At 33.4% G+C, this 72,089-nt stretch overlaps 1 pseudogene; it reads right to left on the bottom strand.

Moving 5' to 3' along the window:
• Positions 1–36,766: 36,766 nt before the first annotated feature.
• Positions 36,767–55,929, bottom strand: LOC101030247 (protein RUFY3 pseudogene; annotated as a pseudogene).
• Positions 55,930–72,089: the final 16,160 nt, after the last annotated feature.

Here is a 72,089-nt window from a genome sequence, read left to right as displayed (position 1 = left end):
GGCAGCAGCATGTCAATAGCTTATAAATAAAGCCCCACCTTCTCAGGACAGAGCACCTGGGAAAAAAGGACGTTATGAGTTCCACTGCAGCAGACTTAAATGTACCAGCCCAGCAGCTCTGAATGCAACAAAGGAGCTCCCAGCACAGCATTTTAGCTCCTATAAGGGACAGACTGTCTCCTTAAGCAGCTCCCTGACCCGATATATCCAAAGAGATACCTCATAAAGGAGAGGTCAGCCTGACATCTGGCAGTATCTTTCTGGGATGAAGATAACAAAAGAAGAAACTGGCAGCAACCCTTACTGTTCTGCAGCTGCCACAGGTGACCCTCAGGCAAGCAGGGTCTGGAATGGACCTCTAGCAGTCCTACAGCAGAGGGGCCTGACTGTTAGAAGGAAAACTAAAAAACAGAAAAAAGTAACTTCAACATCAACAAAAACGACATCCACTCAGAGACTCCATCTGAAAGTCACCAACTACAAAGCCCATATGTAGACAAATCTGTAAAGATGGGAAGAAACCAATGCAAAAAGGATGAAAACACCCAAAACCCGAATACCTCTCCTCCTCCAAGGGATCACAACTCCTCACCAGCAAGGGAACAAAGTTGGATGGAGAATGAGTCTGATGAATTGACAGAAACAGGCTTCAGAAGGTGGGTAATAACAAACTTCTTTGATCAAAAAGAATATGTTCTAACCCAATGCAAAGAAACTAAGAACCTCGAACAAAGGTTTGACAAAATGCTAATGAGAATAAACAGCTTAGAGAAGAATATAAATGACCTGATGGAGTTGAAAAACAACACAAGATTTTCATGAAGCACGCAAGATTCAATAGCCAAATAGACCAAGCAGAAGAAAGGATATCAGAAGCCGAATATCAACTCAATGAAATAAAACAAGAAGGCAAGATTAGAGAAAAAACAGTGAAAAGAAATGAGTAAAGCCTCCAAGAAATATGGGATTATGTGAAAAGACCTAATCTACATTTGATAGGTGTACATGAATGTGATGGAGACAATGAATCCAAGCTGTAAAACACTCTTCAGGATGTTATCCAGGAGAACTTCCCCAACCTAGCAAGACAGGCCAACATTCAAATTCAGGAAATACAGAGAACACCACAAAGATATTCCTCAAGAATAGCAACCAGAAGGCATATAATCATCAGATTCACCAGGGTTGAAATGAAGGCAAAAATGCTAAGGGCAGGCAGAGAGCAAGGTCAGGTTACCCACAAAGGGAAGCCCATCAGACTCACAGTGGCTCTCTTGGCAGAAACTCTACAAGCCAGAATAGAATGAGGACCAATATTTAACATCATTAAAGAAAAGAAATTTCAACCTAGAATTTCATATTCAGCCAAACTAAGCTTCATAAGCAAAACAGAAATAAAATCCTTCACAAAAAAGCAATTGCTGAGAGATTTCATCACCACCAGGCCTGCCATACAAGAGCTCCTGAAATAAGCACTAAACATAGAAAGGAACACTCCAAAAATGTACCAAATGGTAAACACAATCGACACAATGAAGAAACTGCATCAACTAATGGGTAAAACAACTAGCTAGCATCAAAATTTCAGGACCAAATTCACATATAAGGAGGCAGAGACACAAAAAAACCCTCAAAAGCTAGCAAAGAGAAGAAATAACTAAGATCCGAGCAGAACTGAAGGAGGTAGAGACACAAAAAAAAACCCTTCAAAAAAATCAATAAATCCAGGAGCCAGTTTTTTGAAAAGAGAATCAAGATAGACCACTAGCCAGATTAATAAAAGAAAGAGAGAGAGAGAGAGAGAGAGAGAGAGAGAGAGAGAGTAGAATCAAATATATGCAATAAAAAACAATAAAGGGTATATCTATATCACCACTGATTCCACAGAAATACAAACTACCATCAGAGATTACTACAAACAACTCTATGCACATAAACCAGTAAATCTGGAGGAAATGGATAAATCTGAAGACACTTGCAGTCTTCCAAGCCTAAACCAGGAAGAAGTTGAAACCCTGAATAGACCAATAAGAAGCGCTGAAGTAGAGGCAGCAATTAAGAGCCTACCAACCATAAAAGCCCAGGTCCAGATGGGTTCACAGCCAAATTCTACCAGACATACAAAGAGGAGCTGGTACCACTCCTTCTGAAACTATTCCAAACAATCTGAAAAGTGGGAATCCTTCCCAGATCATTTTATGAGACCAACATCATCTTGATATCAAAACTATGCAAAGACTCAAAAAAAAAAAAAAAAAAAAGAAAAGAAAGAAAACTTCAGGCCAATATCCATGATGAACATAGATGCAAAAATCTTCCTTAAAATACTGGCAAACCACACACACACACACACACACACACACACACACACACACACACAAACACACACATATATATAAAAGAAAACATCTTTTATGTTTGTTAGCATATTCAACAGTTTTTCCTTAAAAGAAGTTGTGAATATATGAAAAAATAATTTATTAAAAATGAACTTTAAGGCTAAAGTTGTCATCACTTTAAATATGTCAATAATATGACCCATCTGGAATGCTACAGAATAATTTCAATTCACTTGTCCTACTGTTACAATTTTTTTAAGTTAGGTAAGCATTTCACCCATAGAACATTAATGTATAATAAGGATGCTATTCAACCTAAATAACTATAAATTTCATAAGACTAATGCAAAGAAACTTTGGTTAAAATGAGATTATATAATTTTATTAGACAATTATACTGCAAAAGATTGAAGCAACACATAAACAATTTTAGCTTCAATCAGTACTTAAAGCTATTAACTTCCTTTTCAGTGTCTCTTTTACTTTTATAGAAGTAAAAGAGTACTCTCAGTGGCAGAGTGGGCCGCTCAAAGGAAGAGACAGCCCCTACTCTCTTAAGGAGAATTCCCTTTATGGGAGCAATACATACATCTTTATAAAATATTGGTGAGGTAAAATATGCAAAGGTCGACTTGGGGTTGTCTGGAGATTAGAAAACGTGCAACAGGAATAATTGGCTTTTATTGGGTATCAGAAACTTGTAACCATTTGTCGATCAGCTGGTATCCTGTATGACCGCTTATCTCACAAACAAGTTAGGTGCTGACGCAGGAGGGTCCAATGGGCAGGTCTGCCACTGAGAGTACTTCGCTTCACAATAAACTTCTTGCCTTATCTAACTTTGGACTTGCTCTCAAGTACTTTTGTGCGGCAAAGTCAAGAAACTGAACCAGCCCACCAATAATATGACTAGTCTGTAATAAAGCAGTGTAGAAGGTGAATTTTTTCTAACACTTACACAGATTTAAATGTTGAAGAATAATTAGATTGCTAGTGATAAACACTCAGATGCCATTACAGCCTAAAAGAAAATTTTGACAAACTAAACTAGTGTAATACTTGAGTCACTCAACATATTCTGTTTAAGTAAACATTTAGATTTACTCACTAACTAGTTATCCTTGAGAACCATGTAGAGCTTTCAAATAATATAAATTAAATACCAATGCACCCTTAAAGTATACTTTTTATTAAATAAGTATTTATGTTACTTTTAGAAGAATTGGCTTCAGGTAGAGAATTGGCATAACAATTTAGCTTCTTAAGATAATATTTGTTCTAGCTAACTAGAAATATTTTCATTTCTGTATTTCATGTAATTTATTTTATAAACTGAAAACTTAATTTTATTTATGCAAAAGTATTTGCTAATCATGGGCTGTTTACACATAAAATAAAATAAAATGTTAAGAAAAAAAGCAAAAGATAATGGAAAGCCCTATTTTTTGTCTTGTTTTGTTTTGTGAAAAAGATATTTAATAATTAATCAAGAGTTTATATTCCATGAGGGAACTTTTTATTGTATAAAATCAATGAATGGTTTTTGTTTCTATTCAGTACAAATAATCTACAAATAATGTTTTTAAATTATGGATTTTACTTATTCTATTCAGATTCTATTTAAAAGAGTTCTTCAAATTTATATTTAAACATGCCTTCTGATTGAGAAACTTAATGTATGACACATGAATCAAATGTACAATTCTTGTGAAATATCCTTTTATTATTTGTAATTGTTTTCTGTGCAGCATTCTATGACCTTTTTTCAAATAACTGTATCAAAAGACATACTACCCTACTTTATAATTATTATACTAAATAATCTCCATAATAATTGAATGTAACAAAATAGCTTGCAAATTTGAAAAATAATTATTCATGGTCACAGTTATAATTAAGAATAATCACGAAACTATGCTTGAAATGACATGCCATCAAGCAGAAATGTTTAAACAAAAATAATTAGGGATACTAGAAAAAATGTTCACAGCCTACAAAAAGTTAAGAAATAGCTCAAATTAATGTTAAAAAAATTTATATGACCTAAATATAAAGTTTGAAAGTTTTACAGAATTTTTCTAGATGTGAAAGAATTTTAAAAGTTTATGTACTCTGTAAGAAATCTCTATTTTCAGTTGCAAACAATTGAAAGAGTAAAGAAATTTAGATCCAAGTTCTAAATCAAGTTGGCATTTACAAAATTCTGAATATAGAATGAAGCTCTTAACACAATGAATGCACAAAAATTATTTTTAAGTTACTGGTGAATTTCTCCTAGGGTAAACTTCAGAAGATATTACAGTCAGTGGGTTCATACTGAATACCTAAACAACTATAAATGAATGATTTAAAAAATTTAGTTAACAATAATAATATTTGCTATCATTAATTGAGCACTCACAAATATGTGAAACTGTACTATGTAGATACTATTATCCTCATTTTCCAGTCGAGGAAATGAGACATAGATACTCTAATAGCTTGATCAAGATAACAAAACTAATAGGGCCAAACATAGAAACTTGGAACTGCCTGAATCAGAGTTGGCATCCACTGTTACTCTTCAGGATCTGAAATTTTTCTGTGGGACTGGGACAAAAGATAAATTTGCAGTAGTTTCTGCTAGATGGTGCATTTTCTCTAAGCACACCCATTTTCTAAGTCCTTTATTAATACAGCCAGTGAACTGTTGGGTACTGAGGCTTATTTAAATAAAGTCTTATCCTTTTCCTTGATGAGGATAATAATTCAGTAACCTCCTTGAAAAGACATTGTATTATACAGTTTTATTTGCATGTATGTCTGTGTGTTCACATAAATACATGTAGGTACTCCATCCTTGATTCCTTTTTTTATGTCAGCACAAAAGGTCACTTTAATCCAGCTTCACTAATGATGAGGAGCTATTTCCCCAGAAGAGGTATTGAGAAATTGAAGAAAAGAGAAACAATTTGGGACCTGGCAGTATAGACCCAGAAAATAGCCTTCAAAAGCCATGGTAATATAAAAAATATATATTTTGTATGTAACAGTTAATACAGCCTGAACTTTTTCCTAAAGGAGTTAAGTAGATATTAAAGTATTAAACAAGGCTTATCTTTTGGAGATCTATATTGTAGCAACATGACTTTGGGCTGTGTGTACAGTTGGGAGTAGAGTGAGGGTAAACCAGAATTATGCATAAGACAGAATTAAGAGCCTATTGCCGTCGTTCAAAACAGAAATAATGAGGGCCTGATTGGCTCAGCTGCAGTTAAGATGAATAAGAAAGAAAGGTTTTGAATGATACATATAAATGCTAGCACAGAGAAAGCATCCTAAATCACTGGTTGGGTAAGGAGGGAGAGAAACTGAAGAGGAGCTGACTTGAAGCTTTCTAGCCTGAATGGCCATTTGAATTAAAAGTATCCATGATTCAGAAGAGGAAGAACACCTTCTCGATAATAATAATAATAATAATAATAATAATAATGAGCTCCTGGTTCCTGGAACGTAAGTCCAAAAGCCCATCAGTTTTATTTTCTAAAAAATGGATATACATATATTTTTTAAAAAATATATATGTATGTAAATATACAATATAGTAATAATCAGTACATGTAAAAGAAAATAAGATGTAAAAATAAAATGTAGGCCTAAATTGGCATCTAGCTCAATCATTTATTTTGTTCACTTGTTTATTAAAATTATTAATAAACCCTCTTGATTCAGAAGCCCTTAGAGTTTTGTTCTCTTTCCAGCGAAAAATAATTTCACTGTAGATGCTTTGAAGCCTTATTGTGAACTAAAACCTTGGAGAGGGTTATATTTCTCAGTTTGCTGTAAGTATCCTTTATGTTCTCTATTTGTCTCCCAGCTTTGTCAAAGCATCACATCTGAATGGGTGACTCTTAATTTATTAACTATTTTATAACCCAAATAAGACATGACATTTAGGGGGAAAAAAGGCTAATCTAATGCTATGGTATTTCATTATGAACAAAACCTGGTGTCCTGGGTGACTAAAGTACTATTACAGCATTGTTTTGTTTTGTTTTGTTTCCTTTTTCCCTGTCTTCCTGTCTTTGAAGATTTCCTGCAATCTGACAATTTCCCAGCACCTTAAACTAAATACTGAATAGTAAATGCAGGGACTCACCTAAAGATGTTGTTTCCTCCCTGTTCTATTACTGACAAATCCTATGTGATGAAAGGACTTCAGGTAACAACAAATCTCAAACATATTAAATCTTAGTTTGGGATTGTTCAAGACAACATTCCAATACGTGGCAGAACAGAGTGAAAACAAATTTTCCAGATTGCTTTGAACGTGTAGAATGGACAATGAAGAAGGAAAGCAATTAAATAATGATTGTCAGAGATTGCTGTTTTTATTAACTGAATGTTTTGATTTCTTAAATATCATACTTTTAATCAAGAATTTGACCTCTCTGTATTGACTGAGTTATTTCAAATAGAATGCTAAATTGACCAGTAAGACTTAAGAAATGACTTAAGGGCCAGGTGCAGTGGCTCATGCCTATAATCCCAGCACTTTGGGAGGCCAAGGTGGGCGGATCAAGAGTTCAAGAGATTGAGACCATCCTGGCCAACATGGTGAAACCTCATCTCTACTAAAAATACAAAAATTAGCCGGGTGTGGTGGTGCACACCTGTAGTCCCAGCTACTCAGGAGGCTGAGGCAAGAGAATCACTTGAACCTGGGAGGCGGAGATTGCAGTGAGTTGAGATTGCACCACTGTACTCTGGCCTGGTGACAGAGTGAGACTCCATCTCAACAACAATAACAACAAAAAAAGAAATGAGTTAAGAAGTAACTTATAATAAACATAAATGGAAAGTAAAAAATTTAGACAATTATCTAAAGAATATCTCTAAAAAAGAAAAATATGTATGATTAGATAAAACAAAGTGCCTGGGGTGGTGGCTCAGGCCTGTAATCCCAGCACTTTGGGAGACCAATGTGGCCAGATCACCTGAGGTGTCAGGAGTTTGAGACCGGCCTGGCCAACATTATAAAACCTTGTCTCTGCTAAAAATAAAAATACAGAATTAGCCAGGTGTGGTGGCACATGTCTGTAATTCTAGCCACTTGGAAAGCTGAGACAGAAGAATTGCTTAAACCTGGGAGGTGGAAGTTGCAGTGAGCTGAGATTGTGCCACACTGCACAACAGCCTGAGTGACAGAGCAAGATTTTGTCTCAAAAAATAAAAATAAAAAAAACCAAGGTGTTTTTTGCCTTGAATCATGTTAGAAAGAATTTCCTAAACAATTAATGGAAAAAAAAATCACATTCTGCAAAATTTAATAAGTCTTTTAAAAATACCAAAAAGTAAAGAAAAAATGCAAAGAAAAGGGGAAGGCAAGAAGAAAGCTTCTGTGTAATTAATATATTATTACTATATTTCTTAGCTAAAATATAATTTCTTAAACCTTGAGTAAAATAGACCTATAAAATTTACCTACAAAATTCTTGTAACTGTTAGAAATCATACACACACATATATACACTATATCAAAGAATGCATCATTAATTCCTTGTAGAACAAATGCTCTGGTTATTTCCTATGCACTGATGTGTGGTTATCATATACTACCTAACTATTGCATTGTCTGCAACCTTGTTAATAATCTAGTTTCATGGGTTGGCAAACTCTGGTCTCTGGAAAAATATGGCCTGCTGCCTATTTTTATAAATAAAATTTTATTGGAACATAGCTACACCAATTTGTTTACATATTGTTTATGGCCATTTTTGCACTAATGACAGTTGAGTAGTTACAATACTTATATGGGTCACAAAGCCTATTATATTTACTATCTGGCTCTTTACAAAAAAATATTTCTGTCCTTTGATCTACTAAATGATCACTGACCAATGTCATGTATCTTATTATGTGATTTCAATATTAATTTGTTATATTTTATAATAAAACTGTAATCTATGGTGTTTAATAAAAGGAGATATAATTCTCTTTTTCTTACATCATATAAGCCATATTTTTATAATTTCCACAGTTTTTTTTGTGTATAGAGCCATATAGTCCCACTTTTAAAATTCTAGCATGTGTTGCATTTAACAAACTTCTAGTACAATCTCAGACTACTAGGATATTAAAACTGTTTCATGGCCAAAGACGTTTGGGAAACACTGATCTATATTTGTTTGCCTACATGCTAGATTCATTGACTAAATGGTTCAATAATCCTGACTAGAAATAAATAGTGCATCACAGGCTGAAAGGTTCCTTGAGAGCAATTTAGTATATTCTGAAAATAAGCCTCTTTTTATACAATTTTACTCTTTGTATGTGTACTTCCTTCTAGTATTCTCTGGTTAAAATTGTGGAATAGTTATTATGCCCAATCACAAAAGTCTTATATTTCAACTAGAAAAACAAAAAAAATATGAGTTTGTTTAATAGATAACTTAGTTTGCATCCTGCAATAGTTTGGAAAGGGGACTCTACTAAAAAACAGTGAGGCAATACCCCACATTAAATTGAAATCCTTTCTGGCCAATTGCCTTTTTGAATGCTTTTTATATTGTTAGTTATAATCTGTGCATGCTCTATGATTTAATAATAGTTATTCATTACCTAGTAACAGCATGATATTTTCCAAATGTGAGGTTAACTACTTCTTTAGATGAAAGTAAGATAGGCTTGTGTAATTTTTCAACTATCACTCTCTACTTATGCTACCTGATACCTTTCTAGGCTCTGTTCTTAGTCACCACATAATTTGAGTAGATTATATAAGATTTCATCCACTCTATTAAAGAATATTTAAATAATAAACTAGTGAAGAATTAGTCAAGGAACTCTTGGTTGGAAAACAAATTAAATGTGGAGTAATACATAGTATTCTACATTTGGTACTATACAGTTCATAAAATTTATTTACATATCATATTAAATGAAATGTCTACAATTAATATATAGATATAATATTTAAATTTATTTTAAAATGAATTTGAAGTATAGTTTTTAATTGTTTTATCTATTAAGAGCTCACCTTGTCTTAGTTGTACTACTTTGGATATGGCACTTAACTCCTCTCACCCTGTATCAGTAGTAGTAAATGTGTTTAGCACATAACTGAAATTCACTAATGCTGCATGGGAAAAGCATTTAATAAATAGCAGCTGGTATCTCTTCTCTATATATAATACCTTAAAACGTCCTTCCAAGCTTCAGCCAGGCATGGTTTTCCTCTGGATGACCGTGCATTAGAAATCTTAAGGACACATGCAAAAGAACCTACTAAACAGAACAATTGGAAAACTGAAAAGTATATCCTCTTTTCTGGGAAGGATACTCAGTGCTGTAAACAAATATTACTTTTGGGATACCTATATCACTACCAGCTATCACAACAGTCTTGAGTTACTGATATTTGTTTGGAATTTCGGCGGCCAAGTGATCACTGCTCTGTGCTGAGTGAGGAAAGTGACATACTTAGAATAGGCTTTGTATGCAGCCAAACTTAAGAACAAGTTTCTATCTAGTCAGCTACTGTTCACAAACATCAATATACATTGCTCCAATTCATGAAAATTCATTAAATTTTTTGAATCTCTGAGGAAATACTATGAGCTAAGAGTACTTCAAAATGTTAGAGATATATCAACATAGAATGTTCAATGTAAAAACAATTCTCATTCTCAATGACCTTCTAATACAATGCATGAGATAGAAAATAGGCAAAAAAGCAGAGGTAAAATGGTAGAGTATAATAAAATATATTACTGGTATAAGATACTAAACATATTGGAAGTAAAAGAATATAGTATAATGAAAGAAAAAATAAAGAGTGAAAGGGTGATCATTGCTTATAATTTATAATAATAAGGACTGTAAAAATGCCCAAGATTAAGAATTAACTGCACAAATTTATAGTCCCATCAACAGAGGAGCAGAAAAAAATTACCAGGTATGAATCTGACTTTCATGCTTTCTGGGGTGCCAGAGAGAAAATGGGTCTGACATAATGAAATGCTATTCTGGGTGCAGGATGAACACACTAGTGACCCATCCTTGGAACAGAACTGTGAAGCTCTGCATGAAAGATGGTGTCCCTGTCCAGCTCCTGCAGAAAGAATTTAGGAGTGGGGTGAAATTTAGAGCAGAATTAATTTATAGATACTACATAAAATTTATAAGAGAAAGAGGGTAGCATGATCTCTCTTTAGGAAATATGTTTTTTCAATATTCAAGTAATAGAGAATCCAGAAATGTCCCTTTATCACAGTTCAAGTAAGTTCTTTAAGACTCAAAAAGAAACATATGAGTTGCCTGGATGTTTCTGCTGTGATTAGAAATTTGGACAGACAGTCCTTTGGGAAAAGGTTGTAATCAGAGCATTTGGAGAGACTTGAAAGGTTTAAGTGGGAATATCATAAAGCCTGAGTAAAGGCTAAGAAAATGAACATCATTGAGATTTTGGCCTGTGACATGGTGGATACCCATGCCAGCCCTAAAATGATGTTCCATGGCTAGTGAATGCCAGGAGTCATGAGACCTGTGAGGCCTGTGAACAGGGAGGACGATGGCTGTGAAAAGGCCACAACTTGGGGCTGTATTAGTATCAGGAGCAGTCAACTCAGCCTGGCCCCTGGCCCCAACATAAGCTGTCATTCTACTACCAGTGCAACCTTGCAGGTAGCTTCTGGGACCATGTCTTATTTTCCCCAGTCAGTGCAAAAAAAGGGACAATTATACTCTAATTCTATGCATCACATTTGAGCATCACATTGGTGATATTTTGCTGCCAGTAATTCTCTTGTTTATTACAGAAGGTGAATGTTCGTCATTCTTCAGTGTTGTATTTGAGTCAGTAACCAGAAATTTCCAAAACAATGACTACTATGGAAATGACTAGGGAACATAAGTTGGGGAAGAGAATGGACAATCAGTGTACTTATGTAGTCATACATGTATGTATGTACGTACGTATGTATGCTTCTAACTGATCAGTATTTGAAGCTTATAATAACTTTGAAATTATAATGTCTACTGCATTAACTGTAAAAAATCAATAATTATGTAGTACCATCTCCATCAGCCCATTTAAATGTATTTTAAATAAACATATAATTCAACTAAAACAGCAAATACAACTTTAAAACAATTCTCTTCTTAACAATATTCTTGTTTCTATGTTCTTCCTTTAGATAAATTTGGGAGAAAGAATGAAATCAACAAAGAAACATACAGAGCCAATGTAGGCAGAGACAGATTTTTAGGAGACAGACTGATCTCTAAGCCTTTAAGACTAGCATAAAGCTGCATAAATATATAGAAAAATACAAAGGAAACATGGTTGTTCAGAAGGTGAAATTCAGCTGACCATGAAAGCCACAGAAAAAAAAGAGCTTCACTTTCTTCTATTTTTATATATTGGGCTTTTATATAAGATCTTGGTTTTAAAAAGAGGCTCTTTGCTTTTTAAATGAATTTTCAAAGATGTTTCCAATCTGGTTTGTTTGAAGGGCATTTTGAATTAAATGCTCATCTCTATCATAAGCTCTTATGCCATTAGGCTTGCCCCTTATTTTCTTGGGGTCTCAGTTCCAGTCGTTGACAAAAAGGTATAAAATATTTAAAAATATTCTAGAATTTCTTGATGATTAAATAAAAAAGTACATAGTGTATATGTTCCATTTAATTTATTTTTCTTCCCTCTGTATTAGTTCCCTTCCTAGTGTGAAATATCTGCTCATTAGTGATTCTAAGACAAAAGCCCTACCTCACCAAGGCTTGGTGACAATTTTGAGAACAAATTACATTCATTCAGATGATAATTTTACATAAGCATTGCTTGTTTCATGTATTCCAAGCACCTATAATAGCAATCCTAATCCATAGGTATTGTTTCTGTATTGATTTGTACTATAAACAATCTTGACAATTGGTTTTTATAATATATATACACACATACTTAAACATTTCAGGCAATAAATATAGAGAGAACACCTACTATGTACCAGGTAACATGAAAAATACCATGAATGAATAAGAGATACAGACTTTATAAACTCAACTTTATAGCATAAAGTTTAGAGTAATTAAATAGGAAATGTCTAAGGAGCTAGTTCATGTTGTGTGGTCAGTAAAGAATTGCATGTAAACTTAGTTAAGGATAAGAATGGGCTACCTATTGAAACATGGTGGTAATGAAGATTTGTCTCAGCTAGAATAGCTCCTTAAGGCTGGATTGACTTGAGGTATCTGAGTAATAGGCAAATCCTGTGGGACAGTCCTAATGTGTTGGGAGGAGAGTGGCACCAGCTGATGTTGGAGAGCGAGCAGGACTTGTACAAGGAGGAGATTTGTAGCACAGTAGTGGCTAGTTAATGATTGGAGACTTACAATATATTCCATTTTGTTTTGTTTTAATCACTAAAATACTTATTTAAATTATTGCAAAATAACATAATAGAAAATGCACCATTTTAGCCATTTTTTATGTATAGCTGATTAGTGTTAAGTACATTCATTTTGTTGTGCAATCATCACCACCATCCATCTCCAGAACATTTTCCATCTTGCAAAACTGAAACTCTGTACTCATTTCTACCCAATAAACAACTCTTTCTTCTCTCCTTTCACCAGCCCCTGATAACCACCATTGTACTTTCTGTCTATATGAATTTGACTACTCCAGAAACCTCATATAAGTGGAATCACAGAGTTTTGTCTTTTTGTGGCTGTCTTATTTTACATAATGTCCTCAAGTTGTATCTGTGTTAGCATGTGTCAGAATTTCTTCCTTTAAACCTGAATGATATTTAAGTGTTTCTATCTACACTTTTTAAATCTATCTTTTTTGGATGGGCATTTGGACCATTTTAACCATTTATTTATTTATTTATTTATTTATATTTTGAAATGGAGTCTCGCTCTGTCGCCCAGACTGGAGTGCAGTAGCATGATCTCTGCTCACTGCAGCCTCTGACTCCTGAGTTCAAGCAGTTATCCTGCCTCAGTCTCCTGAGTAGCTGGGATTACAGACATGAGCCACCAGGTCTGGCTAATTTGTGTATTTTCAATATAGATGGAGTTTTGCCATGTTGGCCAGGCTGGTCTCAAACTCGTGACCTCAAGTGATCTGCCTGCCTCGGCCTCCCAAAGAAGTGAGATTACAGGTGTGAGTCACCGTACCCTGCCCATTTTAACTATTTGTAAGGGCACAATTTAGTGCCATTAATTACAATCAGTGAAGTGTGTGTGTGTGTGTGTGTGTGTGTGTGTGTGTGTGTGTGTGTATGTGTTTTAAAGAGCATACTGCTTGCTATGCAAAAAATGAACATTCCGGGGTTGAATGGAAGCATAGAGACCCGTTAGAAGGGCAATTCCAGCAATCCCGGGTAGAGAATGTGCCTATGGTGGCTGAAATGAAGATGGACAGGATCTGAGAATAGCACAGGTTCTTCTTCAAGGTATCTGGTTTTATTGATTTACTAGGCACTCTCCCTCAAGGTCTCTAACTCTCATTCTTTCTCTCTCTTTCTTTCTTTCTCTCTCTCTCTCTCTCTCTCTCTCTGTCTCTATCTCACATACACACACACACAGACATAAACACACACTCATATCCTTTGTAATTTTTTTTTAACCACAATGGATCTTTTCCCAAACATTATCTTTCATCTATTTTATATGAATTCTGTCATTTACTGAGAACTTATAATTTTGACATTATAAAAAATAGTCCCAGTCAATTAGACTACATAATACTATCTCTTTCATGTTATTTATTTCCTATGCCATCTTTAATAAATATGTGTAGAGTGAATTGCTGAGTGAATGGGTTAATAAACCAAAAGATGTGATAAAAATATTTGCTTGCAACCTTCAAAATTCTAGCTCTAACCCTCAGGGTCCCTAGAGATGTATTCCTGCTGCTTCTGGCTGCATCAGTCATCTGCACATGAGGCATAAGGACTTGTTTTATCAGTGATTTTGTTGAGTGTTTGATTACCCTTCTTAATGCTTTATCCTACTTCTCTTGGTTTGTAGGTGCTCCTGGGACATCTCCTTTTTAGTTTATTGATTCCAACCTTCCTTCTTCCTGTTAATATATTTGCTAATACACTTACTTAATAAGCTGCCTACTACTCTCTTAGGCCTACTCACATATCTAATTAATCTTTTGCATTTTGGCTTTTTCAATCCAAGCACTTACATGGCAGTATAAACAATTGTCACAAAATTTGAGTCATCCATCCCCTCCTGTTGAGCACATATGTCAGGTAAACATTTCCTTGGTTTCAAAATTAATTTGCTTACTGATCTGTTGTTTTTTCTGACCTTCTTACTAATTCATGACTCTTTAATATGTTTATTGGAGAATGAAGAGGTCTTTTGAGAACATCTAGTCTAGTAGTTCTCAAGCTTGTTTTTTAATGCTGGGCTCTTCTGTACAAATGAAATCTTATGCATATAAATAAGTAAATGAAGGAAGTAAGAAAAAAGCTGCTCTTTTTGAAGTAACAAAAAAGGTAGAGCCTTCCGGTTTGCCTCAGTTTCCTTCACAGTTTCTCCTGAGAAGAGTTGAGGAAACTATAAGCCCCAAACAAATTCAGATTATAAAGAATTGATTTAAAACAGCTTATTCTTTTACTAGTAAATACACTGACCCAAAGCAATGAAGCTATCTAGAAAACACAATCTAAGCAGTTTTGGAGAGCTTCTAGGTACTTCAACCTAGTTAGTATGAAAGAATGTGAAGAGATTTTTTTTTTTTTTTTTTTTTTGTGTGTGTGTGTGTGTGTGTGTGTGTGTATTTTATGGTTATAAATGATAAAATAGAGCAGCGTCTACATATATTTTATGCATTCATTACATTTCTTTTTCTTTTTTTTTTTTGATATTTTTAGGCTATGAAGCTCATCTACAAGTTTTTTCAAATTGTCATAAATCTCCAAAATGTTTTCCAATATATATATTAAAAACCCACATGAGTGGACCTGAAGAGTCCAAACCCATGTTGCTTGGGCTGCCATAATAAAATACCATAGACTGGGTGCCTTAAGAAACAGAAATTAATTTTCTCACAGTTTTGGAGGCTAGAAGTCCAAGATCAAGGTGCCAGCAGGGCTGGTGTCTCCTAGGGCCTTCCTCCTTGGCCTGCTGCCTTCTTACTGCTGTGTCCTCATATGGTCTTTCCTCTGTGCTCCTTGCCCTTGGAGGCATCCAGATTTCCTCAGACTTTTAATTCAGAAAAAAAAAAATAGAGTTGCAGACTGTCTTTTACCTCTTACCACTTGTGGGAGGACCTTGTGAAATGTATGTATCATCTTTGATAACACATACTTTTTAGAGACAGCTGTGATGATTTTACACAAATTAAATGATAAAATGCAACATATCCCTCATATTATTTTCATAACCTTTAGCATTCTATTATTTATATAATATTATTCCATTTCACAGAAAACAAAATCCCTCGTATTATTTTCATTATCTTTAAGCATTGTATTGTTTATATATATAATATTATGCCATTTCATTGAAAACAAAATTTAAGCCCAGGTTTAAAAATATCCAGCTAGTAAGTGGCTGATCTAGGGACAGAACACATGTACTGTTGACACTAAGTTCCATACTCTCCACTGAACACAGGTCTTAAGTAAAAGGAAAAAAAATGCGGTAAACACCTAATCATATATTTGTTTGATGCTTTGCATTGCACTTCTAAAATAATAATCTTACATAAAGCCCACCCCAACCTATCAATTAGATATTATTAGACTTTTTTTAATAGAAAAGGAAACTGAAATTGAAGGGTTAAATAACTTGAAAAGGTCACAAAGCTAAGAAATTTTAAAAACTGTATCTTGTCTAATTTTTTTAAGGATTTAAGTCAAAAACCATTTCAAATACATGGTCATTTCTTACTCAAACATACGATGCTGTTATAGCCAGATTGAATCTGTTACTTGAAATAAGTGGAAAAATACAGTCATCCTGTTTTTTGTCTTTTCCTGTCCATTTACTTTTCTTAAATTTCAAAATTACGCGATAAAACCTTGGAAATTATTTAAGAATAAAGCAGCCTAAATTCTTTCAGGAGTTTAGGGAAACAGAAGCACTTATTTTTCTTTTTCCCTGGAACACTTCGGTAGTTACATAATGTTGAGATAGCATAGTTAGTGAGATGCTCATCAAAAGTCAATATGTATCCTGTGTGTCTAATCTGTGAGTCTGGCATCTAGGAACTTGCGTGAGCCCAGGGAGCCTGCTGGCAATCAAGACTCATGACAATACTCACAGAAAAATTCTCCAGTAGGCCCCGACATAAACCTAGCACATGGAAATGACCCAGGGTAACTTCCTTCAGGCTAGTCTTTCAGCCACAAGACAATTCGTTATTATTGCTCATTCAGCCCTGCTGGGAGTCAAATGACTTCTGAGTAGCTTCCAACATCCCCATTCCTAAATTATGAATCTATCATTCAAACACAGACTGTTTAGTGTGTGTATTCTGGTAGTTAAGAAATTCACACACCCACAGGGAACTAACTACATTTTTATTTTCCATTTTCTTCTGTCTTTCTCATGTAATTACATGTTAGGCTCAACAAGAAAATAACCTACCATTTTTCGTAAGCCCATTACTATAAAACCTAAAAAAGAGATTGTCATCCAGCCCAAATTTCTCCTAATTTATCTTTTTATTTGAGTATAACAATAAAATGTCACCGTAAAATTTTAAAGATATGAAACCGAACAAACAATCAAAATCCACCTGGAGCACTCCTCCTACACTAATATATTTTCCTGTTATATGGTTTCATGAATATATAAAACCTATGTAGGCTGAAATGTGTGTCTGTGAATGAGCTTAGATTGATATATACTGAATAGAGTGTTCATATTATATTGCACATAGTATTCATATTCATTCATTCCTAATATTAGATTATGAACATGCACCCAAGTCATTAAATATTAAGTCTCGGCATGATTTCCCAGTTGCATAATATTCCATCTCATGATTAGTTCAAACAAAATTTACACCTGTTCCAATTGTTTATAATTAGATTTTTTCCAAAGGTTTATAAGCACTGCTGATATTAATTTACTTGTGTAAATAACCTTTGATTATATCTCTGACTTGTTCCTGAGGACAGATTTATGAAAGTAAATAAAGAGCTCATAGGACACTAAATGATTTTAAGTGTTTTAAAATATTTCAGCACAAATAGCTTTCTAGAAAAGCTGTAGAAATTTATCACCTAACCTGACCCTTCTTTTTGATCATTATAGAAATAGTAATATCTAGAGTTTGCAGAAAGTTTAGAAAACACAGAAAAAAAAATAAAGAAAAACTAAGAAATACACAAAGTCATTACTCTCCAGGATTTACTATCTAACTATATATTTACTTGTAAATATATGGATGGATAGTTAAGTGACAAATACAAGTAATTAGATAACTAGAGAAAGAAAAATAAGCATAAAAATTAGATTTTATTATCTGTAGTAAGGATGAGTATCTTCATCCTCTCATTTAATACTAAAACATATTTACTTCCTTTACTGATTATAAATATTTGATGTGTGAAAAACACATACACTTTCTAAGTTGAGCTTTTGATACTATATTTTCCAGTACTTATATAAACAATATTTTCAGTAGTTTTATTGATAAATTTTTACACTTTCTTCATTGTTCTAAATTCTTCATACTAGGAATAACTAAATATTTACCAGTACTTTAGTTCATTTTTAAACTTTATGTTTTCACTAAGCCCTTCATTAAAACATTTTATAACTATTTATGAAGATGTAACTTGAATTTAGTTTGGCTTATGGCTCATTTGCATTTATTATACTATATTTATATGGAGATAGACAATGTTAATTTATACTGTATGTTCATAGAAACACAACTGGCTTATTGGAATTAGTTAAAATTGTATAAAATTTGTTTGTCTCCATTAATCTATTCCTCCTGATCAGGGAGAATGAGTTACTGTAAGTTTACTTTACAAATCATGCTACACTTGGGCGTGGGCATTTAAGGGAATTTCCCTACCCTACATTATAGCCTTACAGCCTTATAGCACACTCTGAGCACGACTAAGCTTGAACTATTTTCCTAAAGAAAAGTAGGAAACAGGACAGAGCAAAGAAAAGTGAAAACATCATGTGAACTCCTCAGAAAGTTTAACTTCTAATCAATCCATTTTTATAGTAAGTTAACTACTCTTTCTCATTCTTTTCTGAATCCAAAAAACATGTTTTATATATCATATAAGATTTATCTCTTCGTCTAAATTAAAGACACTTAAAAACAGGTTCTGTGTTTTAAGCTCTTTACATCCCCAAGGATCTGGAATAGTGCTCTGCACATAGTAAACTTTCAACAAAAATTTGTATTGATTATCATGATGAAGCGCATGGTTATTTTTCTGTCTCACTAAGTTTATTCATAGGCAGAAGAGAAAAGGAGGAAAAGCTGCATGTTTGTCCATCCTACTGCTCATGCTTTCAAGAGTTCAGTCACAATTCCACTCTCCCTCTACCTTTCTAACTGTATAACTTAAGAAACACACATTTATTGAGTGTCTGTGTACACGGTGCTACATAACCTTTACATCTGAGCTCCATATTTCTTAGTTCTTTTTTTAAAACTTAGAATATAAAACTGCAATAACGCTGATGTTGGAGAACAAGAATAAGGCCTATTTTATAGGTTTGGCTGTTTGTTTTAAGGTAAGAGAAATACACTATATTATGAAAACTCTTGGCCTGAAGTATAGATAAAATTGAAATAGACAGGAATTTTTGTACTGTATTCCAAAATGGCAAAAGGCAAGTGATGCAATGATGTTGAAATAAAATGTGAGGACTTAAAAGTGGACATCAAACAAAAATATAATAATTCACATGTTCAAAGAACTGATATATCATTTTGAATATATTTATAGCATAGGGAAAAATGAGAAAATAAATTTTACATGGCAGATCAAAGAATAAAATGCTTAGAGGAGCATATACTCTTGTTTGAAGTATCATATATTAAAGATAATAAAAAAGAATATGAGGGAAATTAGTGAAAACAACATTCAAAAATAGAAGGACATATAAATAATGATGGTTTTGATTTAGAAAACTCTAATACCAATGAGAAAATGAAAATAATTGAGTAGTATAAAATATGTTCTTAAACAGAAGCAACAACAAGTCTCCAGTTCTCTTTTCAATGCAGACAAGCATATTGATATAATGATATAATTACCACCAGACTTTCACCAAGACCCTTTCAGGGGTTGAAATACTTCATGTAACTGCTCATAAACTTGGTATTTATGAACATAGCAATTTATTTTAATAACTGAAGACTTTCATAAAATCAAAATAGAAGTTAAGAGTGATGTTTGAGTAATGTGTGTGTGTGTGTGTGTGTGTGTGTGTGTGTGTAAATTTTGAAGTGAAGTCTCACTCTTGTTATCCAGGCTGGAGTGGAATGCTGTGACCTTGGCTCACTGCAACCTCTGCCTCCCTGGTTCAAGCAATTCTCCTGCCTCAGCCTCCCAAGTAGCTGGGATTACAGGCACCTGCCACCATGCCCAGCTAATTTTTTTGCATTTTTAGTAGAGATGGAGTTTCACCATGTTGGCCAGGCTGGTCTGGAACTCCTGACATCAGATGATCCAACCACCTCAGCCTCCCAAAGTGGTGGGATTACAGGTAGGAGCCACCACGCCTGGCCTGATTGTGAGATATATGATAAACATGTTAAATTGATTAAATTTCATCAAATTTTCCTAACAGCAAGAGCATAGTGAATGAATTATAATTATTTTAGCTTCATGTTTGCAGTAATTAATATGAGATTAATATTGAAAAAAATTATTTTTAAACAGAGTTATTGTGTATAGAATATATAATTGATATTAAAATCTACTTGGTGAAACATTTTTCTGCAGTGTGAAGATTATGATTTCTGTAGACATATGTTGAATGTAAGTAGTTAACTTTTGCTTTACTGATAGAATGGCATGCAAACTTGAAAATGTATGCTATTCTGAAGCAATGCATTACTATCATATATACGAGAGGTACTGACTATTTTCTTTTATTCATTAAAGAAAATAACTAAAAGCAACATAATGTAGAGACGAATCACCAAGCACCAAAGTTTTATAAGTTGCATTTGTCTGTCCAGTATTATAAAAAAGGATGTGCTGGATACAAACTTTTTGCTAAAAAGTATCTCTCAAAGTGCTGCTGTTGTCTACACCATCACTGCTTGAGTTCTTATTTCTCTCCTAAACTATTCTGGTTCCTTCCACATTATTTGTGAGTAAATTTCAAAAATGCAAACTAATCGTGCAATTATGCTGCTAAAAATCTATATGTGGATTATCAGTTCCTTTGGGATAAAGCTTAAATTAATACCATGTTTTAATAGACCTTTCTTCATCTTGTTCATGATTTTCATTCAAATTCTGTGACTGCCTTTCTTACCATGTATCTGTAATGCAGTTATACTTCATAAATTGTGGTCCACCAAGTATCTTATGTTTTTCCATAGTACTGTGTCTTTCAAATACTGCTTGACTACCCAAATCCCTCCATATTATCCGTCAATTTAATACACTATTCTTCAAAACCAAGTTCACATCATCTTCTCTACCAAGTATTTTGTGACTTCTTAATCCTCCCTTGCGCCCAACAAACATTGTAAAATTCACAGATTTATTTCTTCTATACTTCAGTAATAATGCCTGCATGCTGTTAAGCTTGTTGACTTAATTTTTGGGGGGTCTCAAAGATATTTGCTTAAATATCTCTCAATCTTTTGATGGCTTTCTAAAAATTATGAGTCCCAGTTTCTTCATGTATTATATAGAACCAATTTCATATAGTGATTATGAGAGAAAATGAGACATGTACATTAGGTTCTTCATAAATTAGCTATCACTTTTTTTTTAACTTTTCTGTTACTACCACCCCACTGCGTGAGACTTCTTAGGGAGTTCACTTTATCTACATTTTTTTCAAGACGGAAAAGTCTATAGCAGGAGCTTAAAATAATACTGATGAGGAAAAAGAGAGAAAGGAATTAAATGAAGGAGGAAGAAAAACCAAAGGAGAGCTAGGAAATGAATTATAGTTTGAGGCAGAGTAGAGTAGAAATTTGTAGAGTAACTCAAACTTAAAGGTAAGGAATACAATGTCCAGGCTTCATAATTTGTTTGTGTCTCTTGTCAAGAGGCCTGTTGTCATTGATGTAAAAGAGAAAAAACGTCCTTTCATGTTCCTGAGCATTCTAGTAGCAATAGTATTCTTTTTAACAGTGAGTGTTTTCTCAAAGAATCTGAGATTGTGGAGGGTCATCTACTTTCCTGCAACTCAGGTATTTGATACTTCATAAAACCAAAATTGAGATATGACCTTTGTAATTATTTGTTACTTCATCTGTTGTCATGATTTAGGTTCCTATTCTTCTTTTATTTTATTACAAAGGTGTTTTTCTATCTATCTTCCCAAGGTAAGACTACTGTACAACGTTTTTTTATTTTAATGAATTTCTACTTTCACTTCCTTCGAGTCTCTTAAAAATGTTCATTTTAGCCAGTTTTCCCAACATCATTTATTAAACAGGGAGTCCTTTCCCCATTGCTTGTTTTTGTCAGGTTTGTCGAAGATCAGATGATTGTGGGTATGTTGTATTTCCTCTGAGGCCTCTGTTCTGTTCCATTGGTCTATATCTCTGTTTTGGTACCAGTACCATGCTGTTTTGATTACTGTAGCCTTGTAGTATAGTTTGAAGTCCGGAAGTGTGATGCCTTCTGCTTTGTTCTTTTTGCTTAGAATTGACTTGGCTATGCGGGCTCTCTTTTGGTTCCATATGAAGTTTAAGGTGTTTTTTTCCAGTTCTGTGAAGAAGGTCATTGGTAGCTTGATGGGAATAGCGTTGAATCTGTAAATTACTTTGGGCAGTATGGCCATTTTCACGATGTTGATTCTTCCTAACCATGAACATGGAATATTTCTCCATCTGTTTGTATCCTCTCTTATTTCGTTGAGCAATGGCTTGTAGTTCTCCTTGAAGAGGTCCTTTACGTTCCATGTTAGTTGTATTCCTAGGTACTTTATTCTCTTTGTAGCAATTGTGAATGGCAGTTCGTTCTTGATTTGGCTCTCTTGAAGTCTATTACTGGTGTATAGGAATGCTTGTGATTTTTGCACGTTGATTTTGTATCCTGAGACTTTGCTGAAGTTGTTTATCAGTTTCAGGAGATTTTGGGCTGAGATGATGGGGTCTTCCAGATATACAATCATGTCATCTGCAAATAGAGCCATGTGCAGAAAGCAGAAACAGGACTCCTTCCTGACACCTTACACCAAAATTAACTCCAGATGGATTAAAGACTTAAACATCAGACCTAATACCGTAAAAACCTTAGAAGAAAATCTAGGGAAAACCATTCAGGACATAGGTGTAGGCAAGGACTTCATGACCAAAACGCCAAAAGCAATGGCAACAAAAGCCAATATAGACAAATGGGACCTAATCAAACTCCACAGCTTCTGCACGGCAAAAGAAACAGTCAGTAGAGTGAATCGGCAACCAACAGAATGGGAAAAAATTTTTGCAGTCTACCCATCTGACAAGGGGCTGATACCCAGAATTTACAAAGAACTAAAGCAGATCTACAAGAAAAAAACAAACAAGCCCATTCAAAAATGGGCGAAGGATATGAACAGATACTTTACAACAGAAGACACACAGGAGGCCAACAAACATATGAAAAAATGCTCATCATCACTGGTCATCAGAGAAATGCAAATCAAAACCACATTGAGATACCATCTCACACCAGTTAGAATGGCGATCATTAAAAAATCGGGAAACAACAGATGCTGGAGAGGATGTGGAGAAATAGGAACACTTTTACACTGTTGGTGGGAATGTAAATTAATTCAACCATTGTGGAAGACAGTGTGGCGATTCCTCAAGGACCTAAAAATAGAAATCCCATTTGACCCAGCAATCCCATTACTGGGTATATATCCAAAGGATTATAAATCATTCTACTACAAGGACACGTGCACACGAATGTTCATTGCAGCACTGTTTACAATAGCAAAGACCTGGAACCAACCCAAATGCCCAATGATGATAGACTGGATAGGGAAAATGTGGTACATATACACCATGGAATATTATGCAGCCATCAAAAACGATGAGTTCACGTCCTTTGTAGGGACATGGATGAACCTGGAAACCATCATTCTCAGCAAACTGACACAAGAGCAGAAAATCAAACACCGTATATTCTCGCTCATAGGCGGGTGTTGAACAATGAGAACACATGGACACAGGGAGGGGAGCACTACACACTGGGGTCCGTTGGGGGGAAATGGGGGAGGGGCGGGGGGTGGGGAGGTGGGAAGAGATAGCATGGGGAGAAATGACAGATACAGGTGAGGGGACGGAAGGCAGCAAAGCACACTGCCATGTGTGTACCTATGCAACAATCTTGCATGTTCATCACATGTACCCTAAAACCTAAAATGCAATAAAATAAATAAATAAATAAATAAATAAATAAATGTTCATTTTATCAATTTTGTAATTCTTTGGGAGGAAATAAGTAGAGGTTAAGTCCCATTTTCACTTTTTAATAATATGCCAGTGCTAGGACAAAATATAGATCAATTGTTTGCTCACTTTTTGCCCCAATTCAATGCTTTCTTCTAAAACCACAACAGAAGATATCCAGCATAAATAGGTAATAATAATAATAATTTCCTGAGTAGTTTTTTTCTGTAGTCCAGGATTTTGTTTTGTTTTGTTTTTAGTATGTGCTTTGTTTTTGAGTTCTTGGTGAGATCTATCTTTAAAGGGTGCATGTGGTCCATGGCATCTTTAAGTGGCACAGAGAAAACAAAGTTACCCTGCAAACCTGAGCATAGGGCACATACCAGTTCAAGTGGTTGAGTTGATAAACTCAGGTCACTTTTCCCCAAAGTCCTTATTATGTTTTATCATAGTTATTGCTCACTCCTTTAGTCTTCATTCACTATCTTAACCAAGAGAAAGTACTAATGCACAGCCTACTTGTTAACCTAAACTGCTAGAGGCTGTTTGTCAGACAGCAGAAACCAGAAAATTTCTGTGGAAAGCTTGAATACCTTTAATTAAATATATTTTATATATTTGCCATCTTAACACATGCCTCCTATCCAAATCATTCTAGCATGATGATTGAGCCCATGGACTTAGGATAGACGTAAATGTAAGAATTGCCTGTGAGACTTTGAACAAGTCACTAACTTATTCTTTGCCTTGGTATCTTTGTTTATAATCTAGAGAGAAGCCTTGTTTCTGCCTCATAAAATTATTGTATGGATTAAAATATGATAGTATATAACAAGTATTTTTCAGGGTCTGGGCATACATGCACAACACTCAGTTCTTCCATGTCATTGTATTACCAGTTCAGTGCTGACTTATGTATATTATAGTGAACACATGAGTTTCACATGCATGTTATATTATAAATATGAAACCATAGTGGTTTCTGAATAAAATTGTTTAATGATTAGCTTAATTTGAATGAAGACAAGAGCTTCATTTGACTGGTGTGGTAGGCAGGAGTGCTGTCACAAAGTGTGTCATGTTCACATGCAATATGTCAAGTCAGCAGTAGCAGGAGATGCAGGGAGGGGAGATTGTGCTGCACATCATTTCTTTCTCCTGTAATATCTGGTGATGGAAGATCTCCATGGGCTCAAAAAATCATTGAGTTGTTGCCATGCATATTACCACATTGCATTTTTAACAGTAATAGGTACAGCCACTGAAAGATTCCTTACTCATCATCTATAGATTTTTCATTAACACATATATTAATTCCATTACATTCGTCATTATATGTACAATATAATTAAGGAAAAGAAAAATCTTGTCACAGTTTTATTTTTATAAGGAAAGTTTTTTTCTTCCTCCATAAGAACACAAGCCTTATGGGATTTAGGGCCCCACCCTATAACTTTATTTAACTTTAATTACCTCCTTAAATACCCTATCTCAATGTATAGTCACATTGAGATTGGGCTTCCAACATGTGAATTTTTGGGGGATACAATTTGGCCCGTAACATCTTCACAAAAAAGCCCTTGCGTATAATACCCAAATATTATATTTCTTGCTCAGAACACTAATAATGTGCTTATTAGTGTTATACTAATTCTACTAACAGATTCTACTACAGTTACACATCATTGCTTCCTTGTTCGTATGTGTACTAGGTATGCTTTCGGAATCATGAAGAAAGTAGTAGTATTTGCATCTTAGTATTTTCCAGAGTTTAGCCATGGTCAGATATTAAGTATGTACTATTCTTTTTTCTGTCAAATTCTACTTTTAAGAAAGAGAAGATATGATCCTGAAAGAAAAAAAATGTATCTAGAATAAGAAGACTCTCTATCTCTTGAAAATGCTAAACACAAGAATCACTGTGAAGTTATTGATCTGTCTTCTGTGCCTTGTCCTCCTGCTTATTCATTTAGACTTTTAATTGACATTATTGTTCCTCCTAGGTAGTAAAATTGGACTTTTAATCTTTTTATTTCCAAGATAGTATGTGTATTATTAATCTCAAACAGACTTAATAGAACAATTGGACAAGAGATAGTTACACCTAAATATATATCCAGAAAACTTAGTGTATAAATCCAGAGGAGTGTTTGCAAATTAACAAAACATGGTAAGCAACACTAGTATAAACTATGTATTTATTAACTGGTTAAATGAAATAGTGGTTAGTGTTTATGAACTTCCCCAAGGCTGCAGAGTTGGCAATGTTGAAATAACTAGTGGGTTATTATGGAAGCATTTGTGGAAAAACAAGCCTTCAAATGGGCTATCTGATGAATTCTTATTTATTGAAATTTTATTTCATGGAAGCCATAAGAAGCAGTGAAAGCTGCTGCTATGGATTTACTTCAAGTCCACAGAAAAGAAATTAGGAGTTTCACAAGAAGAAGACAACTTAGAATTAGATGAAAATGGTTGAAAAGATAACTTGAATACCAGTATTTATACCTGAAAAGTTAGAAATATACTTCTCAATGTCATCAAAAAAGAGAATCTTTTATGAAACACAGTAAGATAATTATATCTCAAGAAAGAAGAATGAATCTAAAAAATGTGTTACTTAAGAGAGCCATTTATTCACCTGTTTTAACTTTCCTATTTCTAAAGATGTATATGTTTTCACTTTGGAGAGACATCTAGAATGAAAACAATATGTCTCTGAAAAGATAATACTTAAAAACACTACACATAAAAGATTAAAAAGTATCCATCATGAAGGATGAATAAAAATAATATTGCCAACTAAAAGTAATGATTGCAGAAAGCTTAAGAAAGAGTGCATGATTATCCAAAATGCTAGGGGGTAATGCAGCAGATTGCCTCTAAATGGTAAGAGTAGCTAGCACAATGCTGACGTTTAACAGGATATAAAATGCCCTTCAAACTAAAGTGGGTGAAACGAATATATATTAAAGTAATTGAAGTTTTAGTAAGAACATACATAATAAGGAAATACCCATATAGTTTAATGTTATTATGTGTTGTTTCGGGAAATTTTTATCTCGAGTATCCAAAGGAGTTTCATGTCACTTCAGAGAAATGTTATAGTAAGAACGATACTTAAGAGAAGGAAGCTTTTCATATATACCACAAAGACCTGTCTTTGGCCTCATTCTGGCCAAATTTTATTATTTCTTTAAATGGATGACTTGAATGAACCCCTAGAAGCCAAGCTTTAAAAGATTAGGTTCACACTGTACTATGCTTACCACGGCATTGCGTAAGACAATTATAAAGTACAATAATATGTCTCTGCAGTAATCAACAAGGAAAATGTAAAGTGCTGCATTTGTGTTTAAAAAAACAATTGAAAATAATATGTGTGTGTGTATTAGGGTGTGGGAGTAGGAGGGGCAATTCTGGTTGAATAATATTTTAGAATAAAATGAAATAAACTAAAGTCTATTTTGAAGTCTAATTAAGCAAGACTATTTACATAATAATTAAAAATCATGGTTTTCAATGAAATAATAGTGTTCAAAAAGACTGAAAGCAAATAACTTGCCCTGAAGTCTACATTGAAAAAACCCAATTAAGCTCTCAGGTTAAGTTTAAGAGTGTTTAAACAATTAGAATGCATCCAAAACATGGTGAGCAATCTACCTGAGGGTTGCTTGAGAATATGTTCAAAGTGCAAAGATAGGATTAAAGGTAACAGAATGCTGAGATAAAGAACACAGAAAAATAGTAACAGCTATGATAGTCTTAGAGCTACAGAGGCTAGATACAGAACCAATATGAAGATATTAAAGAAATAAAGATTCTTTACCATAACAGAGAATAGAAAATTGATCTGTTCAACACAGAAATGACCTGACTCAAAAAGCACTGAGTTTCTAGGCACTTGTAGTATTTGAAACATATGATTGATGACCACTTATCAGAGATACTGACATTGATAATTTCTACTTTAGGTGAATGGTTAGGCAACTATGTCTTAGGTCATATCCAATTCAAAATTTCTATGATTACATCAAGTGGAGGTGAAAAATCTTTTAGATTTGATGAACTCACACTGACATGTGTAAGTGTAACTGATAATAAATGTCTGCTGGCCAGCCGAGGCCAAGAATGAACTGTTCATCCTTTTTATTACGTATGGTGACTGTTTGCAAACTTATTTGAGGATATGAAAACACTTTATCCCTTCAAAGCAATAATTCCTGTACCAATATGATATTGCTAGAATGGCATATTATATATACATGTTATCTATATTATATATAGATAAATATGAGTGAGATCTATATATCCATTCTTCTAGGAGTAATGTAATAAACTATAGTATTTTTCTGTCATAAGAATTGGTGGTGCCAATAATAAGAACTTGCCCTTCTCAACTTTCCCTTCTCATGCTAATATAACAGCAGATATTCCTGTTTTATTTCAAATTTATATATGAACAAAATAATAGAAATTCACATGTACAGGCAGTTCTGAAGTATGTCAAGCAATTCCATAAATCTAAGTCAGATTTTCTACATGACAAATAATCATTATCAATCTCATGCTAAGTGGGTGTTTAAATTTTCAGAAATCAAAACAATTGAAAAATAAAATCAATCATCATAGAAATCAGAGCTGTAGTTCATCAGTCAGAAGGTGTCAGAAGGTCCCATATTTCCATAACTCCATTCAATCTGAAATAATCACAGACATTGAAAATAAGTTATAAAATACATAAATGTTACTTTTGCTTCCCTGGTGTTTTGAACCTGGAAAAATTTGGATTCACAGAGACTCTACTCAGACATTTTATCAAAAACAGACTAACCTGCATGACTAGTTTGATTGCAGAAGAGGAGAGAAAAAAAAAATAGCTACGGCAGACTACACAATCTGATCTATTTTGTAAGGATCCAGTCAATCCAATGACTGTGTCATGCTATGGCTTCTAGTAGCAAAATTAATACTTTTGTTTGAAATGATTCCTACATTGCATATGAATATGCCTAATCTTTTTTTTCTTTTGATTATTTGTATGTATATACATATATATATACCTTAAGAACAAATATATAAATTTCTTCATTAAAATAATAGTTTTACAATTATTTACACTCACCTTAAAATTTCATTCTACATACTATATCTCTTTCATCTATTTGCCAATTCATGAATGAGCAATTTTTACAGAGTTCAGGATCTCCCTGTGAAGTTCCTCTTTCTGTGGCTTACATTTCTGCTGTTGGCAAATGAGTATCAGAGACAGCTCAATCTGATGCCAACTTTGGCAGCACTGAGCTTAAGCAGTTTTCCAACATATTTGACTCAGATCATCTCTTTTCCTCTGTTGATCTGTGTCCTGAGATAACACAATTATAGGTAACAGCAAAATGGGAATTTAAATTTCTCCTTTACTTGAGTCCTCATTTACCTTTGAAACAGCAAGAACTAATTGCATCTCAAGCCATATTTCATAGCTCAATCTTTTTCCTTGGATTCCTTATTAAAATACTACAAAGTTATTGCTAGTGCAGTGACCTTCTGCTTCAAGAGCTAGATCTGCAGGGAATGGGAATAGAACTGCTTTGAGTTGGCACCAAATGTACTATTTGAATCATTGCCCAATAACCAGAGACAGAGGTACTAAAGCAGATGATGTGTAAGCAGGTGCTTTTCAGGCCTCAGTGACAGCATTAGGAGCTCTGGTTGGAACCAATCTTTGTTCTGCCGGTTCCCCTACAGTGCACAGTGAAGTGTATTCTTTTGCTTTCCAACACCATTGTGCTGGTGGTTGCATATTTTATATTTTATGAATTGGAATAAGTTTGAGATTCCTTTCCCAGCTTTGTACAAAACTGCTGAACATTTGTTCTGGTGCCCAGTCTATGCCCATGCAGTTTGAGGAGTTAACTATAACAGCATACCTATTTTGCTTCTTGGAAAATATAGCTCATAGTGGTTCTATTAGTTTTCTATTGCTGATGTAACAAATTGCTACAATTCAAGGTGCTTAAAACAAAACGAAGCTATCATTTTATAATAGTTCTGTTAGCAATCCAGCACATATCTGACTCGGCTAAAATCAAGGTGTCGGCAGATCTGTTTTCCCTCTGAATGCTCTAGTGGAGAATCCCTTTTTTTGAGTTTCTAGCTTCAGCAGGCCACCCGCCTTTCTTGGCTCCTGGCCCCCTTTCTTTATCTTCAAAGCCAACAACTGCTGGGCTAGTCCTTCTCACATCACATCACTCCAACATTCCTTTTGTTCTCAAATCTCTTTCCTCTCTGATCTCCTTCAACCTCCTATTTGCCTTTTTTTTTGTTTTGTTTTGTTTTTTTGTTTTTTTGAGACAGAGCCTCACACTGTTGCCCAAAGTTGTAGTGCAGTAGCCTGATCTCGACTCACTGCAATCTCCACCTCCTGGATTCAAGCAATTCTTCTTCCTCAGCCTCCCGAGTAGCTGGGACTACAGGCGCCTGCCACCACACCCAGATAATTTTTTTTGTATTTTTAGTAGAGATGGTGTTTCACCATGTTGGCCAGGATGGTCTCCATCTCGTGAGCTTGTGATCCTCCCACCTCAGCCTCCCAAAGTACTGGGATTATAGGCCTGAGCCACTGTGCCCTGCCTTTTTTTTTTTTTTTTTTTTTTTTTTTGAGATGGAGTCTTGCTTTGTCATCCAGGCTGGAGTGCAATGGTGCCATCTTGCTTACTGCAACCTTTGCCTCCCAGGTTCAACTGATTCTACTGCCTCAGCCTCCCAAGTAGCTGGGATTACAGGTGCCTGCCACCATGCCTAGCTAATTTTTGTATTTTTTAGTAGAGACGGGATTTTACCATGTTGGTCAGGCTTGTCTCTGAACTCCTGACTTCAGGTGATCCACCTGCCTCAGCCTCCCAAGGTGCTGGGATTACAGGCAGGAGCCATTGCACCTGGGCCCTATTTGCAGTTTTAAGGATGCTTGTGATTGTATGTTACACTACATGGCAAAGGAAAATTAAATTTTCGGATGAAACTAAAGTTGTCAATCACCAGTAAAATTGATTATTCTGGATTATCTAGGCTGATTCAATCACAGCATCCTTATCCTATTAAGGATTTTTTATCTACAGAAACTTATCCTATCAAGAATGCTTTGATTGGATCAGCCTGGATAATCCAGAATAATCACTTTTTCTGGTGATTGACGTTAGTTTCATCCAAAAACTTAATTTTTTTTGCCATGTAGTGTAACATACTCATAAGTTTTTGTAGGGCAGGACACGAACATCTTTGGGGGCTGTATTCTACCTACCACAGCCCTGGTTATCCATACGTTTCCCCTATCCTTGGAATAATTGCTTCACCTCTGACTGTGATCCCAATTACTAAAAGGTCATAATAATGATAATAATGAAATATTAATATATCATCTATTTATTTCACATTTCTAGACAGAAATACTATCAAGAAAATGTCCTATACTCTTCATTTGGCTAGCACAGCTTATAGGGAGCAAGAAAAGAAAAAAAAAATCAGAGTTTATAAGACCATTGTACAATCGCTTTCTGTAACCTGTGTATTGTTGTATCTTTTAATTCTCAGCAATAGAATAGGGCTTCTCAAATTTATACATTTTAATTCCCAAAAAGTGTCATAGAATTGTTGGTGAGAGTGAAGAGCCTTGGAAAACAAGAGTCCTAATGATTTTTAAAATAGTATTAAATTAAGAAACACGAAATACATGTAAATTATTTGGAAATTATGCTTGATTCAAGGAAGCTCTTTTATGTCATATTTATTTTGCTTTTTATCTACAAAAACTTATTTCTATGTAGCAAATGATATAGAAATGTTTTTGTAGATAAAAAACTCCCCTTTCTCACGCTCTCTCTACATATATATGATATATACACATACACAAACATATATATGTGTGTATATATATATATCAACTATTTCATTATGCTTAACATTAATACTTAAGGACCAAATTTTAAAATTATAAATTAAATTGCATTTTTCCAAGAGGAAGGAATCCGAAGTTTTATTCTAAAAATAAAGTATGCAAATGTTATTAGAGAAAAATGGCTTTTTAAATAAGACTCATTGCCATGAAGATGAGATTGAAAAAAATCTTTAATTTTAGCACTAGCACTTGAAGGGACAGTGTGCTATTTGCTTTGAACATTTAAGGCCAAAATTGTGGGGTTTTTTTGCTCACAACCAATTGTATGAATATGAATTCTTAAATGAAGCATCAAAAAAAATACAGCTCCATAATTACAAAAAGTTTAGCATCAATAGCAATGCTAGAATATGAGGTTCATTTTTTTTTTCAATCAATAATCATAATGCTAATATACCTGTTCTTAAATCATATAGTATAAAGGGCTGAGGGACTGGGAATATAAGTCTATATATGTATGTAGATATATAAATATATAGATACACAATCTATATCTCTCTATATATAGATAGTTATATCTGATACAGTTAATTGACTATCTCCTATTGACAATAGTACTAAAATATGCAATATCCTCTTAAATCTCTTATTTTTTGCCACAGTTGAGGAAAATGTTCCACTATAAGTTTCATCTATGTAGTTCAATTATATGGAAATATTTAATTAAATAAAACACTTAAACATCATACACATATAAGTTAACAGTTTAAAAGCACACATCTTAATGACCTTCAAGAATTGAACAGAGTTGTGTAAACAGCACACAGATCAAGAAACAAAGTCTTTTTTTTTTTTTTTTTTTTTTTTTTTTTCCGAGATGGAGTTCGCTCTTGTTACCCAGACTGGAGTGCAATGGCGCGATCTCGGCTCACTGCAACCTCCGCCTCCTGAGTTCAGGCAATTCTCCTGCCTCAGCCTCCCGAGTAGCTGGGATTACAGGCACGTGCCACCACGCCCAGCTAATTTTTTTTTTTTTTTTTTTTTTTTTTTTTGTATTTTCAGTAGAGACGGGGTTTCACCATGTTGACCAGAATGGTCTCGATCTCTTGACCTCGTGATCCACCCGCCCCGGCTTCCCAAAGTGCTGGGATTACAGGCTTGAGCCACCACGCCCGGCCAAGAAACAAAGTCTTAACAGTACTCTGAACTCTTCTGAATTGCCATAGACCACTCATATGTCCTTCAGTTATAGCTTTAACATACACTCCTGATATTCTCCAATTGCACATTTGTCTTTATCACTTAACTAAAGAGAAATATGGAAGCAAAATGATTCTTACTCTGATTTCAAATTGCTAAGTTCAAACTCTAGACCCTCCATTTATAATTTGTTGATGTGGGACATGTTATTAGCCTCACTTTTCCCATCTGTAAAAATGGAAAACTGTTATCTCTTATCTCATAGGCCTATTGTGACTATTAAGTAAATTAATGCAACTAAAGCCCTTATAATCATTTCTTAAGTAAGCTTAATAAATATTAGTTGTTTGTTATCTTTGTTGTGTGTTAGAGCTCTGTCCAGGTTAGAATGTGTTACCTTTATGTCATATCATTATATGTGAGCAAAACCTTATTTTATTCTTCTATAAGACTGCTGGGGATTTTTTTTCTCTTGGTTTTTCTTTTCATAATAATCAAGGGCTTTATTACCTGTTTATATCCTATTACATTCCAGCTCAAATTCCAGAATCCTAAAACGTATTTTGTCCTTTTCTCTCTGTTTACATTTCCAAGTACACAGAGAACATTAGCTCATTTTTGTTGACTCCTTTTTGTTTCTTTAAATGTGATCTTTGGGAATCTCCTATTCCATTGAGAATGATGCACTTCAAAGAGTTCTCCTCTATGCTTTCTGTTGTCAAAGTAATTGTTTTTGTTCATCAATCTACTTCTCTAGTCAGGGGCTGATAACCTTGTTTGAATACTGAATGCATAGTTTATCAGTTATAAAGGAGAAATTTGCCTTAAAAGAGCATAAATCTTGACAGGATAGGAGACAATGTTTAATTGAAATTTTAAGCAAGACTCATCAGCTAGATTGCTGAGAGTTATACCTGTGTCAGGAAGTCAAGAAAAGATGAATGTCAGGATAATCAGTATGAAATATGTCTAAAACCTGTAGTGAGAAACATGGATTTGATTTAGAAACTTGGACATGGAAATGATTTTCTTTAACAAATGTTATGTGTGCCAACATCATTTATATACATATTTCATTCAGAAAATACAGAAGACTTTTGGTTTTTAAGGATTTGAGGGTCTTATATCTCTTTTCTAGAAAAGTCTCACTGTTTAGTAGAATAGATAGATCTAGTTTAACCCCTTCAAACCAGTGAGAAAATACGAATTTAATAACAAACAACTTAATTGTTTATGATTGTATCATAAAGACTTAGAGTAGACAATGACCAAGCAGACTTTTAAAATGATCTGATATGAAGGCTTTATCAATTTCCATTTCTATTTCTTTATTACTTACATGCATAACATATAGGTTCATTTTCAATTACAATTTTACAGATAATTCATTTATTCGCTTGAAAGCTACTCACTTGTTTCCTTTGAGAAGACTAATAATAAACCTCATTATTTTTAAAATCAAAGAATTGATTAAACATAATACAGCTGTTGATTTAAAAAATCTATTTGTGCAGAAGCATTTAGCTGAAAATTTAAAAATCGTATATCCTGTCATATTTCTGTGACCATAAGGACATATAACTAGACTAAGTAGATCTCTCATTTAAAAAGAAAATGATTAGATATTCTTTCCCATAAGGAATTCTGTAATATTAAATGTGTTGCTATAAAGAGCTGGTATAAAGCTGACAGAAAACTATTCCCAGTATCCTAACAATAACAAAAAAGAAAACTATTACTGTATCTTTTTTGTATCAAATGTAGCTATATGTTAGTGAAGCGAACTTTCCAATCAGCACAGCAGAAATTGTTATTTTATATTGCCCTCTTCAGAGCTGTCAACAATATATGTATACTGACTTCATCAAGTTGACTAGGCCCAGTATATTGGCAACTCCTCCTTTGAAAGTTTATAAGGAGTTTTATTTTTTTTTAATTATTTAGATTTTAATTTTCTCTAGAACTCTTGAACTTCAGCTTCACCAACTATCAGGCCAACTTTTGGAATAACGACTCTTTCCCAGGCTGTAGCCCTTTCCAGGAGAGAGAATGTATTAAATAATGTGGTTCTGGGATGTTTCCACCCTAGGTTTCTAAACCAGTCACAGAATCATATCTCTTAGGTCTTGATTAGAATCAAACAATCTACAGACACATTAGCAGAATCAAAATGATGTAACAGAATCAAACTGATGTTTCTTTCCTTTTCTTGCTCAATACACTTCCCTCTTTTCTTCCAGAGCTTGTTACTCAAAGATGTATGAGTACAGTCAGCCCTCCATATCCATAGTTTCTGCATGCATGGATTCAACCAACTGCCAGTCAAAAATATTCATAAAAAGATTCCACAATGTTCCAAAAAAGCAAAACTTAAATTTGCCAACCAAGCAGTATGTTGAATCCATGCAAATGAAGTGATATGTAGGCATTTTATTAGGTATAAGTAATCTTCAGATGATTTAAAGTACACAGGAGGATGTATGGGTTATGTGCAAATAGCACATAACCCATCTTATATAATAGGACTTGAGCATCCATGGATTTTGATATCCAGTGGGGTTTCTGGAACCAATCCCCCATGGATACCCAGTGATGACCGTGTTGCCCTTTCCAAGAAAGCGGCTATCAGCTCTGATTCATGACTCAGAATAAGGAGTTCCTTATTAAAAAAAAATATAATAACTATTCCAAGCTAACTATTCTCAGCCATCAACAAATTAATCTTGGCCCAGGTATGGTGGCTCATGCCTGTAATCCCAGCACTCAAGAAGCCAAAGCAGGAAGACTGCTTAAGCCCAGGAGTTTGAGACCAGCCTGAGCAACCAATGAGACCCCATTGCTGAAAAAAAGAAAAAAAAAAAAAAAAAGCCAATCCTATCTACTTTGGAGGCTGAGGTGGGAGGATTGCTTGAGGCCTGGGAGGTTAGGAATTCAGTTAGCTATGACTGTACCACTGCACTCCAGACTCTGTCTCAAGAAAACAAAATAAACTTGTTTTACTCTATATTTGACTTTGCCTTAATCAATATCTTCTACTTGAAAAAGCTAAATCACATTTTAAAAACTCCTTATAATTTCCATTATAACTTGGAAAGGATGGAGGGAATAAGGAAGAGTTGGCTTGTTTTGTAGAAGATTCTGAAAAGGGCAATTGTTTACTTTGAAGTCATTAAGTAGAAAAACAAATGTCTTATTTTGATAATGAAAACCCTTATAGATAAAGATCAGAAAATTCTGGTCCTGAAATTATAATATAATATTGTCTTCAATACATTCAGAATGTATATTACTCTTGAATTTCTTTTCCCTGAGACTGGGTTCACAGTTTGGTAGAGATACTTTGAAGAAGTAGTTAGGAGGGGTGAAGAGGCAACAATGTTTATGTCTTACAGCACATGGGAAAATATGTAACATGTCATTTTGATTTCAGCATCTATCTCTCCCCCTTGAATCTGCAAATGTAATAGAAAGAGATGATTGTTTTCCTTTTTATTCTTATCTTCCTGGACTCTATCTCCTATTACACCCACTCCAGCATTATTATCACTAATCATAAAAATGAATTGCCCTTCCAAGGATATGCTATAAAGCAAACCTTCAAAGTCAGGTTGTTTAGATTTAGAAGAGAAAGGCTCAAGTGGGTTATTTTTACTCATAAAGTTATTAGGGAAAATGAGCAAAATTTCCAGTACCCCAACCACTGCCTTTTCTTCCTGCACCTAGTTAATTCCTATCAACTCTTTAGTTGACTCCAAGGACTGGGCTCTAGGAGATCCTGACGCCTAAAACACAGGTACAGAAAGCCTGCATAAACATTTTGGTCCAGGTCTTGGCCTCCAGTCTTATGATGGGCTGGTGGATCAGATGCTTGTGAAACGTATTGCAAACTCGCTCAGGCTTGATACTTGAAGGAAGAAGCAGTTCACTTGCTTAACAGGCATCACAGAAGGTTCCTCTGCAGTTCTTAACACATATTCTTTGTTAGGCTGCCATCTTTCTGGCGTAGCTGACACACCTTTGGCTTCTCAGAGAGCAGCAGCTGACCTTGTTCATTCAGAGGGTGGGGTTGCAGTCTGTGTCTTTCTTCCAGGGGCTTTTTTAGTTTAAAATTTTCCTCTAGCATTTTATGCTACCCATCCATCTTAGGTTCTGGCTTCTGAGAACCCTTTTTTGGGCTGCTTCTGTCATTTTGCAATCTTTCTTTTTCCTGTTTTAGTTCTAATTCAAGCTGGTTCCACTGCCTGGTGAGCTCCTCTACTTTCAGCTGCAGACTGTTGATCTTGTCTCCAAAGTCCTGTTTGAAGAGCTACTTGTCCAACTCAGCTAGACTTGCAGCTTCGCTCAGCCTGGCACAATCTTTGTTCAAGTTGTTTAACAGTAGCAGCCATCAATTAGTTTTCCAAGAGACTGTTTAGTTCACTTTTCTATTTTACTCCTAAGTCTGAACTCTGCAGCTTAAAGGCAAGTTCATGATTGAGAGCCCTGAGATCATGCAGCTGCTGCTGAAGAGATACCAGAGCATCCTGCTTCTCACAGACATCCTTCTCCAGCATCTTCATAGCCAATTCCATCTCCTGCATCATGCTGATCTGCATCTCCAGTTCTTTTTCAACATCCAATTGTAATTGTGTCTCTTTTTGTAAATGCTTTCTTGCTTCACTTAGTGCTTGCCCTTCTGCAGTTCTGTCTTGCTTGGGACCCCTCTGATTGGATTCCAGTATGGTAGGAACTCTCCTCTTTAACTTATTCCATTTCTTCTTATAAGGCAATAATCCTGTTGTTTGCAACTTCAAGCTCCTGTCAATTTAGTGTTCGATTTTTCTAATGCATCTACTTTTGCCTGAAGGTTGTTTACAGTAGCATTCAAATGTCTGTTCAGTTCTTCTAGGTAGTTCTTCTGGTCCAGATTGCAGTAATCTGACTGTCTCCTTCACTACCTCTACTGGTGTTCTGTCCTTGAGATACACTGAAAAATCTATAACTCCCACTTGAGATTCCAAGTCTTCTCCTTTCATACAGAAATTGGCATCAGTGTGATACAGACACTGATTATGGGTCCTTCTTCTTCCATCATGAGGGCATTGGGTTCGTAGAATTCATTAAGAAGTTATTTGATCAAAGGTTTCATATATTCTAAAAGTTTCTTTTGCATTAATGCCCAATGAAGCCAGGCTCTTCCTCTACCTACTGGCGTCTTAAGTCCTGGAAGATCTTTAACGCTTGCTGTTATCTTTGCGGCTTCTGGAACAAGCTTTTCTACCAGTTCTAGAGGCCCCCAGAAGGATTTATATTGTCCACCAAAAGTTTTTGTTTTGTTTAGTTTAGCTTTCAAGCCATGTTTCAGACAGTGTGTATAACCACCAAGAATTGCCGGAGAGGTACATAGAGTCAAGAGTCCTCTCCAGGTTCAGAGCTGATTCAATCAAGCCCCTGATACTCTGGCCTTGTTCATGAGGTTCATACGTTCGTTAGCCTTGAGATAATTACTGTGGTGCTTGCCACCGCTCCGCCACTCAGCAGCTCAGCAGCAGGAAGGGCAATGGGGAGCCGGGCTACAGCGGGGTCCTCCAGGAGCGCTGGGGCTGCGGGCGCGCTCCTAAGCCGGCGCCGCCATCGAGGGTTAGGGCAGGAAAAAGGTGGCGGCCGCTGGCAAGGCTGGCTCTGACTGCCTGGCAAGGGAAGCCGAAGGTGGCCCTTCCTCGCGTTCTCCTACAAGCAGTTTTATAAGCTTTCTGAGACTAGGAAAAAAAAAAAAAAAAGTCTCATTATTTTATATGCAAACTTTTTTATTTAACCAAAACCTCATTTTGAACAAAACAAAATATTCCAACCCATCTTCAAATTCTCTCTGCATCATGCTCACAACCTCAGCACAAAGTTCAATAGAGGTTTATTGGATATGTTGGCTTCAATTATTGAGTGCTGTCATGATGAAATGTCATCAGTTTTTGTAGACATTCTTTGAGGCCAATTAAAACTCAGTCTGTTGTGAGGGTCACACTAGTTCTGAGAAGGCTTGCGATGAGGATCCCTTTTTTTAGGTCTACCTCAGAAAGAATACATGGGTTTAAAAGCCAGAGTTCTTTGTTAATGTCACACATTTAAAACCCAGATACACAGAATAATTACTTTTTCTCTATGGTAATTAATATATAAATATTGTAGAATATTAGGAAAATTCAGAAAGTTTTGCTAGTGCTGTTTGCCTTCATTAGGAAATGTTGAAACAATAAATTGATGAAAACTGTTAAAAATTAATCTGTGACATTAAATTTTATTTCCAATTATGTTTAATGGTAATTGTATTTTTTTTTTTTTTGGTATTTTTAACCATAGTCTTTTATTATGACATATATAAACTCCTATTTAATATCATATATATGTGTGCCTTTGACATTTCAGAGATCCCTATTTTTATTAAATAATCCTTTGTAAATATTTCTTATTCTCTTTTAAATACTTGATTCTACATTACATGAAATGCCAGTTTTAAGTTTGGTTTTGTGGGCAATTAGACAACCAAAAAGTCACCACCACAGAATTATTGTTTAGTGAGAGGCCTTAAGCATGGAAATTGTTAAAGTAAACTTCTCTAACCACAATGGTTGAATTACTTATTCATAGTGGTAATGGAATTATTGGGTCACTTTCAAAAAAAAAAAAGAAAATTACATAGTTATGTTACTGCAATTGTGATACATCACTATTTTATTAAAATGGGACTATTTTGTTGTTTATTTGCCTCACTTTGCCCACCTCCACCAAAACAAGGTCCTACTAATTTAGCAAGAAAGTTGACAAGTTACATATTAATCTGATACAAAAAAATTCAAAAAGCAAGGAATGTGTGTGTCTTCCTCACTTTATGAGATTAAGACAACATTGAAAATCATCAAATAATTTATATGTAAAGTGACACATTTTTTAAAACAGATGTATTGAAATACTTTCAAAGCAATATTTTAAACATGTTTTGAATGTGTTGCCATACACTGTGATTTACATAAGCAAGTCTCACCAAAAACAATGATTAATGCACTTATCATATTCATTTTAGTGATGAAAAAATTTTGGATTCTTCCACATGTCCTTTAAGAGTGCCATCCAATTCAAAAGGGAATTTTTAATAACCATTCCCAAGTCTCCAAATGCTTGATGCATTGTAAACTCTTATGCTTACAGAATTTCAAAAAAGGAAGGAATCTTATAAGTTAGTAGAAAAGAATTTAAGCTTTATGGTTACTAAAAAATACTTGAGAGAAATGAATTGATATACAGTATACATTTCCTGACAGAATTATTTAAAAACAATTTTTTAGGGATATTAAATATGAAGGTGCTAAACAGTGGGAAAAGGAGTAGCTTTTCCAGGAAAAAAAAATAATAATGCTTATGTTGGACAGGGTAGGCAGGAAGAAATACAAATTCTTTTTAAAATGTGAGTACAATATAATAAACACATATGCAAAAATTTAGTTTGATCTTTGGATTTGTTTTCTTTTCTAGTTTTAGCAACTGAAGTCCAATGTTGTTTTAGTGACTGGGCATGATTGTACTTATCCACAACTTTCCCAAAAGTGTATGCATACATTTTCTGTCTTCATATCACTTATATTTTATATCTATGTGATCATATTTGGCAGAAAATTATTATTCTCTACATAGGCGTTGTAGCATTTTACATAATTCTAATTAGGCATGTATCATGACATATCTGGTATACATCCTGGTACTATTAGTAACAAAGTAAAATTTTGCTGAGAAAGTAAGATGAGAGACTTAGAAGCTTTGATTATCAGATGCTGAGTACAGCTGTGGTATTGAAAGCTAATAGTTTGAAAACAATAATTACTGAAAAAATGATGCTATGGAATGACCATATGCATACTGTGAAAAAAAGAAAACATATACACCATAACCAGTTTCTGTAGGCACTCTGTAAGTACTTTCTCCCTTGTAGCTTTTCCCAGCAACTGTCATCTTATTAGTTGTTGTCTAATTGTTTTGTAGATTTTTTTAATCTATTCTTCTTCTCTTACTGTCTTTTGATGCTAAGTAATTTCTCCAATGTATTTTTTTATTTCTTCCCTTTTGTTTTCACATTTTTTAATTGCTTTTGTTTGTTATTATGAGGCTGCCAAAAATTCTTTTTTTTTTTTTTTTTTTTTTGAGACGGAGTTTCGCTCTTGTTACCCAGGCTGGAGTGCAATGGCACGATCTCGGCTCACCACAACCTCCACTTCCTGGGTTCAGGCAATTCTCCTGTCTCAGCCTCCTGAGTAGCTGGGCTTACAGGCACTCACCACCATGCCCAGCTAACTTTTTGTATTTTTTTTTTTTTGGTAGAGATGGGGTTTCACCTTGTTGACCAGGATGGTCTCGATCTCTTGACCTTGTGATCCACCCACCTCCGCCTCCCAGAGTGCTGGGATTACAGGCTTGAGCAAAAATTCTTATAGTTATAATAGGTTATATTTAGCTGAGAACAATTTATCTTTAATTTCAAAAAAAAATGAAAAAAGAAACTGTACACCTCTACTCCATGCATCATTTTGAATTTTTGATGTCACTATATTTATTTTATTTTTTAAATAAATTTTCATATTCAGTTTTTATAAATTTCATATTCTGTAAAAAATGATTGTGGCTCTTTTTAGTTTTGTTTTGTCTTCATACTAAAAAATAATTGATTTACAGATCGCTGTTGTAGTGTTAGAGTATTCTGAATTTGACTGTATGCTTACTTTTCTAGTTTTTTATTTTCATGTTTTCATGTTACTCATTTGTATAGTGTTTTTTAAGCTTGAAGAACTCCTTTTAGCATTTCTTGTAAGACAGTTCTGATGGTAATGAACTCTTAGCTTTTGTTGTCTAAGAATGTCTTTATTTCTTTTTCTTTCTGAAAGATAGTTTTGCTGGGTACTGCATTCTTGGTTAAAATGTTGTTGATTTTATTTTCCTTCTGCATTTCGGATATATAACCCAATTAAATTCTGGTCCATAAGGTTTCTGCAGAGAACTTTTCTACTCTAAGTTCTACTCTATGATCTTGTTCTGCTCCTCTCGACAATTTTAGTTTTTATTTGAAAATCACAAACAATTTTCTATGTGCCTATTGTTTACAAACTGTCATTTATTACCTTCAACGAAAATTTTTTAATGCACTTATCAATATTGTAAATACTCTTTATTATGAACAGAAATGTGTCCTTTCAAAATTGCATGTTGAAGTCCATATCCCCAATTTGATGATACTTGAAAACAGGACCTTTAAATAGATAATTAAGCTTAAGTGAGGTCATATGGGAGGGAACCTAATCCAATGAGAGTGGTGTCCTTATTTGATTAAAAAGAAAGAGAGAGAAAAAGAAATATAGGAGTATGCAGAGTACAGAGACAGAGAAAAGGTCATGGGAAAATGTAGTGAGAAGGTAGCTGTCTGCAAGCCTGAGAGAGCCCTCATCAGAAAACAACCCTGAAAGCACCTTGATCTTGGGTTTTTAGCCTCAAGAGCTATTAGAAAATAAATTTCTGTTAAGTCACCTCTTCCATAGTACTTTCTTAAGGCATTTCTAGCAGATAAATATACCTTCTCTTGCTTTTACATATGGCATTCTCATTTAATCTGATATGATATTTGATATTCAGAGGGCACAGAAAAAATTCAAATTTGAATATTGTGTTTTTAAAATTTTCTCTTTTTGTATCTTTCCAAAAATACTACAAAATGTAGAAATTAATTAAATGTTCAAGATTAAAAGCTCTGAACACTGATTAAGTATACTAAAGCTGTCCAGTCTAAAAATTTTTTTGCATAAAATCAAGGTTTTAGAAGACACATTCTTTAAAACTTTGTTATGTTAAACACTTTATAATACTGTTTTTAAAAAATACATTATTGACAGTTACTTTAAATGGAAATAATTTCACTATTAAGCAGATAATTGGTGTCCTTTGCTTTGCAGAGTTAATTAATTTTAAATGCAAAAGAAATGAATAGATAGGTAGCCTGAGAATATTCTGTATCAATTCAAAAATTATCTGGAAGTGGAAAATGCTGGTCAGGAAAACCTTGATGATTAACAGTTGATCAAGTCCATTGTAAACTAATATCTAGTTCCAATCACTAAATTATGAATCCGTATCTCAGAATTTATCACAAAATAGAATCCAGATCCATACTCTTAGGCACAACATTTTTCCTATTAACTTTATAGTCTAATTTTATATATGAATTGTAAATACATGGTGCATATGTTATGTTAAGGATATAATATTATCTATAAATTTAAGCTTTTAATATGGTGTATGTATATGAATCATTAAAAGCTTGCCTCCCCCATGGGAGGCTCAGGCAGGAGAATCGCTAGAACTCAGGAGATGGAGGTTGCAGTGAACTGAGATCATGCCACTGCATTCCAGCCTCTGGAGTAGCTGGGTACAAGGGCATGCCAGCCACACCTGGCTAATTTTTGTATTTTTGGTAAAGACAGCGTTTCACCATGTTGGCCAGGCTGGTCTCAAACTCCTGACATTAAGTAATCCACCCACCTCGCCCACTCAAAATGCTGGGATTACAGGTGTGAGCCATTGTGCCCAGCTCAAACAACAGGGTTTTAACAATAACATGGGGAGATTTTAGTAAAAGCTGGGTATTCATGGAAAGCCTTTTGAGAAAATGACGTTTAAGCTAAGAACAGAATAATAAATAGAATTTAAAAAGAGAAAGAGGGGAAGAGATTTATTAAAAGGAAAAACATTTGAGGTATTTAAAAAACTTGAAATGGAGAAAATAAAAATAGATTAAAGACAATAAAAAAAGAAAGTGAATGGAAAACGAGGTTAAATAAATATTGATATAAGGGCCAGGTAATCATGTTCTTGCAATCATGTCAAGTAATTTGGATTTATTTTCTAAAACCAAGAGGAAACAGTGAAATATTTTAGGAATGATGAATTAAATTTATTTTAGCAACTCTATAAATTTTGCAGTTGGTATAATTTACTGAGATATATTAGAAATGTTTTAAATGTTTATTTTTCTTTTTATTTAAATCTGGAATTGAGGGTTCAATTACAAGCATGTTAATGTTGGGATAACGCTAATAAATTAGTATTGAAATCTTATTTTTAAAGTGATCTATTAGAAAGGTCTGGATAATGTTTTAAATTACATTTTGTTAGTATTAAATTAAATTATATTTGGCCTAAAGCTGCCTTTGTACTTTAAATTCACACATAGCAAACGGCAATATAACTTAGTATGTACATAAATTGCAACCTAACCTAGGAGTATATTCTTCTAACAAATAGCTGAATCTCAGCCAATCGTAGCAGCTGAACTTCAGCCATTTATGGGATGCCAATTGATCCATGTCCAACAAGGCAAATGCCAAGGTGTAACCAAGCTGTTTCAGTAGTCATTTTCTTATTCTTTCTATGAAGACAGGCTGCCCGGGTTGTTAGGTGGAGCTCTTGGAATCTTTCCTGGTTCTGAAAAATGCTGCCTGATTCATGAATTGTTCTTTGCTCAGTTAAACTCTGCTGAATGTAATTTGTCTAAAGTTTTTTTTTTTGTTTTTTTTTGGGTTTTTTTTGTTTTGTTTTGTTTTTTTTTAACACTGGTAAGCAGAAGAGGAAGAAATTAGCTGAATAAATAGTTTGGATATAAGAAAGAGGCCTTAAAGGATCTGCCAAAGAAAGCTGAAATTAAAATGGTTAGCATGGCAAAAGCAAAACCAAGAGTGTTGAGTGTCATAAAAGAAAAGAAAGGAGAACTCTATGATGGCAGGTTCAGCTCTGTCAATAATGCTGATAGGTCAAGTAGGATGAGCACTAAAAAGATATTCTTGGTTTTGGTCACTGATAGTAAGCATGGAAAAGGAGTATCAGCAAAGAATTAGGAAATAGCTGTATCAAAATTGAGTCAATGAGTGTCTAAAACTTATATATGAATTTATAAAATTGTATTGAGAGACATTTATAAAAGCCTAAATAGTTTGAAACCTAAAATTTTAATAGTTTACTTTAAAATATGTTTACTTTCAAATAACCTCAGTAAAATTTCACAGATTTTGTAAACTATATCAATTGGAATTTTGAAACCTAAAAAATTTTAAATGCTTAGACTAAAAAATCTGAAGTGAAGGATGTGTATCGAGGGGGAACTCAACTTACCTGATAATAACGTGAATTATAAAGCTATAATAAATCAAAGAGCAATAAAATAATATAATGATAAATGTATAAGTCAACCAAGCAGAAAAGATAAACCTTTTAAAAAGTATGCATGGACACTGGATGTATTATACAGGTAGAATCACATATTGGTGGGGAAAAAACAGAGTTCTTCAAAAAATTATTATAGTACAATCCAGTATCCGTATAAAAAAAAAAAAGACCCCTCTTATGGTTATTCACAAAATGCATTAAAACATACTTTTTTAGAAGAGGAAGGTATGTGAATATATATATGGTTCAATTACATTAATAAATTTTATTAACTGACAAAATAATTTTTGAGTGATTTAAAAATCAGTAAAAGAAGCAAAGCAAAACAAGTAAATATTTATCATTGAGGTTAGGAGAGTAGTTATTCACAATGTTAATGAAGCTGATAGTGGTCTTTATGTAGGGCACTGAGAATGCTGCTATATTTTCTGACCAAGTTGGTGTTTGCTCAAGTGTTCATTTCATAATAATTTTTTAAACTGCATTTATTCATATACATTTGTACACATTTTAATGTTTTTGCATGTTAATTATAATAATATACACACAAAGCAGAATTACTGAAATGTTAATGGCTCTTTGAAAAAGCTTGGATATTAATAGGAGCAGAAGCATAGAGTATTGTATCACAGGAAATGGAATTGAGATTGATTCTATTAACCTAGGTGATGTTCCAGCACCTTATTGATGCAAAATGCCAGCCTTAAAATATTTTCAATTTTTACAAACTTGCTTGTTAACACCTTGCTTTACTTAATTATTGGGTAACATCTCATTTTTTCTGTTTACTCTTTGTAAACATTTTTAAAATTTCATTTTACTTATAATTTTTGTGGGTAATAGTACATAGGAGGTATATATATTTATGGGGCATGTGGGATACTTGAACAGGCATACAATGTATAAGAATTGCATCAGAGTAAATGGAACTCCATCACCTTAAGCATTAATCCTTTGTGTTACAAACAAATTATCTCCTTTTAGTTATTTTTAAATGTATAAGTATATTATTATTGAATATAGTCATTTTGTTTTTCTATCAAACACTAGATCTTGTTCATCTGCATGCTTTTAGAATAGTTTGCATTTTAAATGCTGCTGTCTTCTAAATTTATATTGTATTTTAAAGTATTCTTGATAATAGGCAAGCACTTATTGAAGCAGAAAGTTGTTGCTTTCAGAATTTAGAGCAAAAATAATTACCAGTTAACTTTATATAATATTTATATAATTGTATATAAGTTTTAAATGCAGTAGGAAGGGAATAATACTGTTTAAGAGATTTTGCAGATGATGCACACATTCTACACTAATAATTGAATTAAAATGTCATTTCTTGCTGAAATTTATTTATGTCAATAAATATTATTTGACAAAGACTACTCATTAGGTGAGGAAATAAAAAACATTTTAATAATAACCAAGCACATTGTGTCCTAATATCAACTGTCCTTCCTTTAAGCCACTTTGGATTACCAGTTATTTTATATCCTTATGGATAGGAGAGAACTGGGCAAAATGTATGATATAATTTAGATAGATAATACAACCACAGAAAGAAAATAAAAATATATACTATATTCCTGTGTGTTTATTTCAGATATGTTAAATTTTAGATGTATCGAGTCTATTGTTGTTGATCTTTATGATTGCTTTATTAACCAAAACTTAAAGCACTTAGTGATCTCAAATAACCAAATCTACAGATAAAGAAAATATTTGTCAGTATATGTGTGTATGTTTTTATATGTATGTGTCTGTTTTAGTGGACACTCTTACAATAGAAAAACACTATTATCAGATTCCAGCATCTTGTGTCAGAGTCAGATCTTTGCTTCTCTTAATTTCTGTTCCAGGGTTATGGCATTTTTATCTTGTGATTATTTTGTCTTTTGTATTTATCTCTTCTTCCATGGATAGTCGAAATTCTCATGGGAAGGGATAAAATGTGTCAGGTCAATATCTTTACTCTGTGCTCACACTCTACTGCTAAATCACTGCTGACCCTGCCAAAATAAGAAACTAGTTCATTGATTTACAATATGAATGGCCTCTGTCTATTGGTATAAACACACAAGGTAGAGAATCTTGTAGGACTTCATAATAAAAAGTCTTTGATGTAAGATGAATGGCCTACAAAATATGAGGAAATCTACTCCTTTCTTCACCTCAGTGATGTCTGTTTTGTGAGTAGATAGATGATTTCTGCTAAAGGAATACAAAACTACCCAACTTCAGTTCCACCAAAAATTTTTAACAGTATCAGGAGCTCCAGAAGAATTAAATTTTAGTAGATATTCCTAATGAGAGGACATTTCTTTACAAAGGCCCCAAGTTTAACAAAAGGGTGTTTATGTGTGTATGTGTCCACACACACACACAGGTACCTAGTTAAATTGTTTTCTTTCCCTATGACTTTTTCTTAAGCAAATTCTGTCTTGTCACAACTTTATAGGAAAGATCATAAAAGTCATTCTGATTTTCATTTCTAAATATTATTAGAGTTATTTCAATAGTGAGCTTTGATCTCTAAAATTTACTCTTCTTCTACTTTTCAATATTACAACCTAATTTAGCCTAAACTGTCCTTTAACTCACTAAACATTTAAAAAAGAATTTTTGATTCGCATTTATCTGACAAGGTGATGCATCCTTTTGAAGTTTTGTCTTCCGTCACATCATGATGGCCTGTCACTCATGTGCCAAGGGGTTTAAGATGAATGGAGTTAAGGAGAAAGGTCAAATAAAATGCACTGCCAGACTCTGGCATGACACAATCCATCAAATAAAAGAGCAAAACCCCTTTAGCCTGTAAGCATTCAATTACAAATTGTCAAATGTTCATGATAATCTAAACTTCTGAGATGAACTTAAAGTGAATATTGACTTCAAACTGAAAAATGGCAGTAAGTTAGTTGAAATTAAATTGAACCACAAACGTGTCACTTCCAAGCATTTCTCTTTTTAGATGGACACAATGCTAGCTTCAGAATTTGGTTTTATTTCAGTACTTGATTTTACTTAGATTTATCATTGTATGTTTCTATGTTAGGAAAATGCTTTAAGTGGCTTATAAGACAGCATCAAATCCAACTCATTGATTTAGCAGATATGCAGTGAACTAACACACCCAGATGTTAATGTGTGGAGTTTTATATTTTGCTATATTAGAGTTGGAGAGTTGGTGAAAAGATCAGAGAAAACATAAATCCGTATGTTCTCAGGGGAGAAGCAGTTCTAGTGGGAAAAAAAAAAAAATGGCGTGAATGAACAAAGGGGCAAGTGTGATTGTAATTAGATGATTAGGTTGATTTACTACCAAAGTTGAGGTTACTAAATCACATGTCAAAATTGCTTTTAAGTTTTGTGTTATTCATTTTTTACCTCTTAACTACTTCTTGTACACAATTGAAATTTGAAATTAACTTTCACACAGACCTCACAAGAAAGAACTATTATGATCAGAACGCAAAGGTATTTAGTTTCTGTATGTAACTAAAACCCAATTCTGAAGCGTGGGGTAGTATCTTTTATATGAAACACATTATTTGTGAAGTCATGTGAAGGCTATAAAATAATACATATAAATAATATAGATACATAGATTTCTCAATTTGTGTTTATATAAATATGGCTAAGTGGAAAATTTAATATCGCACAAGGAAAGCAATTGAAAATATGTATTAATCATGTTTATAACGAATTTTGAATTAATTTAAAGTATGAATAATCACTCTTTAAAAGCTAGCCTTATTTGTTTATGGAGTCAGTTAACTAACATAAATTAAAATATAAATATATTTCAATATAAAAACAAATATATTTATATTTTATATAAAAATAAATATGTACATTTGTATATTATAAATATTTAATATTAAAATATAAGTATGTTGTATTTATTTTATATTAAATCTATATAGACTATATTATATATAAATGTGTATATATTTATATTTAATGGGAAGTTCTATCAAGCCCAGTATGAATGCATTGAAATGAAAGTGTAAATTCTGTATTTGAGGAAAGCAAAATGTAAGACACAATATTACTCTGAATTTCTTAATAAAATTGCATCATATTCAAGAATTGAGATATTTTGATAAACTGACTGTCTCATTTTTTTTAAAAAAATTATTTATATACTTTAAGTTCTGGGGTATAGATAGTGAAGGTTTGTTATATAGGTATCTACGTGCCATGATGGTGGTTTGCTGTATCCATCACCCAACAACTTTTATGACAACTTTTAAGACGTGATCTTTTTTTGAGAGGAAAGCAATTATATAAGGAATGAAGTGGGAACCTGCTACTAGTGAAGCAGCTAAATTACTACTTTCTAAATTAAAAATGTCAAAAAATTATTTTAAACTTGTGTATTGTGCGTGTGTGTGTGTGTGTGTGTGTGTGTGTGTGTGTGTGTTTTCCAAAGAGGACTTCCCAGGTGACATTTTATCATTTTAGGGGTATAGTTTAGAATAGATAGTTTTAAGGTAACAAATAATGAGACCACAAGTGATATTTCCAATAACATTACCCTATTGAGGAGCTGATACCACAGCATAAAAAAAGGTTTCAAGATAAAATTTGAAGAAAATTGGATAGTTTTTTTTTTCTCTTTTTGCCTTACAACCTCACTGCCCTCATGCATTATTAAGAAGCTCTAGTAAAATCTAACCAACACAGAAATTTTCAAGCATCGTATAGTTATTAATGAATTGATCAGAAAGTGTTTAAGAAACGTTCAATATGCAAGGAACTACTCATTCTTATGAAGCCATTTCTGCAACTCATTTGGGTATACTGGCATCTTTGAGTGATGACAATTAAACTGCTCAAGTGCATAGTAGCAGCAATGAGCTGCTCTACTTGTAATTGAAATCATGCTGCCTTGGAGTCAGTAAACCAGGTAACTAATATCTCTCTAAAATGATTGTCATTTAAGGATTTTATATTTCATATACACAACCAACATATATGAGAGGTGATGAAACAACAAGCACCTCGGTGACATTTATTTAAAATCATGTGGATCATGAGAAAGCAGTGTAGCCCATGTGTCACATTATAACAAATCTGAAAATACTGGCAAAGGAAGAAGGCTTCAAGCCCAAAGAATAAAAATAAAAATAAAAATAAAAATAAAAATAAGCATATATGGTGATGATTCAAAGTACTCTACTCCAAGATTGGGCTGTTTAGGTTGTACAAAAGTTTGTAAGAATTGCATATGTGATTTTTTTTTTGAAATAAAACTATATGGCAGATTGTACAAGATTAACTCTATAGGGACAACAGAGCGTTACATCATAGCTAATCATTTTGCTGTAAGACTAGCCACTTTGTTGTAAGACAATCAGTATTTCCAATGCACAAAACAATCTGAAAGTTGTGAAAGTAGGAGACTGCTCACTATTGAGCAGAGTATACAATCATCATTTTGATTTATAAAAAGATCTTCAAATTCAGTAATAGTTTATGTTAACTCCAGACATGAAATCCAAATGTACTAATCTTTACAGAGTCAGTGATCAATGACTATATCAAAGGTCAGCAATTGATTTATATGAGAATATTAGTAGCCATTTTTCAAAAGTTATTTTTATGGACAATGACAAAGCTAATAATTTGTATGATGTAGTTTATAAATATTACATAGCTTTGTGCAAGGAGCAGTCTGTTTTGTGGTCTGGCCAGACCTGGGTCTTCTAGTAGTCAGAAAGAAAGACCTAGAGCTAAATTTCCTGTCAATTGTGACATATGACCACAATTTTTTGGATAAATTTAGTGACCTATGACAAATCCTATGAGATTATGACAAAACATGCATATTCCTTTGGTAATCAAATTTGAGCATAAAACTTCTAAGCATAGCTAAGTAGTTGAAATGTGTCACTTTCAGAACATTCAAGGCAAAATTGAGAGTATAGAAATTGGCTTGGAAAGTGTTTAGAATGAAATATTCAGCAGACAACATTCTGTTTCAGCCAATGTAATAAAATACCTTCACTGGGAAGAAAGCTAAAATACCCTTTGAGTCCATCTGGATAAGAAAGCTTTGCTGAAGTCAGCTCATTTAAGATATGTCCTCTACTATCATGTTGGCATTCTAGATACATTATCCAAACACATGAAAGAAATTGATGTCTGAAGCTTTAGGTGAAACCATAGTTAATGTTAAAAGCAAATAATGGATATGGCCTCCCCAGTGGGTGTGATAATTGTTAGCTAACTCACTTGATATGACTTTGTGCTCTCGTGTGTCATGTCTTCTATTAGTGACTTGTGAGAACTTACCCCTTTAAGGTTTCATAAGAAGACAAAATGATGTTATGATATCATAATGAAGGTGTTATGCTTAATTAGGAAGTGCCACAAGCAAGAGGAAGTATGTATAGAAGGATGCTTCTGAAGAGCTACATGAACTTTGCTGGAGACTAGAGGAAAATATTCATGATTACAATATGTTTACTATACAGTGAACATCTGAAAAAAAATATCTTGTACCCAGCATACAGTGAATGATTTTACATTCTGAGATGCCTTAGTTTTGATTTAATAGATTTAAGAGTCTATTTAAACATCTGCGGAAGTTGCATTATGATTCTAAACAGACACAAAATATTTGAGACTGTTTGTTAGTAAAGATAAAAGTGATCATTAAATGAAGTTTTGTATAATATTTAAAATAATGTCATCATATTTTTCAACTGTTCCTCATTTTAGGAGATGTTTTCAATAGATATCTAAGCAAATAATGCCAACATCTGAGAGCTGTTGAAAAATTTTGCAATTCAAAATTCAACTAAATTAAAAATAGTCAAAGAAACAACTTACGTGTTAAAAAATGTGTTGCTGTGAAGCTAAAATGAAATATTTTCATATAGGAAAATGAAAGAAAATTTCTCACTAGTATACTTACCTGCACGATAAAAAATGGTCAAGCATGGAAACTTGAATATCCAAGAAAAGATATATCAGTAAAAGCAAATATGTAAGAAATAGGAATATTATTTTTCTCTTAATTTCCTTAAAACTATTTAAAGCAAAAATATTTAGGATGTACTTAATATAAAATACATGACAATGGTAGGAAAATAGGGAGAATGGAAATTTGAGCAACATGAACCACTTTTACAAAACTGACATTAACTGAATATTATACCCCATAGCTGCAGAACACACAAATGAGAACAGATGGGATTTTTACAATGATAGACCTTAGCTGCACTATTAATCTCAATAAATTTCAATATAATTAAATACTGCAGAATATTTCTGACTACACTATATGTAAATTATTATACAATATATAAATTAGGCATTAGCAATCAGAAAATATTTTTAAATGCCCAGTACTTGGAAATTAGGTAATATATTTCTTTAGAAATCCTATAAGTTGAAGAAAAAAACTCAGAAGATAATTTTAAAAATAACATTTCAGCTTGAATTAATAACAGAAAACTAACAGTTTGTGGGATACAGCAGAAGCTAGGTTTGAAGCAATTGTGGATCTTAAATGCTTATATTAGAATAGAAGAAACATTTGAAAATTAATAAACAAATAGTCTTAAGAATCTGGATAAAAATAAATTTAAAACAATGAAAATAGAAAGAAGGAAATAAAGATAAGTAGAAAAATCAGTGACATAGAAAACAGACAAATAATATAGAAAATTAGCAAAGCCAATCTTGATTCTTTGATAAGATTAATGAAACTGATAAACTCTTATAAAGGCTAAATGAGAAAACACAAAGAAAATGTAAAAATTACTGATATCAAAAGAGGACACATTATTACAAATTCTAATATAAAAATGTATTAATGCAATATTAAAATAACTTTATGCCAATTATTGTAACCTAGAATAAATGTACAAATTATTGAAGAAAACAAATTACAGAAGCTTAAATGAACAGAAATAGAGAATTTGTGCAGAAACATAGAAATCTAAAGCATTGGGTTACAATCCAACATTTTCTCCAGTAGTAAATTTTGGCACAATTGTTTAATTGAGTGAATTCTATTAACCATGCATGGGAGGAATAATATTGCTGTTATCCAAATTCTTTCAGAAAGTTGAAGAGAATGAAACTCCCAAATTTGTTTTACAAGGAATTCTAAATTTTTAAGCCAGAACTTGACAAATGTAATAAAAGAGAAAAAAAATTACTGATCAATATTCCTCATGAACAGACCCAAAAATTCTTAAGAAAATGTCATCAAATTGTGTCCAGTAATATATATAAAAAAATTATAAACATGTGACCAAGTGGAGCTTATTCAAATAATGCAATTAGATAAACAACTATTCATTAATTAATGTAAATCATTCTATTGGCAGGATAAAGGAAAAAGAGGCAATGTGATAAATTCAACAGATGTCTAAATAGCAATTTATCAAAATCAATGCTCATTCATGATCAAATAAAACCTTTCAAATATCTCAGAATGGCATAGAATTTTCTCAATCTGTCAAAATTCATTGTGAAAAATCTATAGTTGATACACTTAGTGGTGAAATATTGTATACTTTGCCTCTAAAATCACAAAATGAAAGGCATTCTCACTCTTACTATTTTTAGTCAACATTTTTGAGAACTCTATTTGATATAGTAAAGCAAGAAATATAAATAAATAAATTATCAGAAAGGAAAAAGTATAGCTGCCATTATAGTCAGACAACATTACTGTGTACCTGAAAAATCCTATGAAATATGCAAAGTCAAAAAAAGAACCAAAAGTGCATGCAGCAAGATTCAGGACACAAGGGAAGGTTGGGAAAAATGAACAAAAAAAAAAATCAATTGTATTTTACAAACTAGTAAATATCTGGAAAAAAATTCATTTTAAAATTCTATTAAACTAGCAGTAAATAAACATAGAAATAAATGCAATGACAGCAGAATTTCTACACTGAAAACAACAAATCTTTTTCAGAGAGACTAAAGGAGTTTAATTCAGAGGAATAAAACTTCCTACCACCAAAGATTCAATAGTGTAGTGTATTAGTAGTCCACAAGCAGGTATCTAGATTTATCTCAATCTTAATAAAAATTCTAGCAGGCATTTTTCTTTTGGTAAAGATTTTCAGGTTGACACTAAACTTTACATGGAAATATGTGAATAAACTAAGAAATTTTGAAAATCGGGAGAAAGTTGTGATTTGGGAGTAGGTAAATCTTTGTCTCATATAGAACACAAATAGTATTAACCATAAAAAATTTGATAAATTATATTTCAAGAAAATCTGTTGCTCCTCAAAAATAGCATTAAATGAATAAGCAGGCAAGCTAAATGGAATAAAGTATCAGCAATGTATCTGGTAAAAAATTTGTATCCAAAATATCAAAATAATTTTCTAAATTTAATATAAAAATTATAAATAAAATGATATTTTATAGTAAAATAATGGAGAAAAGACCTGAACAGGCACTTGACATGAAAATATGTTCAAGATCATTCATCAGGTTAATGAAAATCAAACTTACAAGGTATATTAATGAGGTATACTCATGAGAGATATGAATACCTCATCATTCCCACTAGAATATCTAATACTACTAAGGTTGATAACAGAGAGTATTAATGAGGATGTGGAGTCCTTGCAATTCTAATCAATTGTTGATGATAATAGGAAACACTCAACTACCTTTGGAGAAGTGTTTGGCATTTTTTAATGTAGTTAAACATGTACCTACTCTATGACCTAGCAATTTCGCTCTTTGTTATTTACTCAGGAGAAATGCAAACGTATGTATAAAAAACAAATGTGTATAAGAATAGCTGTTTTATTTATAATAGCCAATCACTTGAAAGAACCAAAAGATCTTTCAATAGGGAATGGATTAACTCATTAACACAATTTGGAATATTATTCAGCAACGAAAGAATGATCTAGTGATTTACACAACAGCATGGATGAGTCTCAAGAAAGTTGTACACACAAAAAGGAAAAAAAAAATAGTGAAAAAGGCAAAACCCAGAAAGGAAGTATTTGATAATTTCATTTACATAAACATCAAAACCACAGAAAACTAATTTGTGGTGTTCAATGTCAAAACAGTGGCTACCTATAGGAGTACGGGTTGACGGAAAGTTGGTATAAGGGAGCTTTTTGTATAAGTGAAAGATCCACAACCTGATTGAAGTGGTAGTTACACAAGTATATTTATTTGTCAAAATTCATTGTGTATGTATTAAGATTTAATATTTAATACTTTTTTCCTCAACAAAAAAAATAAAACCCTGGACATACAACCTTGAGCATTAAATACTTAAAGAACATAAGCTGACACTAGTTAAATTCAAGGCTTACACACCTTATAGTAATGTTTGCAAACCCTTAAAAGTTATGGAACTTATTTATTTTCTTTGAGTATTTCTAACTGCTGTGTTTTGAATATGTCCCCTCCAAAATTCATGTTTTGAAATGTAATAACCATTGTGATGGTATTAAAAAGAGCAGCCTTTAAAAGGTGATTAGATCATGAGGGATTCTCCCCTAATGAATGGAATTAAGGCTCTCATAAACAGGGCTTCGTGTAACCTTTTGTTCTTGCCCTCTGCCTTCCACCATGTGAGGACATACCATTTCTTCTCCTCCCTCTGGAGGACACAGCTCTCACCAGACAACCCAGCCCACTAGTGTCTTCATCTTGGACTTCTGAGCATCTATAATTACAAGAAAACGCATTGCTCTTTCTCATAAATTATCCAGTCTATAATATTCTGTTATAGGTGCACAAAACATACTAAAAGACACTGACTTTCCAACCCGATGACTGAAAGAAGAAAAAAGAGAATTATAATAGCTTCAATCATCAGAAATGAAGAAAAGACTTATGGGTAATATTGTTACTCTTTCCTGAATGAATTATAAGAAAGATAACAATAACCACATTTTCCTCAAAATGTATAAGAAAAAATTTAACCTAAAGTGAGAAGATTTACATGAGACCAAAAATATTTTCTTGTATTTGTGAAACCAAGCAAATTTCCAAAATAACTTGGAGATTCTCTTTTTCTGGAAATCTAAGAAAGAAAAGACTATTTCATATATTTAAGGTGTCATTCTCCGTATAAATTTTGCAGTTTCTTGATATCCCTTACAGTTCTGTGAATGTGGCTGCCTAGGGATAAATAAATGTAGAAACAGAAAGCATTAAAGCACTTTGTGACTCCACAAACTCTTAAGCATAATTCATGCAATAGAAAAAAAGACAACTGAATTTTATGCCTGTGAAAAGGTAGGTTATGTGTCCCTTAAGCCCAAAGTGACATAGTATAAATGAATTGCTCCATTTTTAGAACTATATCAACTAAAACACTGCTATGGGTTACAGTATGGAAAGGAATATTCTTCCTAAATGTCAAAATATATAAATATTCATAGCACAAACATTGCAGCCTACATTTTAACTCACTGCCTACTTACACCATTGAAGTGAGAAACATGAAAATAGCCTTTCATGTGACCATAATATTCACATAGTAATGTGGAGAAAAGTTTTTAAAATAAAAATGGGCACAAGCATAAATACTTCTAGCGAAAGCCTATACTTTTAAGTGATTTTTTTGTGCTTAAAGTTCATGAAACTTGCTTGGCATTTTTAAAAGCATATTATCTCACAAAATGAAAAAATAAAATCCATGTGAGGTACATTTATTGCCTTGGAAAATGCTATTTTATAGAAAAAGAATGTATATTTGGTGAAAAGAGAAACAAAAATATCCTATTACTAAAAGAGTGAATGGCATTTGGTAGAAATAAGTTTTCTGAAAATTGAAGATTAGGTAGTTCTGGTACGGTAGAATTACTGCAATTTTTTTTTTTTTTTTGAGACAGAGTTTCGCTCTTGTTACCCAGGCTGGAGTGCAATGATGTGATCTCAGCTCACTGCAACCTCTGCCTCCTGGGTTCAGGCAATTCTCCTGCCTCAGCCTCCTGAGTAGCTGGGATTTCAGGCACACGCCACCATGCCCAGCTAATTTTTTGTATTTTTAGTAGAGACGGGGTTTCACCATGTTGACCAGGATGGTCTCGATCTCTTTACCTCGGCCTCCCAAAGTGCTGGGATTACAGGCGTGAGCCACTGCGCCCAGCCAATTTTTTTAAATCATTTCGAATACATCCAGGTGTTCACAACACTGCCAAAAGCAACATGGGTGTGTGTGCATGTATCAGGCCCACACACAGCAAATGCCCTCCCAAGCTTCAATCTTTACATCATTACTAAAATTTATATATCCTTAAAATAATAAAATAGTCTAATATTAATAAAATAAATATCAACATATCTGATACTAACACACATCCATCATTGGGAAGATGAAAGATAAATGTAAAACTGAAGAGAAATTTTGGAGAGCTCATAAAGAGATATTATCTATGAATATATTTTAGCCTGATTTTTTAAAAGTCTCTGGGTTTTATGTTAAGTAATATGTTGAGGTTACAAAAAGTTAAGTATTAGCATATGCCACAAATTTTTTCTCTAATTACCTATTAAAATATTATCATTTTACATTTAATTTCTTAAAATTCTATGATTAATGATATTTCAATTAAAGGTCTATAGGAGGAATAACCCATATATTGTCCCATATATTCTAGGTCAACATCTATATGGGGCTGTTTCCAAAACTAAATACCATTGGATTTTTAGGTAGCACCTTACCAATAAAATACATCCTTAATTTTTCTGCTAGATTCATAAAATCAAAAAGGAGTTTATGCACAGACATATACTGTTAGGACCTATACTACTAGGACATATACTGCTAGGGCATATACCTGATCTATGCATTCTCTCTTAACCGTCAGGTGTTCCACAGCTTCCCCTTGCATATATTCACTGAATGAACAATGAATGCTAGTTTTCTTAATCTTTTTCATTGAAAACTTTGTTTTAAAAAACACATGCTCTACTATCAGAATAAATATCTGCCAAAGAGGTAGCATTATACTTGAGTTTTAGCTTCAACTTTATGTTTTATTGAGGCTAAAATTACCATCATGTGGGAAAGAGGCATTGAGTTAATATGTAAATGCTTTCGTAAATATACATATTTTATTGTGTTTGGATTTTCACCTTTGCTTTTTTTAAGATGGGGTCTTGCTGTTTTGCCCAGCTGAGCTGAAGTGAGCGGCATAATCATGGCACACTACAGCCTCCCCAGGCCCCACTAACAGTCCTCCACTTCAGCCTTCTGAGGAGCTGAGACTACAGACACATGCCACCACAACCAACTTTTTTTTTGTTTTTTTTTTTGTGGACATGGGGTTTTGCCATATTGCTCAGGCTGGGTTTGAACTCCTGAGCTCAAGCAATCCGGCCACCTCAGCCTCCCAAAGTATTGTGACTACAGGTGTGAGCTACCATGTCCAGCCCTGTTTTCCACTTCTATTGAATTATTTTTGTCATTTATAAACTTTTAACTTTATGCAGCCAAATTCATAGCTACTATAAACCAAAAAACTTTAGTTTTTTGTGTTAATATTTGTGTCATATATGATACACATAATATAAATATTTTGAGGCAGAACGTTGCTCTTGTTTACCAGGCTGAAGTGCAATGACACAGTCTCAGCTCACTGTGACCTCTACCTTCTGGGTTCAAGTGATTCTCCTGCTTCAGCCCCCTGAGTAGCTAAGATTACAGGTGCACGCTACCATACCTGGCTAATTTTTTGTGTTTTTAATGCAGATGAGGTTTCACCATGTTGATTAGGCTGGTCTTGAACTCCTGACCTCAGGTGATTTACCCACTTTGGCCTCCCGAAGTGCTGGGATTACAAGCGTGAGCTACTGTACCCAGCTGATAAACATAACTTTAAAATTCAAAATTATTTCCTCCTGTAGATCAATATTATATAAGTAATCTTAACAAAGTCACATTTATTTCACCCTGCTAAAGATAAACATTTGATATGGAACTATCATGATTGTCCAATAAGTTGGACTGGTATTGATCATTTCATTTTCTTTAAAACATGTTTGATTTCAAACTGTCATACAACAATAAAAATGACATTTCCACAAATTACATTGCATAAGAGATGGCCTTAAATTCCATACACTAGATTTTGTTGAAAGACAATTCTACATCTGTTTATCCTGCTTCTGTATGACTTTTGTAAACAGAAGCAATGACTGCCCCTTGATCTGTACTATCTTTTCAAGGATATTTGTACAGTAAACAGCCTTGGAAGACAGAGAGAGTGTCTGCCTCTGGAGCAAAGGGCAGGCATGCTTACTCCCTATTATGAAAGATTTAGAATCCTAAGCTATGGTTTCTTTCTTGGAATGCAAACCACTGATCATGCTGGCATCAGTGCAAACTCATTCCCATCACCCCACACGGAAAATGCACTAATGCTCATTGTGCTTGCTGTGATGTGAGTAATAAAGTTCTTTGTCTCTGCCAAGCAGCCTCTGTCAGCATCCCTGTAACTGTGGCAGGCTAACCTGTTAGCTTGCAGGTGGAGTGTGATCTCAGCCCTTTCACAGTTCTGGATGGTTTGGCAATGAGACTGTGATGTTGAAAGAGATATCTTTCTAAAAGAGGAAGAACAAGGGCCTCTTGGGCTAGAATAGGGAATACAAGTTGACTCCCTGGGATCTGATATTGAATATTTTTATCTTAGTAGAGGGAACACAGAAGGGAATATGTTCCCTGTCCTGCCTGTTAATGAACAGAAAAAGAATTAGTGCTTAGAGGTTGAACAATGAAATACAGCTTTAAATCAAGCTGTCCAAATGGCACCTTGATTGTTGTTCACTCTTCTCTAAGGAGTAAAAGTGTTGAGGCAGGGGAATTATTATGGCAACGGGACAGAAATCTCCATAGGCCTAGCCAAAAGCCATGGGCCATGGCAGCTAAACCAAGATGTCCCAAAGTGGAAACAAATGTTGTCTACAATGAGAACTTTACAATTCAATTTATAGTTTTGGGAGGACAGAAAATATGAGAAAAATTTTCATTGTGCCATGAAAAATGGTGGATTGAGAATGAAAGCAAATGAAAATTGAGAGTGAAGTTACTTCATAACTCAGAAAAGAATCTCTCCTTATCTATAGAAGGAGAGCTTGGCAATGAGACTGTGATGTTGAAACAAGAAACCCTTTGTTTCTTTCTACCCCCCTACTCTGACTCCTGTTGAAAATTAAACTGGCAGATTTGGGGTCACAAATTGTACAAATAAATTTTAACTTCTCATTGAACTATGTGTCACTGCAGAGTATTCAATAGTGGCCCTAAAAAGATAAATCCAAGTACTAACCCCTGATACCTGTGGATGTGATTTGATTTGGAAATAGGTGCTTTGCAGACATATTTAAGTTACAGATGAGATGAGATCATTCTGGATTTAGAGTAGGCCCTAAATTTCCCAACTCATGTCCCTGTAAGAGAAAGGAGAGGACAATTTTAAACTTCCCTTTTTCTCCAGAAGGAACCAATCCTGTTGACATTTTAACATTAGACTTCTGGCTTCTAGATCTGTGAGAGAACAAATTTCTGCTGGTTTGTAGTAATTTGTTATGAAGGCCCCCCAAAACTAAACAGTTGCTATTCCTTGCCCACAATAAGGATCTGTCCTCTGATGAGACTGACAGAAATCAAACTGCTGATTGAGCTTGCACTAACAAGATTGCAGTAGCTGTTGCTGCTCGGATCATCATCATTACAGAGGTAGCAATATGTCCCTCATCTTAGACTGGAACTCTGTCCACAATATTCCAGGTTACAGTTTCACAATTTCAATCCAATCATCTAATGCTATCCACATCACTATAAACTTTAAATATTAATCTGCATACACTTTTTTTTTACTTTCCAGATCATCTTCTGACAATAGTGCACAATTTATTGAAAAAGCCATTCAACCCTGAGCTGACAGTCCTTTGACAGGCCTTCCATAATTGCTAAAATACACTGGCATTTGGTATTGTTGAATATTGGAATGGTCTCAGTGTCATTCAAAAATATTTCTAACTCTACATCCATTATCTCTTATTGATCTAAACACCTTATTAATATGGTTTTGTCAGTGGATGTCGCTGTACCCAGAAAGGGTTCATCTCTACTATTTCCTGGTAATGATCAGAGAGCAATTAAAGTGGTAGTGAGTTAAGTACATTGCTTGCTGGGTTTCCACAATGACCTATGTATGGCACATAATAGGTCTCTGTTAGTTTTATGGAAGTTTTTTTGTCCTGCTTGCTTCTGACCCTTCTGGATGAAAGGCCTGTGTACAAGGAGAGCATGACTGGAGGAAAACAAATGTACTTACAGCTTCAGAAATGAGAAACTACAGTTTTATGGCAGCAAAGGGAAATCAACCATCCCACCACCCTTACACGGAATAAATTTGGCCTTTGAAGGTATGGGACAGAACAACATAAATTGCCTTTTGGTTTTCAGAGTCACTACTAGAGCTCTCCTCCCCAAATAAAATACACTGGTGCAGTTCCCCAAACTAATGCAAGTACCTTAAATTTAACTTGCTGCTGGATTTGCTATACCCTACCATATGGTTCTAAATACACTTTGTTCACCATTTCCCTTAACCTTACTGAGAAGGCTATCTAATATAGAAGGAGATGGTTATCAGCTCTTAAACCTTCACCACAAAAACTTGCCATCACCTCTGAACTTTTTTTTGCCCTCATTCCAGCAGCCCCCTTTAACAGGCAGAATTTTAAATTGGCCTCTATCAACTTCCACCACTTGGTGCTATTGTAGACTTCCTCTCTCCTTGAATGGGATGAGATCTGTGACTAGCTTCTGAACAATAGGACATGGCAAAACAATGTGCTGCCACTCCCTTGATTAGTTTACTTCATGTACCAGTTTTGGTGGCCTATCACTTCTATGATTATGTTACTACATAGAGAAATGTTAATGCACTGTTTTGCTAGAGTGGATAATCCCTTTGAAAATCGCTTTGCTGACTAAGAACTAAGCTGCAATGATGTGAAAGCTAAGAGAAAGGGCCCTGTGGCAAGAAATATCAGGGACAGCAAACAGTCATCAAGAAAACAAGGACCTCTGTTGTACAACCTCAAGGAAATGTATTCTGCCAATAAAAATGAGCTTGAAGGTGGATATTTCCCTGGTCCAGCCTCTAATATGACCCCAGACCTGAACAGCACCTAAATTGCAGATGATCAAGACCCTAAAGCAGAGAAACCAGATAAAGCTGTGTCCAGACTTCTGACATACAGAAACTATGAGATAATAAATGTGTGTTGTTTTAAGAGGCTAAGTTTGTGGTGATTTGTTATGCTGCAACATAAAACGAATACTCTATGGCTTAGTCATCACATTGGATGTCATCTCATTCCATCACAAGTACTACCTGGCTATTGGAATGGACAAAAAAACAGTCATCAAGGATGAAGAAAAGACTCAATTACTCATACTGAATCAGGAACTCTAAGACATATCAGCAGGAAGGAACACAGTATTAGAGGCTTTGTTAATCTGAAATCTCCACCTAACATAGGTCTCCTTTGGAGACTCTACCAATGACAAATAACACTTTTATTCAGGGGTCATTGATTACTTTGGTAGGTCTGTGTCATAACAGACCTGCAATATTTAAGAAAACACTACCTCTGAATTGTGTACCCCTCAGACAACTGAGGAGAACTCCTAAATTAGGCCACTGTTCATTACTTAGGGCAGTTTCTCTGGGTGGAGGTAAAAGAATGACTTGTTATCTCTGTATATTTTGCAGGTCATTGTCTCTACAATGAGAATTATACAACTAAAAATGTTGCTATAAAATATGTCCATAATTCTAGATGAAGACATCAATGATATCATTTGAACTTTGAGAGGCATTCATCTCAGACTCAGCTCACTAACTAGGGCACACTAACTTGTTAAGTTGAAAATGAAGTAAAATCTTAAACCTTTCCATGTTAACGTATTTTCAAGTACTTGTTCACAACATTTATGAAAACATGTTCATGGAATAATTTTTATATCTAATTTTCAAAATCAGTTAACTTTACTAAAGCAGTAGAGAAAGTAGCATTGTTTGCCTTTGTATTATGTTATAATTAAAATCACATCTTCCAGCTATGTATGTATTTACTCTCATTTAAGATTCTTTTTTCCCAAGTGATCCAATTTATTCAATGGTGTAATTTCAACAACTAACAATTAACTGTCCATTAATTTCTCTAATTTTTCATTGAAAAATAAATTCAAAACATCTGATCAACAGAAAAAAAGAAATAAAAATAGGTTATAGTGTATCAATCAAAGGGTAAAATCTCTTTTGATCCTATTGTTTAGGAGGTGGTTAAGATTAATAATTTGTGCCTGGTGCAGTGGCTCACCCCTGTAATCCCAGGACTTTGGGAGGTGGAGGCCGGTGGATCACTTGAGGCCAGGAGTTCAAGACCAGCCTGGCAAACATAGTGAAATCCTGTCTCTACTAAAAATACAAAAATTAGCAGGATGTAGTGGCAGGTGCCTGTAGTCCCAGCTACTCAGGAGGCTGAGGCAGAGAATCCCTTAAACCTGGGAGGGGGAGGTTGCAGTGGGCCAAAATCATGCGACTACACTCCCACCTGGGCAACAGAACAAGATTCTGTCTAAAAAAAAAAAAGAGAGATTAATAATTAATAATATGTCAGGTAGGTACAGACGTATACATATAGTTTTTATGAAATCATAAAATCCATATCATTTTGCAATTTACATTTTCCCTACAATATAATCTCTCAGTACATTCACATGTATATCATTCACTTCATCAGCTCCTCAATGTTTTGCTCTATAGTTGTATTGTAATATATTTAATCATTATCTTCTGTTGAATAATTAGGTAGTCTTCAAGTATTTGTATTTTACTATTGTAAGTAATAATAAAATTAAAATTGGAAAAGATTAACAGATTTTAATTTATTTCACTCTACGAATCCTTTTGTGTTCACATATTTTGCATCTAAATAATTCACGTTTTGAAAAATCATAATATAACTAATATTTAAATATAGTAATCGATCATATTATATTATATAATTATTATAATATAATAATTCTAATTAGGCATACTAATATGTCTCTCATAAAGAAATCATTGAATCATGCAAATACACCAAAACTTAAAGAAATGCACCAAAACTTGAACTCAAGTAGTGAAGTTTATCTTTAGAATCAGAACAATAAGTTAATTTTAATGAAGTGAACAAAATAAACAGATATACCATAATCATGGATGAGATGACATAATCTCTTCTTCCCCAAATTCATCTATAAGTGTAATGGAATCCCAATCAAGTGAAACTTTCTGCCAAATGAAAGTAAAATTTATTAATTCACAAAGTCTCATTTTATAAACTGTATCAAATAGGCTAAGAAAACAATATGGGAGAACACACCAAGTTATTGCTGTCCCCATAATCTTATTATGAAATAATACTATTATAATAAAACAATCTTATAAAATCTTTTTGTACCTTTCTATAGAAAAGTAATCTATGATTCACAATAGCAGTTGACATAGTTCTGCTCTACCTTGTCTCCTAAATGTACAAGATAAAGAAACCAATTTGTACTGAAAATCTACACTGGACCATGCCCTTTGTTGGAAGCTATATAAATGTTAATATAGAGCTATCAATTAGATCAAATGAATCTCCTGAGCTAACTATCCAAGGTTCTAGTTACTCTTTATTCCAAGTCTGCAAAGAGTCAAAAAGAATAAGGAATTACACTTTGTTCTTTAAAATAACTTCTGTTTTTTCTGAAACCATCTTATATCAATTCCTTTTCTTATGCCAAATGTTGATTTAATGTCTAAGTCACTATTCATATTTGGAAATACCAATTCAATGTTTTAACTACTGGTTATTTTACAGAACCAGTTACTATGTAAGATATTCATTTACTACTTTTATAAGATATTCATTTAATTTATTCTTTAATTCTTTTAAATTTTGAAATATTTTAAACCCACAGTGAAGTTTCAAGAATAGTACAATGAATACTTACATACCTTTCACCAATTATTAACATCATACCTCTCATATATATATATAATTTTGATTTATTTATTCTCTGAAAATTTTCAGAGTAAGATAAAAATGTCATGTCAGTTTACCCCAAACATGGCAGCATGTTCCTTTTTTTTTTTTTTTCAAGCTTCTAGTATCTGTGGTTATTCTTTCAGCCAGATTTTCATATTCCATGTCACTTTACTTAGCTATGTCCCAGTTCAAGAGACAAATTAAATAATTAGGTATACTTCCAAGTAAGGTAATGTTTGTTTAATGAGTCAAAAATATAAACATAGGCAGTTTTTGTGGTCTGATGAGATTTACTTTAGACCAAATAATATCCAGTAGTCTAATTTTTTTCTAAATGATTTCATGGGTACACTGATGCATAGGTCATTAAGTATAACCTACGTAAATGCTGAAATCTGAGTGTTAGAGAAATCTTATACTGACATAAGGATTAGATGACTTGCATGAAATAGTAGATGAAAATAATTTTTGAAATACTATATTTTATATATGTGTTTTAAACTTACAGCTAATAATGAAATTCATTGACATATATGGTTATATCTCTTCTAGATGATAAACAAAAACAGAAATGAAAGCCACTTCCTTTGAAAGCAACTTGTATAGATTTTCATTTCACATCTAGCATTTATAAACCTTGGTATCTAATTGCCTTCTGTCACATTTCATTAGCTATGTCAGTTCATCTCAACACCATACATCACATGTCACAAGGATGTAATGCATCAGTAAGAAAAGAAAAGAGGATCCTATTTGTATTGGCATCATATATCCACTTTGAATTGAGATACTTTCAGGTCAAGATCCAAGAAAAACATGCAGAGGAAAATGGAGCAAGTCTTCGTCAATATTTTCTTTTGAAATTATTCAAAAATGTGCTAGTACTTAAAATGAGTGGGTTTTAGTCACATTAAAACACAAATATTTCTGGCACCTCCTTTTCTACAGCAATCCTCATACTCATATGCAAATACATTTAAAGTTATATTAGACTTATTTCCTCCCTTTTGACCAAACTTTTGTTTCGTAATTAAGTTACAGGCTACCTAGGTATATAAAAATAGGAAAAATTAAAATAAAATAAATGTCCATTTTATTTATCCATCAGTATCTTAAAGATTCAGATCAGCTCATTTTATATAAAATGAAGCATATTCAAGATAAATTGTTATTTTTTAAATACTAAAATAAAGATTAGTGATAGTTTGAATGTAAAAATGCCATAAAATTATGTAACTTTACAGTAATTGAAATGTTGGCACATTCAAGTACTGTGTAATAGTTATGTTTGGTCAAAAACAGTTAAAAATTAAGTTATCTAGGTGATGTGCTCCCAAATTATACTTTGTATAAAACTTATTTATTTATTTGATATAATATATGTTTTAGATAAGTTTCTTTTCTTTTGTTTGTTTTTGATTTTCTATTCAGGGAGGATCATAGCTTCTTTCAGGAGACAAGGAAACTGTGTCACAGTGTAACAAGAAGTGTAGGGAACAAAAATGGATTCTTTTATCAATACTCTACATAAACCCATAACCTATACTTCCTTCCATATTATCTTTGGGAAAAGAATATAAAAAAAATTTATTCAATTAAATTGATGATTCAAATAAAAACTTTTGTTATTTTAATAAACAACTCATAAGATATTAGAAAATCCTCTTTTGGATCTGTTTTGAGAAATGGCTAGGGACAGTGTTGAAAATATATTTGAATATCTAACATAAATTCTAAAATATGCTGACTGTCCTACCAAAATATCAGTTGCAGTGGAAGTTATGCCCTTTTTATTTAAGAGAATGCAAGACGATACCAGAATCACTGTGCATAGATAATGGAATCAATAGAAATGCATTATGAAAATTCAAATATTCAGAGACCAGCCTGGCCAATATGGTGAAGCCCCATCTCTCTAAAAATACAAAAATTAGCCTGGCATAGTGGCATGCACCTGTAGTCCCAGCTACTCAGGAGGCTGAGGCAGGACAATTTGGTGTAACTCCGGAGGGTTAGGTTGTAGTGAGCCAAGATTATGCCACTGCACTCCAGACTGTGACAGAGTGAGGCCCTGTCTTGAAAAAAGAAAGAAAGTAAGAGAATTAAAATATTTAACTTTTTGAATTATCTTTATGAAGTGAAAGTCAAATAGAACATTTAAATACAGAACACTTGAAATATAAGGGATAATATTCTTTGCAAATTAAATGAGTATTTCTTAACTATCAAGCTAAATTTGCTGGTTTTTTCATAGGAAAAAAGAAAGTTTTGTTTTATTTTTAATTAGAGGAAATAAGTACAATAATCTGTTTGGGAAATTTTGTAATAGTTGAGTAGCAGAATTTTAGATTTGTTTTGCAATTTTTTTACAAAAAACTTAGTTTCGATTTTTCTGGGTGCATAGTAGGTATGAGGTTGGTGCAAAACTAATTACTTTTAATGGCAAAACCCACAATTACTTTAGCTCCAAACTAAAATATATATTTATGAGGTACCTGAGATATTTGAGACAAGCATGTAATACATAATAATCACATCATGAAAAATGGGGTATTCATTTCCTCAAGCATTTACAATGCATTACAACCTTTGGGTTACAATTGAATTACACTCTTTTATTGTTTGTAAATTTACAATTAAATTATTTTGACCATATTCACCCTGTTATGCTATCAGATCCTAGTATTATTCATTCTTTCTGTCTTTTCTGTTTTGCAGTTATCTTTAAATGTCCTGCTTTTATTCATTTAAAATTTTAAAAACCCTCTGAATTTTTGCTATTTAATGAGAAAATATTATTTTTCAAAATGATACTAGTAAATGATTTCCCTATTGTTTATAATCATATTTTAGTATCATTTACATAATGCCAACTTTAACTGACATCATCTTTAAGGTTATGAAATTTTAACATTAATCTAGACATTGACATTTAAGTCAGATTTTTGTAATTATTGGAATTTGAGAGTTTATCTGTAATCACATTTAGAGTTTTATTTTAATATTGAATTTAAATGATTTGAGATCATGACAAAGGATAACTTTAAGAGAACTGTAGATAACATTAGGAAAGCTGCCTTTTAAAAATCCATGCAATGTATAACCCTGACACAATATGTCCTTGTTTATACATCTTAATATTTGGTACAAATACACAAAAAACTACAGAAGCAATTCTGGAAAATGAGTATAAAACATATGATATAATTTATTGATTAAAATATATAAGATTTTGAGATGGTGACAGAAACGTTTAATTATGTTTATATCAGAATTAAAGTTCCTTAGTATATGTAGTTCTAGATATAAATATTTTCTTTTAAATTTAAAAAATAATTGATATGGATATTGAAGGATAGGAAAAATGATACATATGTTTCAAAAATAGGAATATAGGAGTCACTCTGTACAATATAGAATGTCTATGCAGTTAACAATTGTAAACAGCGATAGAACATATGAGAGAGACAATAGAGAATAAGATAGGACGAATCAATGAGAAAGCAAAACTATGGTAAAACATCTGAAGGAATAGAGAGAGATAAGTTCATATAATGGAAATATTTATAGAATATTCTTGTTTTTATAAGTATCTTCTCTAATGTATACATTGAACTATATTGATAAGACACCAAAATAAACAATAAGATAACCAATATATTCTTTCATAATCATTTGGTTGATGTAAACTTAATCTAGTTATCAGTAGAGATTAGAATGAAATAAACAAACTATATACACTTAGTATCTTTAAGTAGGGAGAATCAACAAACATAACCATTGAAAGATTTCACAAAGAATCACAAAGAGAAGCATTTAAGAGGTTAAAGGTTAGTATAGAACATGGCAAAATAACCACTGGGTCACATCTGTAGATTTGAACAAGGAATGGTATACAATCCAATCTAAAAGCCTTCAAGAAGATAGACTTTGCACCCTCAACCTAAAGGAAGTCACATTACCTGGATTGTTAAAATTCTCATGTACCATAAGCACACCCTAGTAACATCCACATTAAAACCTAGGGAAAGTGGCTTTTCAGAAATCCTATGATTTACAAAATTTGACTACATTAAGCCTGCTACACAAGCTACTGCACAAAAGGAAGATCATCTGCCCTTGTGAATTGTTTCACAAAGATTTAAATTTAGTATATGTGACCAATAAAAGATATCACATTCATCCCAAACTTAAAATTAGAAGCAGAGAAAAATACTTAATTCTATTGTCATGCATTGTGTCAATCATTTAGTTTCTTCACTTCTTAATTCTGGTTTATAAGCAGATATTCAGTTAAAATCTTTCAGGAATGTAGGATTATTTTTGAGAAATTTATAAAGCTAATGTCAAAATAAAATATAAATCTTCGTCTATATATATATATATATCTCCCCTGGTTTTTAAAGGAATTTGAATCAGGAGATAAAATTATTTTTCCAGAAGTGACAAACCTACTATGATTCAGCTAATTTGTTTTTCATTTGATTATTCTAGCCTTTTTTTTTTCTCTTACTGACAGGCTGCATCACATTTTTTGTACTGTAGATATAGGTTAATAACTATAATATAGTGTTTGTACAATCTCATTATGAATAACCTGCATCCTCTGAAAGAGTAATTAATTGATCAGCAAAAACCCACAATGTAATATTTATAAACTGATGTGTCAAATTTGCTATTTATTAATGTAACAAATCCTCTAAAACCACCAAGACAATTGAAACTATTCTAACAAATTATTACCAAATAGTCTGAAATGCCAGGAACACTTTTACAGAAGTGCAGGATTTCTGCTTACACTGTCCTGAGTCCACATATTCTCTCATGACACTATTACCTTGCACATATTGCTTTCTTCTAGCTCTCCTTTTCAAATTTATTTTGGTAAATCTTTAACATTATTTAAGACATCTATGAAATTGTCTAAAATATCCTTACTTGCAGCCTCACTGTCTTCTAACTTCCTGCAGTTTTTCTTTTATTATATTGTGCAATCACTTCACTTTATGTATTCACCTCTATTTTTATTGCATTCTCTTTTAATTTTTTCCCCATTTGTCAACAATTATCACTCTTTAAAAGCTTTGTACCAGTTTCTAAAATCTCCTCTATATAGGGTAGAGTGTAATAAATTACATTAAAAATATCTGATAAATGAATTAATCAATAGACACACTATTTAAAAAGCCAACCAGTAAAAACTGGTCCAAAATTTAAAATGTGTCTTTTGGTTTTAAGGATGACACCACAGGCAAGAATTTTCACTGATATTGGTATAGCTGAGAAGACTTAGGCCTATCTATTTCTTGCTCATTCTCTATCTCCTTTCCCAACCTCCCTCCCCCACTCAGAAACATGTTGTGAATTTTCTGAACATGACCATTTACTTTTAGTCTGATACCATTAGGTTCTGAGAATGCTATATCATACCTTGTTCTTAAATGGTACCTTTCTTTCTAGAGTTGTTTTCTAATGGTTTACAGCTACATGGTTATATGACATACGTATCCCATTTATTTGTCAACCACAGTTTACTTTATAAAAATATGTCATTTCTTTCCTCCTTCTGCCATTCATAAGTTCCATGGATAATGCATATATTTCTGCAATATTTGTCACGTGGTTGTGTTAATTTTGAAGGATAACCACAAATAATAGTATTAGGGTTTGCCAGAGAAATAGAAGAGAGAGAAGGAGAGAGAGAGAGAAAGAGATTTAGGAGGCTGAGATGTCTCATAATCTGCCATCCCTTAAGCTGGAGGCTCAGGACAACCAGTGTTACAGTTCTAATGTAAACCTAAAAACCATGACCAGGGTAGCCAATGGTGTTAATCCACATCATAGTATGAATGCCAAAGAACCAGGAATGCTGATGTCTAAGGGCAGGAGAAGATGAATATCCCACCTCAAGCACAGATTTTATTCTATTTAGTCCTTCAATGGATTGAATGATCCTCATCCTCAGCAGTGAGGGCTATCATTTTTATGCAGTCTGCCAATTTAGATGCTAACCTCTTCTAGAAACACCCTCACAAACACACTCAGAAATAATGTTTCACCAGCTATTTTGGCATTCTTTAGCCCAATCAACTAACACATAAATTTAACCATTGTGAGTAGTAACAAAACTTTAATGAAGTGAATGGTAAGCTGTATTAGATTCTGATCTCAAGAACATATAAATATTTAATTCCATAAAGTTTCTGTTTGATTAGGAAATTGACACCACTATGGTATCTCATGCAAACCGCCTGACTCTGAACATAACTACTGAAAACAATAAAAGCCTACCAAAGGAGAAGCATTGACATAGAATATTGGTTTTCTAAAAGGACACCTCAAGATGCATGTGCTTTCTCTCATCTTTGAACTCCCACAGCATTCTGTTTCTTTCTTATAAAGCATAGCTTTCTTCATTTTATTATAGTTACTTGCAATTTGCGTTACCTCATTTAGTAAACTGCAAGGTTCTTAAAGGAAGAATAAATAGTGTATTTGTTAATCTTACATTTTTGAGTTGCTTCCATAGCATGAGGGAGAGGGTAGTCCATTCTATTTTGAGAAGGAAGGGCTCTGTCTGTGAGTGTTTATACAATCATATCTGATTTGAAGAAAAAGCAATCGCAGAAATGAGTTTGCTTAGCATCGAAGTTGCTTAAAATCAAGTGTGTAAAAATGCAAAGTTTTAGGTTGTAGATGATTGAGTTTTAAACAGCAAGCATATAAAAATTGGGGACAATAGCTAGCCTAACATTTCTCAACTATAGTTTTAAAATTACCTCAGCAAATTTTTCTAGGGAAGCTA

This window comes from Saimiri boliviensis, chromosome 1, assembly GCF_048565385.1.
Source record: "Saimiri boliviensis isolate mSaiBol1 chromosome 1, mSaiBol1.pri, whole genome shotgun sequence".
Classification (NCBI taxonomy): domain Eukaryota; kingdom Metazoa; phylum Chordata; class Mammalia; order Primates; family Cebidae; genus Saimiri; species Saimiri boliviensis.
The sequence above is the reverse complement of the archived record's forward strand: the minus strand, read 5'-3'. Positions and strand labels throughout refer to the sequence as shown.